This window comes from Miscanthus floridulus, chromosome 16 (assembly GCF_019320115.1).
Source record: "Miscanthus floridulus cultivar M001 chromosome 16, ASM1932011v1, whole genome shotgun sequence".
Lineage (NCBI taxonomy): Eukaryota > Viridiplantae > Streptophyta > Magnoliopsida > Poales > Poaceae > Miscanthus > Miscanthus floridulus.
This window is the reverse complement of record NC_089595.1, coordinates 98962988-99033275: the sequence shown is the minus strand read 5'-3', so window position 1 is coordinate 99033275 and position 70288 is coordinate 98962988. Positions and strand designations below refer to the sequence as shown.

Here is a 70288-nt window from a genome sequence, read left to right as displayed (position 1 = left end):
GGAGAAGGGCGCCATCATGGACGGCGGCAGATGGGCGACGAGGTCCTGCGCTTGCGGCGGGAACTGGAGCGGGGGCAGCTTGTCGATCTCGTGCTGCGCGGCGTCCAGCAGCCAGTCCACCACCTTGCTCGGCTGGCTGAGGCCCAGCCGGTCCTGGAGGTCGTAGAGCTGGATCGCCGTCGGCACGGAAAGCCGCACGCGCCGGTCGCGCAGCCCCTTGACCGTCCTCACCTTGCTGTGCCGGTCCTTGCCGCCGAAGACCCGCGACACGCGCACGATCCTCGACTCCGTCGACGGCGGCCAGTGTCGGGAGCTCGACATCACGGGACTCTTTGCGACGACGGCGCTCGCGGTCGGCCCCTCGGCCTTGGTGCACCCGGCCCCCAGCTCTTCATTGGTGAGGTTACCGCTTATCATCTCTTATTAAGCTAGCCACCACTCATGATCACACCTAGTAATAACACGGATCATCAGATAATACTAATTCAGAATTAAACCAGGACTAAGTGCAGGGGAAATTAATTGGGCATGCATGAAATGAGATCGATGGCGCATGCATCGATCGCAGTGCGTGGTGGTGAGCAGCATGTGGATGGATCGATCTGGCCACTGTTGTCCACTGGTAAACGAGCAGCCTTATTCGGTACACAGACAGGAATCACGGAAAGATATGGCACTGAAACATGCATGAACTTGGGTGGATAGTGGACTGTAGCTCTCTTTATGCTTTAATTTTGCTTACTCTACAGGCAGCAGTTAACTTGAATCTTCTTCCAAAAAAAAAACAGCAGTCAATGTAATTTGAAGGTGTATTATTATAGAAAAATATGAATTAAGATGATGCTATTGGTTAAAAAAGATTAACTTTAGAACTGTGATAAAAGGATTCAGTTAATTTATGAGCTCCTTTCATTGGATACAGCAGTGTGTCAGTATCAAACTGTCATACAGTATAATCCTATAAAAGATTAATAAGAAATGCTGGAGAAAATTAGAAACCAGTGGGAGAATGAGGATGGGGAACAAAATCAAAAGGCGCCATGAAAAATCAGATTGAACTTTATCTTTGGGTTCCAATGTCTTTCAATTCCTTCTTCTGAAGGTGGGGAAGTAAGCTTAGCATATATGTATACTAAAAGAAAAAAAGAATTATGTTCCCCAAAAGACAGAAGGCAAGCACTCCACATATAAAAACAAGGGAGGAGTGTGTGGCGTATGCACTAGTGTGAAATGTGAACTTTTCCTCAGAGGAAATTGTGAAGTGTAAACAAGCTGCAGCAAGAGCTGGGGGGAGAGAGAAGAACTTTAAATCCGGGGGCAGCAACATGTATAGATCCATTAAGAACCACTTACAAGCATCATCAAATTACCGGCGACGACACACTTCCTTCCCCAGCTCAGATCAGATTAGAGATCAAATAGCTTCGACCATGGCCCCCTCCGGATGAATCAAACGGGATAGATTGCCCCGAGCTCGACGCGCCAGAATTCGTCCGGCTCAGCCTGGATGGAGGACGGAGCTCGATCGATATTAGGAGATGGAATAATGGTGATGTGGATCGACGACCGACCGGCTCGGGACTGCGGCGGTGTAAGCCCTAGAAAGCTGTGTTAGCTGGAGAAGGGGAGATCGAGGGAGAGGAGAGGAAAGGGAGAGGTGGTTTTGGCCGCCGGCTATCTATCTACTACTACTAGCTGCTGCTGGTGGTGGTGTTTGTAGTGTGTAGGGTAGTGTAGTGATGGTGGGAGCAAGCACTTGTGAGTTGTGAGGAATGGACTTGTGTGGTGCTTGCTTGCACCAACTAAATGATCAGCTGGCGTCGTCGCTTTCTCGGGTCCCTGTCCTTTTACCCTGTCGTGCTCCTCGTGTGCGATAAGCTGCGGCGTACGTGTTACCGTCCAGCACAGATGGTGATGACGAGACCGCGCGGTGACTCCATCTTCTCCCTCGGCACGTACGGTGAGCAGTGCAGGACGGGTCGACGGTCGTGAACTGCACGCGCGTATACTGCCGCGCCACACCTTCAAATATGCACACACACGTGTTTTTTTTTTTTACTGAAGCAAACTTGCATTGTCAGCGATTACTTTGCAGCTGCAAGAGCTAGCTAGCTCATCACCAAGCTAGGTTGATTATTGCTGACGACTAATCAAAACTACTCCAGTGCAAAAAAAAAAAAAAACACGTGAGTTTGATGTCGGCTAACTCTGTTTAAAAAAATGAATAATGCTTGATAATACTCCTACCTATCAGTTGTTTGAACCGCATATAATTTCACAGGAAACTACTCAAACCGGCCCTGACCTAGCGAGCTTTAAAAAGAGAAAAAAAACTAAAAAAATAACAGCATATATATATATATATATATATATTGCATTTTATATACTCCCGGGAGTAGTTACTCCCATAATAAATAAATCATGTTGCGTATATGTACATACTCATTTATCAATTTGAGTACGTTGACATACTAATATTAAGATACTCTAGATCTTTACTATGTGAAAAGAATTTTAAAAGAGCACATATTTTTTAATATATTATATAATACTAGGATAGTAGCATATAAAATAAGTATGACCATATACTCTAAGTATACATACATATTTGTCATACATAGTACCATAGATGGTCTAGTATGATGATATACTCCATCTACATACACTTCGTCGGGCCATATACGCCTTAAATCTAGAGATATACACATAGGAGTAACTACTCCCTAAGAGTAGGAAATTATATATATATATATATATATATATATATATATATATATATATATATATATATATATATATATATATATATATATATACACACACACACCACACTATCACCATCTGTCCTAAATCATAGGTCGTTTTGATTTTTTTCGGTACATAACTTTTGCTATGCACCTACGTATACAATATATCTTGATACATAGTAAAAGTTGGTGTATCTAAAAAAGCTAAAATGATCTATAAATTGAATTGAAACGGACGGGAGTATTTGAGTATGAAGCAGACATGCATGTCGCTTGGAGGGAGTATTTGAGTATGAAGAAGACACACATATCGCTCTCATGGAGTTCTCATCCCATATTATGCGCACCGTACCCATATATCACATCATTTCATGATACTACTATCACAAAATAAGTTCGATAATAACGGGCAGTCGCTGGGCACATACAATGTCTTTCCCAATATTTTTGTACCCCGGCATATATACGACGAGGCTTTGCATGTCCTTGAGCACCAGAACCTAGGAGGCTACTCCATATAGGGCAGGGACCATGCTTCTTTTGGGCATCCAATAACCAGCGGCAGGACCACCCATGAATGACTTTTTATCCTTTTGTAAGATCACACATAGTCCGGGTGAACCAAAAGCGCAAGACCGCAACCACCATCGTGACCATAATAATCTAGGTAGATCTCTTCGCTTCCATCCTCCCCCCCCCCCCCCCCCCCCCCCTTTCTTTCTGTGAAAACTTAGTAGTAGTAGGAGAAGCAAGCAGATGTTACAAATTCATCAAACTAGATGCGATCTCCGCTCGTTGCTGCGGGAATTAGACAATGAAACTTGGGTGGTTGTCAGATGAAAGTAGGAACATTGCTTTTTTTTGGAATTGAAATATGGCCAATGTTCAAATGCATTTCATCTATACAAAATAAAACAAAAGAGTCAATTACACCAATCATTATCACATGGTAATTTCACATGAAAGAAAAAATGGTGCATTGTGACACAGGTAAATGAAAATATATTCTTTTAAATGGTTGAAAATTATTCGCGGGATAATTTCTGGTAAAGGTTGAAGTAGTTTTTTTATCACGAAAGTTAAATAGCTAAGGGAATGCTATGGTGGAAATTAATGATAATATTGATAATACTGCTTGATTACTAAATATATGTACTCTCACCTGCTACAATTATATTACGTATGGGCACCTGAATTGCATCAAATAAATAACTCAAAACACATGTCGTCTCAAACATTGTGACACCCTAGGTACTCACAGAACTCAAAGAACGACCCCCAAAACCCTTGAGCAACACATGAGCTTTCATGATGATGAAGGAATTCGTCACCCGTGTCGATGACTGCGATGTGAAGAATCGCTTCTCAGTGACATCGTCAATGAGAGGAAGGCATCAATCATGATGTATATTAGAAATTCTCACATAGTTAAATTAGCACTTGGTCCAGTTGCGAAGGAGTACGCCATAGTTCTAGAAACATGCATGGCCAACTATGATTTTATTAATTTTTTCTATAGCCAAACAATGATCAAATTGCATGTTTCAACAACAAAAAATCAAACACTTGAGATATAGGAGAAATGGTGAGATTATCTATATGATACATGAAAGCTCAATTATTCCTCGCAAAAAGGAATGAGCCCAGTATATGGATCCCTTGTATATATGGTGAGATTATCTATATGATACATTAAAGATCAATTAAAAAAGGATTACCCCGGCCAGTGCTAAACGTTTGAAGTATTACCGAGAGGGTTTCCTGGGTGGATACTTCTTTTAGCAGTCTGTTGTTATCCACGAACAGTACTACAGAATTGGACATCACTGCTGGCCTCATAACTGTCGGATTTTAAGAAACCGACAGTGATAGTCCGTCACTGCCGGTTTTTGGCTAAAACCGGTAGTAATAGGATCAACCGACACTGATATTCGGATCTTTGCTGTCGGTTCATATCACTGTCGGTTTTAGCCAAGAACCGATAGTGATATTGGGTTATCACTGTCGGTTTTAGCCAAGAACCGACACCGATACTATCACTGTCGGTTCGTGGCTTGAACCGACAGTGATATGCTGTAAGAAAACTGCATAAGTTTCTCATATGATATCCGATTAAGACGAACTTTATATCAAAGTTGTAGTACTCGACGAGATCTACGACTTTGTAGTTTAAACTTTTCATTTGAGATCGTTTGGATGTCCAAATATTTTCATTTGAAATCATTTATCTAACGAAAATTACGTTTGATTTCTCAAATTAAAAATTTGAATTTTTCAAACGACCTCGGATGGAGAAACGCCCCAAACAAAAGTTGTAGATCTCGAAAAGTTATGCAACTTTATAGTTGACAACTTTTTCATTTGAAATCATTTACAACTTCAAAATGCTATTTAAAATTAAATTTTAAAATTATTGAAGAACTCTAATTTCCCTTTTTAATCTCTGGTTAAAACTCGTAACTAGTCTTTCTCCCTCATACTAACTTCAAATTTGATGATTTATTTTCCTAAAAAATTCTAAAATAATTCTCTATCAATTTATTGTGTTCTTACAGTTATTATTTTATCCATCTTTTCATGTGATTGTGTTTTATCTATTTGAATTTTGAATTTCAAAAACTGGCAACTTCAAACGTCATTTTGGAACACTAAATGATTTCAGCTGAAAAAGTTATGAACATAGAAGTTGTAGAACTTATCAAGATCTACAACTTTTATTTTACTCATTTCTTCATCCGATAAAATGGTAGTGATATTGTTCACAAAATTTATGCATCTCTCTTATAGTTTCATAAACTATATGAGGGATATTTTACATTTGTGAATAATGTTACTACCACTATGTCGGATGAATAAATGATTAAATGACCAAAATAAAAGTTGTAGATCTCGGAAAGTTACGAAACTCTGTAGTTGACAACTTTTTTATTTGAAATCATCTTGCCAAGGAAAACTTCGTTTGAATTTCTAAAATTTGAAATTCAAATTTTGTAAACGATCTCGGATGGAAAAACTACCAAAATAAAAGTTGTAGATCCCAAAAAGTTATGAAACTTTATAGTTGACAACTTTTTGATTTGAAATTGTCTTGTCAAGAAAAATTACGTTTGAATTTCCAAAAATTTGAAATTTGAATTTTTTAAATGACATCGGATGGACAAATAGCAAAAATGAAAGTTGTAGATCTCAAAAATTTATGAAACTTTATAGTTGATAACTTTTTGATTTGAAATCATCTTGTCATGGAAAACTACGTTTGAATTTCTTAAATTTGAAATTCAAATGTTGTAAACGACCTCGGATGGAGAAACTACCAAAATTAAAGTTGTAGATCTCGAAAAGTTATAAAACTCTGTAGTTGACAACTTTTTCATTTGAATTCGTTTAGGGTCCCAAATACTCATTCAGACACAAACTTTCATTCGGACACAAACAAATTGCAGGTGGAGTGGTTAGGGGCCGAAGACACGAAGGAGGTCAGGGGTTCGAGCGTCGGTGGCCACGAAGCGTGTGTTGTTTACGGGAAAAATCGCATGACCTGTGACTTGCGATGCGCGACCGTGTGTCTGTCCAATGGGGCCTCTCCCGAAATTGAAAAAAAAATCCTTATTTTTCGGCCTATTTTTTGGATTTCCTAAAAACCACATCAGTGTCGGTTCATAAGAACCGATAGTGATGTCAACCCTACATCACTACCGGTATGCCACTGTCAGTTCAAATTCTGACAGTGAAGAGGGATGTCGAACATGCAGTGATGTCGAAAACTAGGGTAGTGGAAGAAAAGTCAAGCCGGAACATCATCCTTGGTGAATGGTGCCCATGCTCTCTTTCCATGGTCCATTGGGACAGCTGCATGCATGCACTATGCCAGATTTGCACATCACTGTCTGCATCATCACTGCCGGATTTATGAGAACCGGCAGTGATGTACCTTCACTGCCGGTTATGAGCTTAAAAATGAAAAAATGATTGGGGCTAAGCAAAAACCGGCAGTGAAGGACCACATCCCTGCCGGTTTGTGGCTTGAACCGACAGTGTTTTGATAGCCACTCATCACAGCCGGTTTAAGCCAAGAGCCAACAGTGATTGGGCTCTATCACTGTCGGTTCTAGCCAAGAACCGACGGTGATAAGCCTACAACATAAAAAGGCTGCAGCCATCCTCTCCTTCCTCCTCTCTTCCATCCCGAGAACAGAGACGTGCGTTTGGACCCTTCCCTCCATTGTTGTGGTTGCTCTTCACCATGAAGCTAGTGCTTGGATTTTGAAGAATGGCTTGATCTTTTTGCTTTAAGGTTAATAACAAACATCCACTCCTTTGATTTTGTTGCTTAATTAGCTTCGTTTTGATGGCTACATTACTTGATTCTCATTCTAGTTCTTTCTCCATTCTAGAGAGCACTTTTTTAATTAGACATTTGTGCAAGGCTCAAATTGTGGTGAATCCATCATCCAAACGGTTGGTGTCGATGAACATATTTAAATTCCTAGCTAATTATTCCATGGTGGTCAAGATCATCATAGTTAGTATGTGATGCTATAATTAGTTCTTAGAAGATGAGTAGAATAGATGTTTTTCATTATTGCGCAATAATTGTTTTTTTACTACAATTTTCAATTTATAGGGCCGGGGCTACCAATTTCAATTTTCCAATAATTAGTGTACAATAATGTTTTCCAAAAATGGTACTTTCGAGCTACAATTGTTGTTCATGAAGCTCGATTTCTTATTAATTCTTTGTAATTACTATCTCAGTATTTTTTTGTGCAGAGATGGATCGAGAGTGGATGCATCTGTCCCGAACGGACAAGCGGTACATGCATGGCGTTAGCCAGTTTATCACCGATGCCAAAGCCCATGCTGGGAATGAGAACCCTGTCTTCTGCCCATGCAAAGATTGCAAGAATCATAGGAACTTTCGTAAAATTGAGTCTATACGATCGCACTTGATTACCAGGGGGTCCATGCCAAACTATATGATATGGACTATGCATGGTGAGGTTGGTGTGAATGTTCTGCAGGAAAATGATGATGATGTGGACATGCCTGACGTAGCCATCCGCGATGCTGACGAGGAACCCGGTGTTAATACGGAACCTATGGCTACAGTTAATAATGTGTTTAGGAACACGCTAGCTAATGACACCGAGGATAACGATGGCATTTCTCAGCTGCTGCATAATATACAGACCGGATGTCTTAGTGAAAGATAGCTGAGAAAGCTAGAGACAATGAGATAAGATGGCAAAACACCATTGTATAGGAATTGTCTAATGGGCAAACTGGAAGCCGACATCATGCTGTTAGAGTTCAAATCGACAAACAGATTGAGCGATATTGGCTTCAATCCGTTGTTAGGTATAATAAGGAAAATGCTCCTAGAAAAAAACAAGTTGCCAGAAAAGACATACTTGGCCAAGCAAATGATCTGCCCCATCGACCTCGAGGTTGAAAAAATCCACGCGTGTTCCAATGATTGTATATTGTACCGTGGAGAAAAATACAAAGACTTAGACAAGTGCCCCAAGTGTGAAGCTCTATGGTACAAGGAAGGGCCATCAAATGAGGGTACCAAGACCAGAGGAGGTCCTATAAAGGTCGTTTGGTATTTCCCTATAGCTCCCCGGGTGCATAGGATGTTTGTATGTGCAAAGTCAGCCAAGCTATTGCGCTGGCATGGTGAAGAGCGTAAGAAAGATACAATGATGAGGCACCCCGCCGATGGGCATGACTGGAGGACTATCAATACTATGTTCTTAAGGACATCGGTGGAGAGGTAAGGCACCTTTGGTTTGCTTTGAGCATAGATGGGATGAATCCTTTCGACCAGGTTAGAAGTAATCATAGCACCTGGCTAGTGATGCTCTGTATATACAACCTTCCACCTTGGGTCTGTATGAAGCGGTCGTACATCCAGATGCCACTACTGATCCAAGGGCCAAGACAACCTGGGAATGACATCGATGTGTTTCTCGAACCAGTAATCGATGAACTATTGGAGATGTTTGAAGAGGGTATGCCGAATGTTTGGGATGAGTACAAAAAGGAACATGTCATGATCAAGGGAGTACTTATCGCTATAATCATTGACCTTCTAGGTCGAGGTTCGTTGTCCGGAGAGAAGACAAAAGGCTATACTAGATGTGTCGAGTGCTTGGACGACACCGATGCGGTAAATCTACCAAATAACTCAAAGATAGTTGATATGGGACACCGTAGGTTCCTACCTAAGGATCACCCTTACCATAGGAACATAAAAGATTTCAATGGTACTATTGAGAAACGCTTAGCTCCAAAATATCGAGACGGCCTGCGATACTTCTAGAACTCAACAAACTAGAGGTTGTCCTTGGGAAGGGGGACAATGCAGTAGCAGCGCCTAATGGAAGCATTTGGAAGAAATAATCAGTTTTCTAGAAACTACCTTACTGGCCATTTATCAGTGTACGCCACTGTCTTGATTCCATGCACATCACTAAAAACGTGTGCGCTAACACTCTTAACACCTTGATGGACATCGGGGGGACATCAAAGGATTCACTAGCCACACGCATGGACATGCAACACTTAGGAATCAGGAAGGAGATGCATCCCGTGGAGCTAGAGAATGGCCAGTTCGAACTTTCTGTTGCGTCATGGACATTGAAGAAGGAAGAAAAGTGTGCTCTTATTTCTTTCTTCAATGAACTCAAAGTCCCGACGGGCTACTGTGCGAACCCGAAGAGGTTAGTGAACATGAGAGAACTCAAGTTCAACTATGGCCCTATGAAGGCCCATGACTGTCATGTCATTATGACTCAGCTGTTCCCTGTTGCCCTGCGTGGTATCCTCCCCCCAAAGGTCTGTGCCCCAATCATAAAGCTTTGCTCGTTCTTTAACGCGATCTCAAACAAGGTCATTGATGTGTCCATGCTAGAGCAGCTGCAGTGGGAGATAGCTGAAACTCTCGTTAGGCTTGAGATGCATTTCCCGCCAACTTACTTTGATATCTCATTGCATCTGCTCATTCATCTTGTTGACCAAATTAGAGCCCTAAGCCCTTGGCCCAATGTACCTGTATCAGATGTTCCCTTTCGAAAGATTGATGAAAGTTTTCAGGAGGTATGTTAGGAACACATTTAGGCCATAAGGGGGCATGGTTGAAGGATGGTCAACGAAGGAGGCCATTGAGTTCTACACATATTATCTGGACATCAAAAGGGTCGGAGTTCCAGAATCTCGTCACGAGGGAAGACTACGTGGCAAAGGAACGATTAGGGAGAAATCTATTACAGTAGACGACCCTGTTTCTTTTAGATAGGCACAGTTCACTATTCTCCAGTAAGCCGAGGGTGTGATGCCATACATTGACGAGCACAGGCAATCGCTACAAACTCTATATCCGAGCAGGTCACAGGCTTGGCTAGATAAAAAACATAAGGAGGAATTTGTCAATTGGTTGCGACGTCGCTTGCTTGGAATAAAGTTGGGTAATCAACTGGAAGCCTTAGCCAAGGGACCTTCGAGTACATATCTTAAGTACCAATGGTATGAGATCAATGGATTCATATTTTACACAAAAAAAAGCAAGATGGACATAGCACATACCAAAATTGTGGTGTTCATTTTGATGCTCACAACGAAAACGGCAATGTGCAGGCGACATACTATGGTTTCATAGAGGAGATATGGGAGCTAGCCTATGGTCCATTGAAGGCAGCTCTTTTTCGCTGCCAGTGGGTCCGGCTCGAGGAAATCAACACTGACAGCGAAGGGTTCACTACTGTTGATCTCACTAAGACCGCATACAGAGACGACCCCTTCGTCTTTGCAATAGATGTTATGCAAGTCTTCTATGCAAGGGACAACAAGACAAAAGGAAGGCTAAAAGTAGTCCTAGAAGGAAAAAAAAAGATTGTCGGTGTCGATGGAGTGACGGACAAATAAGACTACATGGGCTATCAAGAAATGCCTCCATTCGGGGCGAACGTACCCCTACCTATCCTTCAAGAGGGTGACGAACCTGCTTATGTACGGCTTGATCACAATGAGGCCCTCATTGTTGATGCACCTAAAGATAGTTAGATTATTGTTAACTATGTACATAATCTGTGACATCAATTACCATATATGGCTATAGAGGCATGTTAGTGTGCGTGGCCCGATCAAACCCGACAGTGATTCCGATAGTAATTAATGTTTATTATGTTGTTTTCAAGGTCGTAGTTTAATTGGGTTCTAATTTTAATTTATACGGCTTTGTGTGTTTAATTATTGTCATGCATGTAATTCGTGTAACATTTGTTGGGCAACTAGAAATATACATTTCGGTGTCTATTCATCTCAAACTTTTTCTTAGGCTTCCACGTGCCATGTGTGAAGGAAACACCTAGTTTGGGATTTTCCAGAGATGGTTTGCTACTTTCTGAGGTTTAATTGAATTTCCGCGCGACGACACCGTTTAATTATAGGTTGAACTGAGTCTACCCACGAAAAGATCCGGAATGGTGTCAAACTTTTACACAGGCTCTAATGTGCCCTAGGGATAATAATTTTGTGGAGGTGGATGACAAAATCTATTGGGTCCAAGATGAAATTCACCATCTTTTGTCTCATTCGGCGCAGAGAAAAATATAATAAATAAAAAAACTTATCAAAAAAACATAAGATCATGTGTGGGGTCTTAATTCGGGTTTACATGCTTGCTAAAAAATTCAAGCCATTTCGACATAGGTGGAGTATACATGCTTCACAGAGGTACATGTGCCCTTTCATCGAACCATGACTATACACATAAGTTATCAAGGTTTCTGTGGTTCATACGCATTTCGGTGTCGCATTGGTCAAAAACTTTTTCTTAGGCTTCCACGTGCCACGTGTGAAGGAAACACCTAGTTTGGGATTTTTCGAAGATGATTTGCAACTTTCTAAGGTTTAATTGAATTTCCGCGCGACGACACCGATTAATTATAGGTTGAACTGAGTCTACCCACGAAAAGATCTAGAATGGTGCCAAACTTTTACACAAGCTCTAATGTGCCCTAGGTATAAGAATTTTGTGGAGGTGGATGAAAAAATCTATTGGGTCCAAGATGAAATTCACCCTCTTTTGTCTCATTCAGCACACAGAAAAATATAATAAATAAAAAACTGATCAGAAAAACCTAAGATCTCGTGTGAGGTCTTAATTTGGGTGTACAGGCTTGCCAAAAAATTTCAAGCCATATCGACATAGGAATACGTATGCTTCTATTTATTCAGTATATAAAAGAAATTTTTTAATATATATAAACATCACTGTCGGTTTCAAAAAATCAGCATTGATGAAAATAAACTAATAGTGATGCTAGTTATCACTGTCGGTTTATTTTGACAACCAGCAGTGATATATAAAAAATTAAAAAAATTGTGCCAGCCCTCGGGTTCGAGCTCGGGTGTCGGGCTGTAGAGTTCAGAGACTTAACCGCTACGCTAGTATAGGATATGTGCCAAGGGTTATTTTTTTCCTTTTGACATTTAGGCCGCTTAATAAATTATAAAATACAACAAAAAATTTGGGCCGCCTGGGACTCGAACACGGGTCTCGGGGGCTAAGTTGAGGGGTCTTAACCGTTGCACTAGTAGGAGGAGTTCGAAAGAAAACTAAAAGTTATCCTACTTAACACCTAACTGCTACACCACTTCACTGCCGGTTTGGAGAATGACCCGGCAGTGATATACCCCCATCACTGTCGGTTTATAATTAGAACCAGCAGTGATGAGCTATTTTTTGAAGTAAATTAATAATTTATAAAATAGAACAAAAAGTGATGAGCTATTTCCTGAAGTAAATTAAAAATTTATAAAATAGAACAAAAAAATTTGGGCCGCCTAGGACTCGAACATAGGTCTTGGGGGCAAAGTTGAGGGGTCTTAACCGTTACGCTAGTAGGAGGAGTTCGAAAGAAAACTAAAAGCTATCCTACTTAACACCTAACTGCTATACCACTTCACTATCGGTTTGGGGAATGACCCGACAGTGATATACCCCCATCACTGTCGGTTTATAATCAGAACCGGCAGTGATGAGCTGTTTCTCAAAGTAAATTAATAATTTATAAAATAGAACAAAAAAATTTGGACCGCCTGAGACTTGAACACGGATCTCGTGGGCTAAGTTGAGGGGTCTTAACCGTTGAGCCAGTAGGAGGAGTTCGAAAGAAAACGAAAAGTTATCCTACTTAACACCTAACTACTACATCACATCACTGTCGGTTTGGGGAATGACCCGGCAGTGATGTACCCCATCACTATCAGTTTACAATCAGAACTGACAGTGATGAGCTACTGGTATAAAAGAGGCGCGCGTTGAAATTATCCAAATTTATTTCAACCCTGCGTCGCCGGAGCACCACCCCATGCCGGAGCACCGCCCCATGCTGTCCACCGCCCCAAGCCAGAGCACCGCACCGTCTGTGCCCTTGTTCCTCATCCATGACGCCAATCGTGCCCCTCCTCCTCCTCCACGCCTGCACTCCCACCATTGAGGGCTTTAGGAGCGCGCGGACAGCTGCTTTCCCACCCCCACGGTGAGTGCATGGCTCACTGCCTGCTATGTATCTGATGAAATGTCCCACGGTGTTGCTGCTTACTTGAATCAGTAGAGGTGTTGCTGTGAATCAGTAGAGGTGTTGCTGCTTACTTGAATCTAGTAATACTTATTTTGGGGGAACGTTTGTGTAACACATTTTTACCAATTTACTTCTAAGAAGAAAAAAGTTGACTTATGTCTATATTAAGTAAATGTATGTGATTATATTTCTTGGCTATTCGTGTACTGCTGGTCAGGGGTGAAGCTAGAGCAAAATGATTAGGGGTGCACCACTTAATTCATAGCTACACTAACCGATATGATGTTCAATCAAAAATAGCATAACTAATGTGCAACTACCATATTTTAATATCAAATTCGACTTCTAGCAATAGAGATGAGATTTTGGTCCAAACATAACACTCACCATTTAACAAAAAGAAGATAGCATTGATCACTTTAGTGTAGTCATCATTGATAGAATCCCAAAATCATGAACAAAACATGCACCATTTAGCAAAATATGTGATCCAGGAGACCATGATGAAGATCCCACTAGCCTAAAAGGAAAGAAAACAGATAGGTCAGTTACTTAGCAAATAAACTGTAGAATTTTCCATTAATAGTAGATGCATTGCATTACCTATCAGAGATCATATTTACGCTCTTTTCCTTCCATTGTCATGAAACGTCGAACCACGGCCTCATTGGTCACTTTCTTCATTTCTTCTTTCTCTAGATAGCAAATAAGTCTATGACTCAAGTGTGATCATCCATGTGATTAGACAAAGTTGTTTTGACAATCTTCATTCCCGAAAAGCATCTCTCAACTGTTGTAGTAGCGACAGGCAATACTAGCAAAGCAATGCACATAATAAGCTATTTTACTTTCTCTCATGATCAATAATCTCAAAGTGAGTATTTTATGTGCATTATGTGATTTAGTAAAATAGACTTTGCAGCCCTGCAAAATTTTCATTTGAAATGTAACCTGGATTGCTTGGAGGATGAGTAACATGCTTTTATTTGCATTCCTAGGGTTTTGTTTGTTACAGGCTAGGGTGTCCATGCCTGTCCAAAGTAAACTATGCTTGCTTACTTGAGAAATTCACATGAGCACCCCTGTTGCTAACTATTAACCAATGACATATGATGTTGCATGCTAGCAAGTATGATTACTAAACCACATTGATCTCCGAATAACAAACAATCCCATTATTTAGGTAATTTTTTATCATGTTAAGGATAAAGAACATTAAATAGATTTAGTTTGGCCATATAACTTGAGAACTCGCAGAAAGCGATGAATCCTCAACATCTCAGCTCTCGTGGCTACGCCAAAAAGATGCCAAAATTTGAAGCAGAACATGAAAAGATGGATCACCTTGCTGAGGAAGGCGTTTAGGTTGAGACCGCCGATTGGGAGCCAAGATCAGTAATATATTGTATGGGGAGGAATGTACGCCACGCAGAGGACGGGAGCTTTAGCTCCACAAATCAACCCATGAGCGAACTCATCTAGAGGATCTCCCAGGTAACTGAGGAGGTGAGACAAGAGACTCGCACTTCTAATAGGAAGAAAGATGTGCTCACCCAAGCACTCGGAACCAAGGAGCACCCTGGTCACACTAGAGGAACCAGTGTTGTTCCTTGGAAACTAGCATTCCCCCAAGAATCTAACACTTATCGGAGCCGCTCGAGGGGTAGAGCGGATCAGGAGGCAGAGTATTTGAGGTGACTAAAAGAGATGGAAGAAAGAATGGACGCACGGATTGAGGCGACTATTGAAGCACGAGTCCAGTAAATTTTGCTGTCCAAGGGGTCAGGAGTACCACAAAACCCTACTTCTACTGCCTTTAGCCCATAGTTTAGGGGTCGCAGCAGCTACGGATCGACCCCGCTCGACGAAGAAGATGCGAATGTGCCTCATCCGGTGGACGGCATCACTGAACCTGTCAATGTCAAGTTGTACATCCGTCAGGAATAGACAAATGATAAGGTGGCGCTCGGCCAGGCCTGGACTGTGGGAGGCAGGACCATTAATGGCCACCCAATTCCATAGGGGCCGCTCGTGTCACCACAGACAGAATACTTGATAAGAAGTATAACAAGATACACATTGAGTACCCCATAGCGGAAGATAGGCCAAAACTTGGTCATGACAAGGGCTCTCAAGTGGCCTGGCGCAAGCGCTTCATTAAGCTGACCACCAATTGTCCTCTGATGATGAGGACAATTGTGAGTCTTCGCCCACCCACGATGATCACTCACCATCTCCCAACAGAGATCACTCCCCTCCTCATCCCTTGCCATCACCCTCGAGAAGACAGAGGTCTCCTTCTATTCCTCCTCGTCCGACTCATCTTCATCAGCCCCGAGAAAAGAGAAGACTCCTCCTCCTCCTCCATCTTCATCAGCCCCGGGAAAACAAAATTCTCATCGTCATCCTCCTCCACCACCACCTCAGCCCAAAACAAGATCAAAGGCATCCTCGCAGTCGCAGAAAAGGTCCTTGGATTCGGTCGCTAATGCTCCCAAAGTGGACCAACAAAAAAGAAAAAGGTCGTTCAGTGGCAGCGTTACAAACTTGATGGAAGAAAATTTTACAGCACACATCTCGAAGGAAGATTATATTAGTTTCTTCAATCTCTGTGCCTCACTGCCTCCATTTTTGTTGAAGTCCGAATTCGAAAGGCAAACACAGAATTAGTACACTACAACAAGAGCCGATGAAATACACAATGAAGATTTAAGGAAGATACAGAAGTTCATCGAAGACAACCCCGAATTAACCATGGAAGAGGCCGCGATCATCTATTATGATGTACAAGGGACGGCAACACCAGTAATGAAGTATGAAAGGGGCAATTTTTTGGTTTCCGATCACGAGTATAAAAATTTGACAACATATATACGCTAGTTGCATGAATATTACATGGCTCAAACAACAGAGATGGAGGACTTTGATTTTGAGGTTATTATCTATTCGCCACATGTTTTTAATTATCCTGAAGAAGAGAAACTCGATGTCGAGTGGGAGTGCTTATTTCAGCTATACCAGAAACACTCTCTTGATACACAAATGTTGACGTTGTGGACTATGTAAGTACCCTACACGCACGATATTACAATTAACTACTCTCTCGGAAAATAAATTGTAAACTTTTAAGCATTTCCCATGATTTTATGTAGGTGTATAGCAAAATTTTGCATTCTAAAAAGCAAATGGGATAACATAGGCTTCTTGGACCCCTTACGAGTCAATGAGAAGGCATGTCTAGACCTCTATGGATGTGACGTGGAAGACCTGAAACAGAGATTGATTGTTGTTTTCGACGAATTCAAGATAAAGAACAAAACACACATACTTCTAGCATGCAACTGCGAGTATGTGTTCTCGGCTTTTAATTTTGTGCTTCTTTTTTCGTTAAGATTATTCGATAATTAGGATTCTGTGATTGCAACCACCATTTCGTCTTCATTTGTGTTAATCTTGCCAAAAATCTGATCGAGGTGTGGGACTCGAAGAAAAAACCATTTCATCATCTGGTTGCACTGGTGGCGGTGCTGAATTAGTAAGCGATCCTAATAACATATTATTTTCTAATCACACATACCGCTTTCTAACGTTTCTTCTTTTAATGTTGCTCAGTGTCCGAATAAGACATATCGGTGGGACACAGGTTACATTCAAGGTTGTCGAAATAGAGGGGAAGTACCTAAAACAGCCGGCGGGAAACAATGAATGCGGGTTTTATGTAATGTGGGCAATGCTTCGCTACCTCGGCGGGAAATCGGAAGAAGCCGATAAGTTGGTGTGTATAATCCTCATTTCATTTATGTCTGTTAATCATTCAACAAAATGATTTACTGATTCCTCTTTGGATGTCATCTTTTTGAACGACAGCGCAAGAAATATAACCACGAAAGGCTGTTAGACATGGAGATCGTCGCGCTGCAATCGGAGCTAGCAAAATTCATCTTAGCCGAGGTATTGGAAAAAGATGGAGTATTTTCCATTGCGCAATCCGTGAAGTTTAAGGACCAGTATGGTCCAGAGCGGCTCGCCAGATTATTGTAAGAAGTCCGAGAAGCATTGCACAATTTGTGAAGTCCAAGAATATTTCTTTTTATTTTGAGGAATCGAGATCTTGATAAGAACATTTGAACTGTAACCGTAATATTTATAATGTTTAATATTGATGGACCTATCGTCTAAGTAGCGTATATAAAGTGAAACCCAATTCCACAAAAAAATATAAATTAAAATAAATTATAAAACAATAAAATACGAACGTGACATCACTGCCGGTTAGCAGAAAACCGGCAGTGTTGTCGTAAACATCACTGCCAGTTAGCAACAAACCGGCAGTGATGGCACTGCCGGCTTGAGCCACAAACCGGCAGCGTTGGCTTAGCCATCACTGCCGGTTCTTGTCACAAACCGACAATGATTCGTACGATAACACTGCCGGTTCAAACACAAACCGACAGTGTTAGTGGAAATGAACTTTACCGGATGGTCTTATGAACCGACAGTGTTGGTGAAACTGAACTCTGCCGATTGTGTAAAGAACCGGTTGTGAAGTTGAAGAACACTGCTGGTTTGTAGGAACCGACAGTGATAGCTTACCCTCATCACTGCCGGTATGGTTGTGCCGGTTCAAAATCCGACAGTGATGGAGTATTTTGAACCGACAGTGAAGTGTAATTCTGATGTAGTGATGCACGACTGATTCACAGCAACATAACACCCACAGATCGACCCCGGCCATATATCAGCTAAAGCCACCCCTGCCACTGCCAGTCCGCGCCATGCATGACAGCTGACAGCATAGCGACAAGGCCGCCCATATCCCACTAGGCCACTACTAGGCGTGTCCAGGCCGCCGCCGAGCGCGCGCGGCCTCCAGAATATCTTCGCCGCATGGATCGCCTACCCGGCCGGTCGACCTCGGTATCCGTCCAGCCATATGCTGATGATCGATATGCATCCATCCATGGAGTCCCGTCCATGTTTGAAACGTTTCCTTTTACCCATTGGTGATTGGTCCGGCATGCAGTCATGCAGATAGATGCCAGATCGGTCGGCGGATCGTCATCGACCATGCATTTGCATTGCTTTCGGTGGTTGATTATTATTACGCCTCGAAAACCTTGCTGTTACTCCAATCCATCCGCACGTCGGAACGTACTACGTACGGAGTCCGTACTCTCTTCCTCCTAAAACAAAAGTCATTCTCGCTTTCCGAGAAGTCAGTTTTTTCTAACTTTGATCAATTATATATAAAAAAATATTAATATTTATAATACATAATTAGTATCATTAGATAGGTCGTTGAATAAACTATCATAATAAATTTATGGGTTAAGTCCAATTTACATCCTCCAACTTGCAGCAAAGTTCGGATTTCAACCTCAAACTTCAAAACCGGACAACTTTGGCCCTCCAACTCTCGAAAAAGTGCAACTTTCAACCTTCTGGGCGGTTTTGCGGATGAACAGTAATTTTTGATATTTTTGAGAGCGCCGAAATTTTATATTATTTTTTCGAGCATCTTAACGTCCTCAAATGAAAAAACTCAAAACTACAAAGTTGTATATCTCATCGAGGTCTATAATTTACATATAAAAATTATCTTCATCCGACATCGTATTGAAGGGTTTTCTATTTTTTGAAATTTGAGTCTCATCACGCGATAAAATATGGTGCTGAAATTTTATATTATTTTTTCGAGCATCTTACTGTCCTCAAATGAAAAAACTCAAAACTACAAAGTTGTAGATCTCATCGAGGTCTACAATTTACATATAAAAATTATCTTCATCCAACATCGTATTGAAGGGTTTTCTATTTTTTGAAATTTGAGTCTCATCACGCGACAAAATTGTTTCACGCGTGATGAGACTCAAATTTCAAAAAATAGAAAACCCTTCAATACGATGTCGGATGAAGATAATTTTTATATGTAAATTGTAGACCTCGATGAGATCTACAACTTTGTAGTTTTAAGTTTTTTCATTTGAGGACAGTAAGATGCTTGAAAAAATAATATAAAAATTCAGCACCATATTTTATCGCATGATGAGACAAAAATTTCAAAAAATAGAAAACTCTTCAATACGATGTCGGATGAAGATAATTTTTATATGTAAATTGTAGACCTCGATGAGATCTACAACTTTGTAGTTTTGAGTTTTTTCATTTGAGGACGTTAAGATGCTCGAAAAAATAATATAAAATTTCAGCGCTCCCGAAAATACCAAAAGTTACTGTTCATCCACAAAACCGCCCAGAAGGTTGAAAGTTGAACTTTTTCGAGAGTTGGAGGGCCAAAGTTGTCCGGTTTTGAAGTTCGAGGTTGAAATCCGAACTTTGCTGCAAGTTGGAGGGTGTAAATTGGACTTAACCCTAAATTTATTTGGAGACAAATGTTGCACGTATTTTTTACCAATCTAGACAAAGTTAAAAAAAAATTGACCTGCACGTCTAGGATAGAGGGAGTATGATACATCGGTTTCTTCCATCTCGCGGGACAAGTGACAGTTCACGGCAGTACCCGGCGATCGGACCTCGGCACTCCCCAATTTTTTTACAATTTAGCCCTTTTTTTGAAGAAAAATTACGTTTGGTCCCATGGGAGACGTAAACTCATCTTTAAACCCTTGGGGTCGGCGCCAGGACTCATGGCTCCGAGGTAACACGTTTCGGCGCCACAGATCTTGGCTCCGAGGTGCCTGACCGTGCACAGTAGGGCAGCCTAGGTGGCGTTGACGTGGTACCTCGGTGTCGATCTCGGAGCCACGCACTCTGGCGCCGAGCATGGATTCAACAGGGGGGGGCACCGCAGCACTCTCTCGCGCTCTATCTCTCCCTCTCTCACGCTCTCTATCTCTCCCTCTCACCGCCGCCGACAGCCAGCCCCGCCGTCCCCCGCGCGTCGGTCGCCTCCCTCGCTCCCCCATCCACTCCCTCAACCGCCCTCGTCGCCCCAAAGCTTCCTCCGCGGGCACCGGCGGCGAGGGCGGCCCCTGCTTCTCCCCGGCGTCCCCGTCGGCCGGTGGGCCGCCGGTGGCCGAGTCTGGCGGCGCCCCCGCGCAACCCCCCACCGGCTCCCTCGGCTCCCAGTGACGCCACCAGCCCCGGTGACGCCACCCCCTCCCTCTAGGAGCCGTCTCATGTATTTTTTTCTTTAGTTTATTTTTTAAATTGAGTTTGTTTAGATAATGTAGTTATTTATTTTATATAGTTTTGTAGTTTGGTAAAGCTTTTTTAGTTATTTAGTGATTTAGTGATGTAATTAAGTTAGCTAATTTAGGTAGATATTTATTTAGCTAATTTAGATAGATAGTTAGATAGTTAGGTAATTTAGTTATATAGGTAGTACTTGTAGTAGATATAGTTAGATAGATAGGTGGTTTAGATTAGATACTTATTTATTTAGGTAGAGAGTCGGAAACTTTTATATGTATGTAATTTAGTTATACCCATATTAGTTAAACCTGTCATAACTTTGGTGTTGTGCATACCAACTAGATGGACAACGTAGTCACCCTGTATCATGGAGGAAATGTGGAGGAAGATGAGTTTGGGAATGTTAGTTTTGTTGGAATGCAAAGGATGCCGGTGATATTCGATGATCGGCCATTGTTTTCTGAGTTGTTTGGTAGGGCTCGTGATGAGCTTAAATGCAATTCAAATGAAGATGCCATCTTAGTTGAGGGGTTACTTCACCATGGCAGGTCAGGGACAATTTTGAGGCGGTTGGTCCTAATTGCATCAGAGGCTCAATGGGACAAATATGTCAAAACTGTCATGAAGAATGAGTTTTAATGTTTGGATTTGGTTGTGCGGAAGTTGTCCAATGATCCCACCCCTCATGGTATTCACCCCCTAATGTTCACTCACCCCCTCATGGGTTGTCGCCAGCACCAGAGAATCTAGCACCCTCTGAGCCTCTGTTACCCAACCGTGAGGTGGATGTGGAAGATGTGGTTGTGGTGCCCGATGCTCAATCCGCCTCGAATGAGGTTGGTGTATGTCCTAGTGTCCATGCAGAATGTGGGACTGATGATGTTGGTGGTGCCCCTCAGGAGATCCCTTTGACCCAGAATCATCCTAGTAAGTGATTTAGGAACACTTTGGCTTTCCTTATTCTTTGTACATTCCATTCCTTTGTCTCAGTGCTATCCATATTTGTGCTTTAAATGTAGGAGACAATCCTAATAATGATGGTTGTGCTTCTGTTCCTCCATCAACCAATGTGGACCTAGGGTTTATGGCCTCTAACAGTGTAGATGTTGATATTGTGGATGATGAGGAGCCTTATGGCACAGCAAGGGCCGTTGATTCTGATGATGACCGCCCTGTTGCAACTTTGAGTGAACAAGAAATGGAGCTTATCAGGCGCTTGTGTCCTGATCATGATCCACTGGTTCATGAATTCAGCGACCTTAGTCATTCTCAACATGCTTATTGAGAAGGAAGAGATAACAAGCTGCTAGAGGCTCTTGAGGCCGATGGCAGCGTGGAAATTCAAAAGGACTTGCCCACCTTAAGAAGGTGGCTATAGGAATATTCTGTGAGATGTAAGAGACCATTCAAGGTGAGGCACTCCTATGTGGAGCGTCGTTACACGGTGGTATGCGAGATGGCAGATTGTAATTGGAGGATCTGTGCTCACAAACAGAAGGCCACAGGTAAATTCAAGATCACCAAAATTGTAGGTCCACACACTTGTGCCTAGATAGATCTAAAATAGAAGCATAGACAGTTGACCTCTACCCTCATTGCTAGAAAGTTATACACAACTTTGAAGGGTCAGGATAATTATGGAGATGACTAAGGAGATATTTAAGTATGACATAAAGTATGGGAAAGCATGGAGGGCAAAGCAACGGGCCTAGAAGATGATATATGGGGACTGGGAGGAGGGGTACGAGTAGTTGTCTGCAATGTTCAATGCAATGAAAGCAACAAATCCAGGGATGCATTACGTGTATATCCTAAAGCTGAATGAATGGAAGGACGAGAGGCACATATTCTTTCATGTATTCTGGTGCTTTTCCCAGTGCGTCGAGGCCTTCAGGCACTGTCGTCTAGTGTTATCCATTGATAGTACTTTTCTGCTTGGCAAGTACATGGGCACACTTTTGGTAGCCATTTCGTATGACGCAGACAACGCATTGGTTCCTTTGGCTTTCGCTTTGGTGGAGAGGAAGAACAAAGATAGTTGGGGATGGTTCTTGTGGCTTGTTAGGATACATGTCGTTGGCCCTCATAGGGAGGTTGGTGTCATATCTGATAGACACCAGGGTATACTCAGTGAGGTACAGGAGCAGATTCTGGGGTATGCACCTTTGCACCACTGTTGGTCCACTCGACACCTTGCCAACAATTTACTTCAGAAGGATGGTACGAAGGACAACTTTCCTCTATTCAAGGAGGTTGCGCGCATGCTTGAGGTGTCGTTCTTTGAGGAGAAGTTGGAGCAGCTAAAAACAGCAACAAACGCAGAAGGTTGGCAGTGGCTGAGAGGACTGATGAGAGAACCTGAGAAATGGACAAGAGCCTACGACGATGGTGGATGGAGGTACGAGTTTTAGACTAGCAACATGGCGGAGTCATTTAATAGTGTACTCAAGGGTATACGTGCCATGCCCGTCAATACCATTGTATCATTCACCTTTTATAGGCTAGTTGCATGGTTTAACGAGAGACACGCTCAAGCAATGGCACTATGGAGTAATAATCAGAAATGGGAACCTAAACCTAAGAAGCATCTTGACAAGCCAAAGGAAAGGGCTGCCACACATGACGTCGATTGCTTTGACCACAGCACCGGCAAGTACCAGGTCACAGAAAGGGGTGGTACAACATTCGATGGTGAGGTCCGGACATCAAGGAGTTATATTGTGGTACTTAGTAATTTCTCATGCGGATGTGGGAAAACCAGGCAGTACCACTTTCCATGTTCTCATTATGTTACAGCATCTTAGCAACGCAACTTTGCCTACGAGACCCAGATACCGTGGGAGCTTAGTGTTGTCAGCCTTGTACAGACTTGGTCTCCCTGTTTCGAGCCTTTCCTAGACGAGGGTCAGTGGCCACCTTACACTGGGCCGAAATACATTGCAGATCCAGGTACACGTTGGGACAAACGTGGAACCCGAAAGAAGATGAGGCACAAGATGGTCATGGACCAGGTTTCCGGTAGAACAAGACGAGGGAGAGCAACCCCCTTTCTTACTGACCCCAAGCAGAACCAATGTGGCAAATGTGGTAGACTTGGGCATAATTCACGTACATGCTATTGGCCGCTTAGTCAGGTGAAAATAACTAATGTTTTACATGCATGTTTACTAGTACCAAAAAGTTATTTATTTGTTCATATAAAACAAATATGTACTTTTTCATTATATTTTGTAGGATGGAGTCGTTCCACCTGCTGGAGCCGTACTACGAGGAGAACCACTGAGGATGACTCACCGCGGAGGGGAGGTAAGGATTTTACTTCTGCTTGTTATTTTTCCTCTACATATGTACTTGTGTTCACGAATTAATCTAATAATTTCTATTCTTTACAGGAACTATACCCTCTTCGTCCTCGAACCCACGATAAGTCTGAGGACATGCGGTACGACGATAGGTACACTCCACTCCTTGAGAGGGCTGGACTTGACGTTGTATCGCTCCAGGTTTGTCGTGGGTTGCCTGCCTTCAACCCCGCGGCGATCTCAGCTCTAGTCGACAGGTACCATAAGTATGAACTGATTCACTTCCATTTATATTTTCGGTTGTCAATGTGCATATAACCGTAGTACTTCTTTCTTGTGATTTATCATGTCAACGACCAATAGACTTTTCAGGAAATGAATCTAGGCTTTTCAGTGTCCATTGAAATAGGCTCTTCAGTGAAACTAATTAGGCTTCTTATGACAAACATATAACACATTGAAACAGCAACTAAACCTGCCTCCGCCTATATATACGCAATGTTGGATGCATTGCTACTTACTTCCCAACTAGTATATTCTTTTGTTGCAGTACCAATGTCTGAAGGGTCGTCTAGAGGGAGAGAAAAGGGGAAGGGAACTACCATTATGTGGGAGGGTTCTCTTGTTCCTGATTTCTTTGAGGAAGCTCTTTAGGAGAGCTTCCTAGTTGAGAGTAAAAGTGATTTCACCAAAGAGGCACCACTGAGAGGATACGATGAACGGAAAGAAGAGTGGCCAAAATGCATGCATGGTGAGGACTGCCTAGTGCAGATGTTCACCAAGGGAATAGATGTAGGTCGTCGTTTCTTCAAATGCCCACTAGCATGGGTAATTGCTATTACTATTTGTTTCTTCAATATGTTCCTCTAGTATACAACTAACAAGACATACTTATTGCAGTCTTCCTTGGCCGAAGAAAACTATGGGTTTACTAGGTGGGTCGATCCTCGACCTATGTATCCGCATGCGGAGTATATCTTCTACCTGTAGGACCGTATCTTCGATCTAGAAAGGAAAGTTAGCAGCGGTTACAAGGACTACGAACAGGACGACAACAACAATGGTGCCAGTTCATAGGAGTTACTCTGCAATGATCCATATTGCACCTGCCCTAATCATAGGAACAAGGGTCCTCCACCGCCACCCCCGCCGCCACCACCACCAACTAAGGCTGGACGAAAAACTCGAAGCTCGTTAGCTCGCTCAGCTCGTGGCTGGCTCGACTTGGCTCGGCTCGGCTCTTTAAGATAACGAGCCGAGCCGAGCCAAGATTTTAGCTCGTTAGCTATAACGAGCCAACTCGAGCCAGCTCGCGAGCCGCTCGCGAGCTAAACGAGCCAAGCTTCCAGGAAAAAAAGTATCATTTAAGATTGTTAGATGCATGAATACTATAGTATTTTATTATACTTGTATATATATTAGCACATATTAATTTTTTTATTCGATTTAAGGTTGTTAGATGCATTTCTTTTGTATTATTATTATTCTCAAACTTTAGATAAATGCAAATATTATATTTTGTGTATTTTTTATACCTAGCTCGCGAGCTTAACGAGCCAGCTCGAGCTTTTAATGAGCCGAGCCGAGCTGACTTTCTGACTCGTTAGGATAATGAGCCGAGCCGAGCTAGCTCGTTATCTTAACGAGCCAGAACGAGCCAAGCCAAAACGAGCCGAGCCGGCTCGTTATCTAGCCTTACCACCAACAATGGGAGGATACTTTGGAGATGGTGCAACATAATTTGCTATGTGGCCACACTATTAGGACAAACCAATCTTTTTACGGGCCACATCTATGTGTTTGTTTTTTTTTGTTTAATCACCTAAGTCATGTTAGGGTTAGTCGAAGGAACTATGTACCCTTGTTTGGCACATGTTCTCACATGCCATTTCATGTGCTTGTTGTTTGCTTCAATTACCTAAGGCATGTTAGGTTTAGTCCAGGACCTCTGTACCCTAGTTTGGTACATGTTATCACATGCCATTTCATGTGTTGTGTGTGTTGAATTAGGTAATCCACTACTTCGTTACGTTTTATTTGCACTATGTGAGCTCGTTTCACTACCTATGCAATATTAAACTCAATATTATGACAACAAATAATGAAACCAACAACACTATGAAAGGACCAATAATAGAGCACATTAATCAACATAACAATATTTGAAGTACATGACGACAAACTAAATAATGCAGAAATGCCCTAGGTATGTCCATACTTAAAGTGCATTACATGACAACACAATGCAAAGTCCAAAATTAGACAACATTGTTCATGAATAAACCATACAACTAGCAAGTTATGAAGACTACTGAGTGGAACGAGACCACTTTCCCTTCCTATGGGCATCGGAACTCTCCTCCACCGCTGCCTTCGCTTGGAGCGCACGCTCAAGCTTCCTCTCCCTTTCCTCCATGTACGAAGCAACACGCCTCCTTTCCTCCTCTTCCTTGTGCTCCTTTTCTAGAGCCTCCTCTCTGTGTCTCCTCTCCATCATCTCCTTGTTCTCTGGCTCCCACCGTAACAGTTTCTGCATCCACTCATTGTCTTTCGAATTGATCTCAGTGTCGATCCACTGCTCAAAATCACAGAGCGGTGGAGGGGTCTGCAACAAATGCAATTGTTACAAAACAAATAAATCATGCAAGACTTTATTTGACACAAAATAATTATTACACAACATCAATTTCTCACCATCTTGTTAATGCGGTGCTGACGAAGTATAGGCTCAAATGCAAAATTGGCACACATCCAATACCTCTGCCTATACGTGTCCTCTTGATCGGACTTGGCTACCTTGCAAGGATCACCGCACCAGCACATGGGCACTGGAACACCACTAGGCAGAGGCAATGGGTCGAAGGCATTTCCGGTCATCCGGCCATAACTACAATTGAACCAAATTTGTTCTAAGAACCGAAAGCAATGAACATTAAACCCTATACCTAGGGTTTTCTATTTGTTGCACATAAATGAAAATATAATATAACACGATGATAAGAGATTACCTTGGCTTAGTAGCTTTACCACACCTTGGCATCCTACCGTTACATAATACAAAAAAATCACTTCAAACATTAGGTAATAACGTATCTAGGGTTGCAAAATAGATGTAATATATACCAAATCAATGCATAAAAATGATAAGGGGAGACAGGATACCTTGCTCGTGAAGATGTATGGATCAAATCCAAGTATCCAAGGTCAAATTCGTTGATTCAAGAGATTGGACGGGTTAGGGAGAGGAAGAACCCGAGAGGTAGGAGGAAGAAATGAAAGCAACCTCGGCAAGGGAAACTTGGCCGTGGGTTTTGAATCCATGCTCAGGCCAGAGTGTGTGGCTCTGAGGTCGACGCTAAGATATGTGGCGCCGAGCTCGGCGCCAAGATCTGTGGCGCCGACCTCGGAGCCATGTATTCTGACGCCGAGGTACCGGCCACGTCAACGCCACCTAGAATGCCCTGCTGTGCTCAGCTAGGCACTTCGGAGCTAAGATCTGTGACTCCGAGACATGTTACCTTGGAGCCATGAGTCCTGACGCTGACCCCTAGGGTCCAAAGATGAGTTTACGTCTCCGAGAGGACCAAAAATTAGACCGGCACTCACTCACTCACTCTCGCCAAAGAGCAGTGGCGCGTACGCCACGTACCAATTTCAGATGCATGCATTATTTCATGAAGGAAGCTAAGGTCCTACCTAGTAAAAGTACGTACTATACTAATCAGTCGGATGCCATTGCCTGATGTAGCCCTGTACTCGACCTCTTATGCATGCATGGTGTGTGTGTGCGGTACTACGTACACTCTGCCGACGCATGACGCATGCATGCGCAGTGCAGGTGCAGCTGCTCTTGGTAAAAGTGAGTTTTCGTGTGATTTTGGAAGCCGGCCGGCCGGCCGGCCGTGGAATTCGATCTACAGCCACATTATTCTGTAGTATATGCCGCCTGATAGTACGGCCGCTCGATTATTAATTATGGGATCGGATCGGATCCTGCATGCAAACTCATCGCATGTCGTGCCAGCATGTTGTCATGTGGTGGCATCAACTCAAGTGGTGTTTAGATGCGAAATGGGTTGAAACGAAATGTTTTCAAGGTGAAAACCCAATTCTGCAAAAAAATTTCAGACCCTCTTTAGATGTATCTGAAAACTTTTGAGCTGTAACAAAAGATGACAGATTTGCCCATAATAAATGATGCTTTTGGACCATTAATACCAGCTATGCACATGCATGCTATGCATGCTGCTCGGCACATTTGCATGCACAGAATCACTCATAAGCATTACAACATAAGCATTACAACATATAACAAACCAATCACTCATACACAGAAACCACGTCACTCATGTACGAATTTTATGTCCTATTCATCAAAGCAAGCGCAATTGAGTCACGGAAAGCATTCATCAACGCAGATTCATCCCTTGACGACGAGGCCTGAGTTTGTGGCTGCGATGCCAGAGCTTCGGGTGGCACATAATTCTCATCACAATCACAACGATCAAAATCCTTGTCCACTATGCCACTGCTCCTAATAAAATTATGCAGTGCCATGCAAGCTACTATTATTTGGCTTTGCACATGAGGTGGATATCTCGGCATACTCAACAAAATCCTCCACTTCATCTTCAAAACCCCGAAAAGACCTCTCGATGACATTTCTAAGAGACGAATGTGCAAAGTTGAAGATTTCTTTTTTACCTTGAGGTACCTGGGCATGACGATACTCCGGCAGATGATACATGGTTCCCTTGTAAGGTGCAAGGTATCCTGGCCGGTTTGGATAGCCGGAATCGACCAGGTAGTATTTACCTGCACATCACAACCAGTTAGTTAGTGACCTCGATCACAAGTAATCTGGCCATTCCATCTTGATGGGTGTTTACCTGTTGGTGGGTGTGGAAAGACATGGCCGAAGGTCGTAGTGGCATAAGTGAAAACTCTCATATCATGCACTGATCCAAGCCATCCAGCAAGCACAAAGGTGAACTTCATGTCAAAGTTACAAACAGCCAACACATTTTGGGTTGTCATTCCCTTGCGACACATGTGTTGAATCACCTTATGACTTGGCACAACACAAGGTACATGAGTGCCGTCAATTGCTCCTATACAATCCTTGAAAAATGGATAGAACGAGTGCTCCGGTTGGGAGAAGAAATCGCGGGTGCCGTCGTCGTTTCCGTACCCGCCGCCGTTGCCTTCGAATCCGTCCATGAGCGCTCGGACGCGGCTTGAAAGCCCGATCTACGCGCGGAGAGGGCACGGCCGGCCGCGGTGAAGGAAGTGTGGGGAAGAAGGTGAAGGCCGGCGATGGAGGAGGTGGGGGAGAGACCGAGAGGAGCGGCTGCGAGGGAGATCAGCGCGGCGGCGGTGGAGGAGAGTGGCGGAGATGGAGATGGGGAAAGGAAGAAGGAGAGTGGCGGCCGAGTGAATGGATAGGGTAGGGAGGGAGCGGGCGAGGGGTACAGGCGCGTCCAGGCCACGAATCGAGGCGAAAAATTTGGGATTCGGGAGTCTGGAGTCCAAAATGTGAAATTTTTTGGAGGGGAACTTTTTGCACTTTTCACACCCATGTTTAGTTGCATTTTGCAAAAAGATGACCCAGAATCCAAAATTATTTTGCAAAATAGAGGAACTAAACATGGCCTCAGCTCCTGTAGATGTTTTCAGAAATACTCAACTCCTGTAGACAACAGCCTCGTCATCGTCCCGATGCGGACGAGACGACGCATGAATGAACGCGGCATCAATCGGGCGGCCCCGACCGCCATGGATAAATGAGATGATGGAATCATGGAAGAGGACAGAGGAGTAGTGGTACGCAGCTGCAACTTGACGGGTCGCTCGTGTATCTGTCTGCTGCCTCTGGTTGGCGAGTGATGTGAAGGATTCTTGGACCAATCCCCTTATGACCAATGCAGATGATGAGTGATGAGTTCGTTGCGCGAGCGAGGCGACTTCACTCCGCTAGCATACACGTCTAGTGTAGCACCTACTACTACAACTATGCTGCTGGTACCGGCACTGACAGGCCGGCTGAATCATGGCCAGCAAGCCAGTGACTGCACTAAAAGACATGCAGGCAGGCAGGCAGGCTGTCTCTCTCGTCCATAGACAAGAGAGAGAGAGAGAGACGCGGGTATGTGTGAGAGAGACTGAGAGAGAGGCAGGAAGGCAGGCAGCTGGCAGCCATAGCTGCAAAAGCAGGCGGTGGTCCTGTACTGTGCGCTCTGCACTGGGCCACTGGCCTAGCAATTGGGGTGACGGGAGCAGCGCGCGGATGATGAAGCTGTAGCTGCTGCTGCTGAAGCCTCAGCCAGCCTCAAGGGAATGAAGCAAGCAAAGCGCCGAGGCCGCTTAAGCCCTTGTTTAGTTTCACCCCAACTTTCAAAAAGTTACTACAGTACCTGTCATATCGAAAGTTTGCGGCCCGTGCATAGAGCATTAAATGTAGACGAAAAAAAAAACTAATTGCACAGTTTGGTGGGAAATTGCGAGACGAACGTTTTGAGCCTAATTAGTCCATGTTTGAACACTATTTGCCAAATAAAAACGAACGTGCTACAGTAGCCCCAAAATCCAAATTCCTCCAACTAAACAAGGGCTAAGTTGTTCGGCTGGACTGAAATGGGCACGGTTCACGCTGAATTTTACTGTTTATACTGAAATTTCGTAGGAGAAAAATACTACTGCGATTGGAAAAAAAAAATCGAGCCAGCCAGCCGAACACACGAATCGTCAATCAAAACCAAAGCTGGTGACCTGCCTCTTTAATACGCGCAGCAGCCGCATGCAGCGCCCTGTCCTCCCTCCCTCCCTCCCTCCCTCCTCCGAGGGCCACCACGCAGAGGCCGGGTCGTCCTGCGCGCGCCCTGCCGCGAATTAACGCCGATGCGGACTGGACTGGACTGCTTCCGTGCTGCTCTGCTCCGGTCATCATCTACAGCAGCGAGGGTTGCGGCAGGGCAGGCCCAGCACGCCAGGTGCCGCCCAAAGCGGCGGCAACGTACGCATCGGCAGCAGATGATGACGCGCCGCTACAGTAAAACGGGCGCCTGGATTCGTCTCCATCGCCCGGGGCCGTTCGGCAGGACTTAGGGCCTGGATCACTTGCCTTAGAAAAGTGTTGCCTAAGAGTTGTCTGAAATTCTGAGAAAATCTGTCTGGTCAGGCAAGATGAGAGTTATTCGTTTGGTTAAATGCCTGGCCTGAGAAAGCTAATGAATAGAGATCATGTGTTTTCTTCTCTGTTGGAGAGGTAATTAATTCATTTTCTTAATTAATAATACCTCAAATATACACAAATGAACATACGGTGACAAAATAAAAACAGATAAGTGAGTTTTCTTAATTTATAATATGCTTAAATTAATGTGTTTTTTATTTATCTTTGTATAGTTAACATGTATTTTTATAATCTGATTAACCAAAATATATAATTTAGTAAATTGTTGTCACGTGTTTAATATTAGATAATCACGTTTAATAAGATTAAATAGGAAATATATTGATAAATTATGTCTTTTAGTATAATATATGATTTTAATACTTTTGATTAAATAGTGTGAGGATAAATAAAAAATAAGTAATCAATATAAGAAATCCTAATCTAGATTTGAAAAAAATAATTGTTATGAACAGTAAAAGATCGTTTCCATGCCTATGTGATAATAACGTGGATGTATTTTTTATAGCAAACATGTGTATCTTTTGTGAATAATAAAAGAACAGGACAACAATAGTTAATAATAGAACAAAAGCGGCACAATATATCATTAATGCTCATGCAACCGGCCTCACGATCATCCAGGCGCTCGTTTTTGCTCGCTTGGGCCTGCGGTTGTTGCCTGGTACAGGCATGTGTTCAGGTTCGCAACCAAATGAGTACCAGGCAACATCCAGGCGACCTGCAGCTCAGACAAAGTAGAGCCAGGGTGTTAACCAAACACGCCCTTATTACAGTTGCGGCTGATTTGTAGGACTAATTTGTTGTAAGAGAAAAATATTTTTCCTATGACTAAAAATTAGTGCTGATTCTGGCCGATAAGGTCAAGGGATCAGGGCCCATGAGTACATACGGCCTGTTCACTGGTTGGTTTCTGGGCTGGTTTGGGCTGGCTGGTGCTGGTTTGTTATGAGAGAAAAATACTGTTGGTTGGTTGGTTTGGGCTGGCTGAAACCAAAGCGAACAGGGTGATAGAATGTAGTATGGCAATGCCGGTAGGCCGGCCGGTGCCCTGAATTGCACGTACCATACGGAGTACGGAGTACGTAGGCCGCTGCGTGCGGTGACTGACTGTGTGACTGCAGTGCAGGCTAGCTACGGGCACGGAAACCCGAGAGAGAGGCTCCTGCGCGCGCTGCACGTCTGCACCAGAAATTCAACAGAGGCCACGCCGTGTTCGTCAGGGTTTTACTACTCCGTACTAGTACCACGATTATATTGCAGCATGGTCAGCAGATTTCTCATTTTCACCTCACCTGCGGACCTGCCCGCCGTTTTGTTCAGTCTTTTTTCCCCTCTCCCATGAATTGTCTGAGCAGTAGCCGGTGCGACGGTGACTGACGATTCAGCATTCAGGCGTTCAGGTTCAGCAGCCTTTCTTTGGTGGTCGCTGCGTGCCTGTGCCAGGCACAGGCTTTTCCCGTTCCCGGAGTGAATCCCAGGCCTAGCCGTAGCCGGGGGTGTGCCTACACCAAGCTAGCTACAGTACTATGACTGCATGCATGCTCCTGTGGGCCGACGGACAGTGCCTAGCTACACCCAACTCCGGTGATCTCCGGCCGACGGGCGGCGGCGGACAACCGGAGCGACCCCGAGCTCCAGAGCCGACGGCCTGCTCGATCGGTGCTGCCGTGCGTGCCCCCTGCCCCGCGCCGTGCCCCGCCGCATTGGCAGTTTGGCACGCACCGGAGCAGCGAAAAAAGCCGCGCAGAGAGGCCTGCGGCCCACGGCCCTTGTTCCATCCTTCTTGTCGCGACGCCGCTTTTCGCACGGCACGCTGTTCCAAAGCTGGCGGCTGACGCATCGGTCGCGGTGGCGTGCGCGACGGGCGGAGCTAGCACCACCACCTTCACCTTGCGTTGGAAGCAACGACGACGCGCGATGCATGCCATGGCCCGGTGGCTGACTGGCCGTGACGACACTCTGGACTGTTGCCTTGTCGGGAGAGATCGCTAGTGCACGCGTGGAGCCCAGCCCTGATCCGCTCAAAAAGATGCCAAGCAAGCAAGATCTACGCGTAGATTCCTCGATCCAGCCCTTTTCTATCTACTCCGATGTGCATCCGCGACCCACCACCAAGGAGCGCAAGCAGGAACCCCAGAGCCGCACTGAGATGTGAGCTGCCGGGGATGGGAGACGGGACTCGAGACGCATTCATGTGTCATCTCATGGCTTGCCGGACGACGAGCCTGGCCCACAGCGTAACGGCCCGGGCTGCAGTACTACAGTGCACAGCACAAGCGGCTAGCCATCGCCCATCGAGGCATGCCGCAATGCATGCGCGCTGAGGGCCCAGCAACAATCAGCGGCCGGCGGCCCCTGGGGGTCGTAACCGTACGTGGCCCGCCGCGCGCGTACGTCGCCGGCAGCGCTGCGGAGCGCGGCAGGGACGGCCACTTGGTCGCAGTGCGCATCGGCGCCCGCGGCGGCAAAGGACACGGCTCGCAGCAACGGGACAAGAGCGTGGAACGAAGGGCGACAGCAAAGCCGTTACGAGGGCGCCCCCACCTCCTTTGGCCTGGCCAGTGGCCAGTGACCAGTGGCCCCCGCTTGGCATTCACGTTCACTGGTTCACATGCCAAGCACAAGCACCAAGCGTTCCGTCAGTGACAAGACCATGCCTACTGCCAAGGGGAGCAGACTGTTGTGTGCCTACTAGTACTGTACCTAACCTACGGGCCTGCACCGATCGCGCATGGGACGATGTGTTACAGTGTCGTCAGATCGAATCTTGCTATATGCGTATGGAGCATTAAATGTAGACGAAAAAAACTAATTGTACAGTTTGATTGGAAATCGTGAAACGAACGTTTTAAGGCTAATTAGTCCATGATCGAATACTAATTATCGAATAAAAACGAAAATACTACAGTAGCTAAATGCCCAAATTTCGATCAACTAAACAAGACCTGAATCAAATCTGCAATATACAGGCAGGGTGACGAAGCGGCCCGACAACCTTTTTCTAGGTCAGGTCTAATCATCGGGATTAACGAGTAGTCACATCAACAGGGTTTAGGACTTGTTAAATCCTGGATTGAAATTTTGGGGGTGTCGCCTCGGGTATCATAAGGGGTGTCGCAGATACTAATAAAAAAATAAATTACAGAATCCATTAGTAATCCGCGAGACGGGTTTATTAAGCCTAATTAATACACATTAGCACATGGGTTACTGTAGTGCCACACTGTCAAATCATGGACTAATTAGACTTAAAAGATTCATTTCGTAAATTAGTCGCAAACTATATAATTAGTTATTTTTTTAATTCATATTTAATACTATATATATATATATATATATATGTATCAAACATTCAATGCGATGAGAAGTAAATTCTATGGGAGGAACTAAACAACAAGGCCTTGATCGGCAAGACACAAGGTTAGTACCGAACCGGTCTGCTGCTGCAGGGAATCAAAATAGTGCTCGCTTGGGCCTGACTGCGTGGCACTGTAGCCGCTTTGCTGTTGGTTGATCCGATCAGACTGAGGGCCTGTTTTCAGATGGAGGTCTACCGTACCAGCCATTGACAAATGCATTCCGGCTCCGGTCATCCATCCAAAATTAGACGCTTACTATGATGGGTGTCTGGCCCAGTCAGCAGTTGCTAGCTCCAATTGCTGACAAACCACAATTAGATGTGGTTAATCATCACAAGATGTCTAAGGTTCTGCATGGACAAAGTGCGTTGCAGCGAAAGCGACATCCACTGTTAGCTGGTCAATCATTACAAGATGGCAGTTTGAGGCCCCTGATGAAAGTGTGAGACTAGAATGTCATCCCGGTAAAAATAACGGTGTTCAATGTTTGGTAGCAACCTTGAAACTATATACGGTTGTATATTACTGCACCCAAACGATTGGAACGAGGAGGTCCAACAAACGAAAATATATTTATCCGTCTTTTATCTTGTCATTAGTATGTTTGTGGTTGGTTCTCCAATGTATGAACCAATTGGCCAGGATTCACAAACTTCTTATCTTGCTTAAAACAATATTCTCACTACGGATTTTACGAGTTAATAAGATCCAACATCAGGTTGCCACACGCGCTGGCTAACAACTGCTCGCGTACAAACCTATCATTTAGTCTCCTTGATGGCAAAGCCTCGTGAGAGGTCATTCCTTAGAATTCATATATATATATATATATATATATATATATATATATATATATATATATATATATATATATATATATATATATATATATATATATATATATATATATATATATATATATATATATATATATATATATATATAAACCATCGCATACACTTGGGCTATGTGAGAGGGTCAATCGTGCTTGGCGTATTTTATTTTTTCTAAATATAACATGTAAGTGCACATTAACTTGTAGGTCATGTAGCAAACACACACTTGGCAATTGTAGTTGGTCCTCTCCGGTTGAAACCAACCGATTGGGGTTTCGAACCCTAGCTATTTCATAAGAAAATGCTGCGCAATATGGAAAAATGCACGCTTGGTGTAGTAGTTGGTTCTCTGCCACTGAAACCAACCAGTTGGGATTTCGAACCCAAAGTCTTGCATCAAAAAATGCCCCTCACAACTGTGGCTTGTATTGTATGGTTAAGAGCTTATCATACTTTGTTGGTCAAGAAGCTCCTCATACAAGTCAACCTTTGGGCATTTATCGACCCTACCGAAGGCTAAGTCTACTTAGTAGCAAAGCCTTGGATATGTCATTTTTCTAGAGATCGAATTCTTTTTTTAACCTCCAAAGCCCCGTGAATGCAATTACATCTCCATCTGTAAATATACTTAAAAGGATCTCTATGCAGCATTCAAATGTTCACGAGGTTCATGCCCTCGATCTAACACTCCACATCTTTCCTCTATCTCCTGTTGACCATGAGCTCTTCTTCTCTTGCATTTGCGCGAGCCAACAATCGATGTGAGGCACAGATGCTCACAATATGTTCACCATCTTCTCGTCTCCAGTGGTTTCTCGTTGTCATAGATATCAAGCTAACCCAAGTCTACCGGCAAAAGCTTTGATGCCCCTAGTCCAATCCTTCTTGTATTTCCACATCATAGTCACACCCCCTCGTCTAGCCGCTAAGGTTGCTTGGTTCATACTACCTATCCTAAGGCAATGATTGATGTAACATTCGAGAGAAGGTCCCCCCCACCACACCAAGTCCCGATCCCTAACTCAAATGTTATTAGATATTTGTTGGAGCCCTCACCGGAGCTAGAGAAGAATACCAAAGTCTTGTTTAGCACGACTCACAATAGTTATGGCTTCAACAAATGCAGCACTGCAGCTAGAGGTAGTGGCTAGAACCAACCCAGAATGAAAATATTTGTGCTTGGGTAACATTTTTTTATTCAAGGCATCAATTTCTCCAAGTAGTACGTGTCGAGTGTTGAGTGCTTTTACAGTAAAGCTATTTGAGTTATGGGTTCTGACAAACACAATTGATTTATTCTGCAAACCGGTAAAAACTTATAGAGATGGTAAATATTGTAAGAGTAAGCCCAAACATGTTTCATGAAGCTATAATGACAGCATTTTTCTATAGTCTAAAGTTGAATTTGATGCTTTGATTTTGTTTTTCTCTCTCTTGAAGAGACCTTTTTTTTCACCGTTTGCAAGTGTTGTAATATTATGTCTGAGATCACTCCCCTATACGTAAGGTTTGTAGTTCATTCTACAATAACACTCATGTAATAGTAATAACCGGCTAAAAATAGCATGTTGAGAAGATCACAATTAAGAAACCATTTTGGTAATACAGTACAACGCACGTGCAAACTTTCAAATACCATTATTTTATTTATTTCTTGTTCCCATTTCAGTGCACAAGCACAAACCATAAACCGCTGCAGGACTGACACCACAAACCATCAAATCAAATGAGCACATGTCCAAACCTCATCGGATGGTGAAAATAATCTTCAGCGGGACGCAAACATATGCCTTCTATCTTGTTCATTCACGGGCTCTGCATGGTGGGCTACCCGCACCTGAACTCTCTGCGGCCCATCTTCTCGTGTATTCGTGCGTGGATCGGATCACGTTCGTCCCGATCCTTTCCTATTCTTTCGCACGATTCTCGTGACCATTTTGGTGGGCCGTCGTTGGGACAGCAGAGCGCGCGGCCCGACATCAAAAGCCTGCCTCGTGCGCCCGAGCCACCCCACGAGCGGGAGCGGGCACACACGCTGAGGCCCCTCCCCCGTCCCGTCCAGTTCCTCGAGACCTCGACCCAACTCCGTGTTGGCGTGGAAAGTCCCTTTTTTTCTCACTAAACTTCAGAAGAGAGCAGAATATCTCCTTTAATTTTTAAAACCATTCATCTTACCTTCCTGACCCTATTATAAGTGGTTTTGAAGACGATTTTATCTTTTTTTTATTTATTTTGGTTGAATCTTAAAAAAAACACAGTAAATCACAGAAAGATCATAAAATAGAAAATTTAATTTTGTTGGACTCCACATGAGTAGATCTACACAATGAATATATAATATAATATGTTTTAGTACAAAGTTTTTGTTGTAACTTTATATCTATGCTTTTCTGTAATTAAATCGAACAATTCATAGTTGCAGTTTCTATGGTCCAATTGTAGCAAAATTTTTATGGTGGGCTAATTATTATATACTTAAACTGTAGCAAAAAGTTTTTGCAGTTTCTTTAGCCGGTTCATAGTTGCAGTTTCTATGGTCCAATTGTAGCAAAAAGTTTTTGCAATTTCTTTAGCCGGTTCGATCTAATAAATGCGACCATAGGACCGAGTCCTATACACTGCATACTTGATTCTATGAAGAAGCCGCTCCTAACCAACGAACCCGCTCCTATTCTCTTCTCTCTCTCCCGCGCGTCGGAAGTCAGACTGAGGAAAGAGAGGGGATCGGTAGACAGTAATAAATGGTGGACCCAATTATAAACTCGGTCCCGGTTCTACACATTGAAAACTAAATACTAGAAGCCATCACATCACTATGGGACCCACCCAAAGAGCCGACCCCGCATCTATACACTGCAGACGCTCTAAGCCGACGCCGTAGAGAGAACCGTGCCAGGCTGTAAAGACATCTCTGAACCCGACTTTGAATACATCTTCTCCCACCCAGGGGCGAAGCTGGCGCTCAGTCAACCCTGGTGCACTACTAAACATACATTATCTCGTGTTGCTAGATAAATTTTGAATTTTCCCTAATTCTATCCAATTTAAATTTTAACAAAATTTCAATGAATCTTTACCAAATATGAAACAATATAGTTTTTTGGACCGTGTTTTTCAATAACATCCAATAGCTGGTCTTTATTAGATTGGTAGGCCAAATATTTTTGGTAAACTAAGCATAAACGATATAACGAATAGTCGTGTTGTATTATAGAAGAAATAAGAGAGAGAAAACACTTAGCTTCAATTTAGTCAAGCAGTATTTGTATATTTGCACATCTCAATTTTCAAGGTTCGGGTCAGAATTGTTCACCACTTGTGTCCTTTCGGGGTGTTTTTTGGTCCTGTAGGTTTGTATAAATGCGAAAGCAATCTTATTCCATACCGTACAAAGCTATCAACAGATCTGAGCTTCTTTTCAAGTTTAATAAAAAAAAACAACTAGAAATAGATCCGAGCTTTGACGTCGCAGACCATGTAATCAAGTAATAATAGTTTAGGTTGTTTTCGAATAGCTAGGGCCCGAAAGCCAGTGCTATGCTAGCATGGAGCAGGGCAGCCACAGGCCACACGCTTGGTACACTCCCGATCGATGCTCCACTAAGCCCTTTTAGTTTCATCCTAACTTCTAAAAAGTTGCTACAGTACCTGTCACATCGAATGTTTGCGACCCGTGCATGGAGCATTAAATGTAGACGAAAAGAAAAACTAATTACACAGTTTGATGGGAAATTGCGAGACGAACGTTTTGAGCCTAATTAGTCCATGTTTGAACACTATTTGCCAAATAAAAACGAACGTGCTACAGTAGCCCCAAAATCCAAATTCCTGGAACTAAACAAGGGCTAACTAATGCAATGCTGGATAAGTCGTGCCCTCGTGAGGAGGCCGAGTTAACCACGATTCAAAATATAAGACATATTTGTTCGTTGGATAGTGTTATAAGCAAAGGGTTTGGTCTTCTCCAATAACAAGACCCAAAAGATAACATTTCTGTAAATAGATCTACAGGAGAGAGTATACTAAGATTTAGGTTATACCTCTCTTGGCACCTAAAATAAGTCTTTCATATAGGTACTCTATTGAAGGCTATAGGTATCGTGTTGGAGACCCATTTTAGATTTGAGTTCCGTAATAGGTCTCCTGTTCAAGACAAACTCAGGTGCCTGGTGCACGCTGTTGTCGCAGGGCGGTGCACAGACGTTGGGACACGGCCTAGTAGCTCGTAAAACGTTTTTTTAGTAATGTTTGGCTGGTCTATAAATTATTTGTGCTGATTTGTATAATTAATTTGTTGAGAAAAAAAAATACTATACGATGACCGATAAGTCTGGCTTATAAACCGCCTTGTAACGGCAGCCGAACGTAGCCTCAGCCTGGCGCCTGTGCGTCAGGGTGGGTCAATGTGGCTTCGCCCCTGCTCCACGGGTTCCAGCCGTGTTCCGTATCTGATTTCTCCTCCAATTCCTCTTTTCTACCCTTGATTCCATTCTGGATTGATCATTACCGTAACATCTGGTATCGAGAGCCACCTGATTCGGGGAGAAATTTTTCTTCGCGTCGAAGTTCTTCGCTCTGGCGCCGAAGAAGAAGATAACCAAGTTTCAAGCGGAGATGATGGAGGCCATGACGAAGCAGTTCGCCGGGTTTCAGGGAGCCATGGCGACGACGCTGAACAAGCTCAACGACCTCGAGGCATGGCGGACTATCGCGGAGACGTCGATGGGCACGATGATGCAGCAGTCCAAGGAAACGACGACTCGCGTGCAACAGCTCGAGGCGCGGCCTCCACCGCCGCCACCTCCGTTGCCGATTCCGCTCCCGACTCCGCCACTTCCCCAGGCTCCTGCGGCACTGCGACCCGCACCCCCACCCGGATGGTTCGACCTCAACGCCGTTCTGGGGAACTCGCAGCCGTCGTCGAGCTCTCAATCGCCCAATGGGCACGGCCAGTGCATTGACAACCGGGTTGTGAGCGGTGGAGTCCTAGGATTACCACCACCGCGCCCGGTCACGGGTACGCCCCACGACCCTCCCGCTGCAGTTGTTGTTTGTCATGATCTCGATTGGCAATCGCACAATCGTTCGCTTCCCACACCTAAAATGGATTTCCCGAAGTTCAGTGGGGATAATCCAAGATTATGGCGTGACCAGTGTATCATGTATTTCGAGGTCAATGGCATCCCGCCGGTGTTGATGACGAGGTTCGCCACGCTCAGCTTCCAAGGATCGGCGGCGACGTGGTTGCAGACGGTGGAACGCCGAGGTCGCGTCACCGATTGGGACAAGCTCTGTGAACTGGTGTTCGCCAAGTTCGACAAGGATCAGTACCAAAACCATCTGCAGCAACTGGAATCCTTGAAGCAGACCGGATCGGTCCAGGAATACCACGCTCAATTTGAGAAGCTAGCACATGGTATTCTGCTCTACAATCCCACCTATGATGATGTGTTCTTCGTGACTCGTTTTCTGTCGAGACTGAAAGAGGAAATTCGGGCACCCCTCATGCTTCATCGTCCTGGTGATGTGGACCCTGCTAGCACGCTAGCGACTCTGCAAGAGGAGGAGTTGAAGCAGGCCAAAACCAGATCTCTTGGGCGGGGTTTCACCAAGAATCTGGACAGAAATACCTATCTGAAGAATGGGGAGAAAGTGCAAAGTGTGGAATCTGATGATAAAGTGGCTACACTAGAGCAATATCGTCGCAAGAATGGGCTCTACTTCAAATGTGGGGGCAAGTGGGCACCAAATCACACTTGTCCAAGCAAGTTCCGATTCATGTGTTGGAAGAGTTGTGGGATGCCCTGGAAATTTAGAATTCTGATGATTCCGAAGAGGCGCAGTCAGAGTTGGTACCTGACGAGTTAGTTATGACAGTACAGGAGCAAGGGACAGCCACAAAGGCTAGGCGCCAAACCCTGAAATTACTGACACAGATTGGGAAGCAGTAGGTTCTGGTGTTGGTTGACTCAGGCAGTATTGGTACATTCATCAGTGACCGATTGGTACAGACACTGAAGCTTTCAGTCCAACCCTGTACTCCAACTCAGTTCAAGGCAGCAGATGGGGGGCAGCTGCAGTGTGCTAGCCAAGTCACTGCCTTATGGGCGTGTTTGGGACCGCGGTTGTCGACCGCGCGGTGCGGTATGGGCACCGCAAGCTCCGAGTCGCGGTGGCGTAAACGCGAGCACCGCGAGCTGCTAGTTCATTTTCGCGACTCCCGTGCCGAGTGCGGTTGAAAGAATCATCGCGGCCGCAGGGCGTTTGGCGCGATTGTTCGATTCTTTCCACCGTCACCGCGGAATACGCGGTCCCAAACACGCCATATGTGGTGTTTGGTTGCCCCTCCTAAATTTTAGTCGCTGTCCCATCGAATGTTTGGACACATGCATGGAGTATTAAATATAGACTAATTACGAAACTAATTGCATAGTTTGCGACTAATTTGCGAGACGAATCTTTTAAGCCTAATTAGTCCATGATTTGACAATGTGGTGCTACAGTTAACATGTGCTAATGACGGATTACTTAGGCTTAAAAAAATCGTCTCGTGGAGTATTGATGGATTATGTAATTTGTTTTTTTATTAGTATCCGAACACCCCATGCAACATTCTCCCGACACACCTCCTAAATTTTAGTCACTGGATCCAAACACCACCTTAGAATGGTGGGTTCAAGGCCCGACATTCACATCTGATGCCCGGGTACTGGCCCTGAGATGTTATGATATGATTATCGGTGAAGACTGGCTGGAATCTGTTAGTCCAGTATGGGTGGATTTCAAATCCAAAGCTATGAGGATCACTCACAAAAGGAAGAGAATTGCTCTGCAGGGTGTTCAAGATAATACTGCAGGGTGCCTGCCAATACCAGCTAAGAAGCTCCAGGGATTGATTCGGGGTGGTGGAGCAGCGTACTGCATTAAGATGTTTCATGATCCTCCACATGCTGTGTTGTCGGACGACCAACAGTACATCTGCTCAATACAGACAGAGGACATGCCTGCAGTGCCAACTGAAGTACAGGAGCTTATCCAGCAGTATGAACACCTCTTTGCTACACCCACTGAGTTACCTCCAGCTCGTTTAGCCGATGATCAAATCAATCTGATGCCAGGAGCTCAGCCCGTACGAGTGAGACCTTATCACTACTCACCAATTCAGAAAACAGAAATTGAAACCCAAGTTAAGGAAATGCTGAACAATGGTGTGGTTCGCCCTAGTGCAAGTGCATTTGCTTCGCCGGTGCAGCTGGTATGCAAGAAAGATGGCACGTGGCACTTTTGCGTTGATTACCGGCTTTTGAACGCTGTGACACTGAAACATAAGCACCCAATGCCAGTTGTGGAAGAGTTGTTGGATGAGCTTAGTGGTGCTACTGTTTTTACAAAACTGTATTTTCGGGCAGGGTACCATCAAATCCGAATGGCAGCTGGTGATGAGTATAAGACGGCTTTTCGTACACACCAAGGTCTCTATGAGTTTCTGGTCATGCCGTTTGGGCTCACAAACGCGCCTGCAACTTTTCAAAGCTTGATGAACACTCTATTTTCAGAACTCTTACGCCGGGGAGTTTTAGTGTTTATGGACGGCATATTGATTTATAGTAAGAATCTTGAGGAACATCTGGTGTTGTTGCAGCAAGTGTTTGACATTCTGCACCAAAACAAGTTCTACATCAAAAAGAGCAAGTGCTTCTTTGCTCAGCCGACAGTAGAATATTTGGGGCATATCATCTCGGCAGAAGGGGTAGCCACTGACCCTACCAAGATAGCAGCTGTGCAAAATTGGCCAACACCTAAGACTGTCAAGCAGTTGAAAGGTTTTGTTGGCCTCACTGGCTATTACAGACGATTCATACAACATTATGGAATAATTAGTCGACCCTTGACTGAAATGCTAAAAAAGGGTCAGTCATTCCACTGGAATTCAGATTCTGACAGAGCCTTCCAATTGCTGAAACAGAAGATGATACAAGCACCTGTACTTGCTGTGCCTAATTTTGGTAAAACTTTTGTTCTTGAAACTGATGCTTCAGATTTAGGGATTGGAGCTGTGTTGATGCAGGAAAATCATCCAATTGCATATCTCAGTAAACATCTATGCTCTAAGAATCAAGCTTTGTCAATCTATGAAAAGGAGTGCCTTGCAATTTTGATGGATGTAGACAGATGGAGGCCATATTTGCAACATAATCAGTTTCTCATCAGGACTGATCACAAGTGTCTCTTGCACCTCACTGAGCAAAGAGTTGCTTCCAGAATTCACCACAAGGCAATGGTGAAACTCATGGACTTCAAATATCAGATTCAGTATAAGAAGGGTATAAACAATGCTGCTGCAGATGCCTTGTCAAGGTGTGTGGGTGATGAAGAAGTAAATGCAATCTCTGAATGTGTTCCTGCCTGGGTGCAAAGACTGAAAGAAGGATATCAAGAAAATCAGGAGGATCAGTAATTACTTACTGAGCTGTTGGTCACTAGTGAAAACAGCAAGGGTTTCACATTAGTTGATGGAGTTATCAGGTGTCATGGAAGAGTATGGGTTGGCAATAATAAACTGGCACAGCAGCATATCCTTCAGGCAGTGCACAGTAGTGGCATTGGGGGCCATTCTGGAATCACTCCAACATATAACAGAATCAAAGCATTATTTGCTTGGCCCAACATGAAACAAACTGACATTTGTGCAACAGTGTGAAGTATGTCAACAAGCAAAGATAGAAGACATCAGGCAGCCAGGCCTACTGCAACCTTTGTCAGTCCCATCTCAAGCTTGGGAAGTAGTCAGTTTAGATTTCATAGAAGGCTTACCACCTTCTGACAGATACAATGCAATCCTGGTTGTAGTGGACAAATTCACCAAATATGGACATTTCATTCCCATTCATCATCCATACACTGCTATGCAGATAGCAAAAGTCTATTTGGACAACATATATAAGCTCCATGGATTGCCTAAGGCCATGATTTCAGATAGAGATCCAGTGTTTGCAAGTAATGTCTGGCAGCAGCTTTTCAAGTTGACTGATACCAAGTTACTGATGAGCTAAGCATATCATTCTCAAACGGATTGACAGACAGAACGGTTGAAACAATGTCTGGAAGGTTTTCTTCGCTGTACAGTCCATTCATGTCCTCGGCAGTGGAGTAAGTGGTTGTCTGTGGCTGAGTATTGGTATAATACAGCCTACCATTCAGCTATTGGTCATTCCCCATCTGAGGTACTGTATGGGCACAATCCTCGTCATTTTGGAATCTCAAATCTTCAGATGTGTTCAGTACCAGAGTTGGAACAGTGGCTCAAAGAAAGAGAATTGCTGTCAAGGGTGATTCAGTTGCAGTTGACTAGGGCTCAACAACGAATGAAATCACAAGCCGATAAGAAACGTTCTGAACGAAGCTTTCAGCCAGGAGATATGGTCTATATGAAGTTGAAACCTTATGTTCAGTCAACAGCGGCTGCAAGACCAAACAAGAAACTGTCATTCAGGTATTACGGTCCATATCGTGTATTGGAACGTATCAGAGAGGTGGCTTACAGGTTGGATCTCCCAGCTCACAGTCGTATCAACCCAGTGCTGCATGTATCTCAACTCAAGAAACAAGTTGCTGCTGGTTGTGAAATCTCTGATGATCTGAGTACAGTTTGTACTGATCCAGCAACGGTGTTGCAGCTGGAGAAGACATTGGATCGCAGGATGATTCAACGTGGAGCCGAGGCCGTGAAACAAGTTAAGATCAAGTGGACTTATCTTCCAGAAGCTATGGCAACTTGGGAGGATGCGACAGCATATGAAGAGTGTGATGATTTCTTAGCTTGAGGACAAGCTAGTTCTTAAGGGAGGGAGAGTGTTATGCTAGTATAGTCATAGATGACAGGTGGTCCTCGGCCAGCTGTGTGTGAGTAAGGCGGTTAGGAGTAAGACATCTCTGAACCCGACTCTGAATACATCTTCTCCCGCGGGTTCCAGCCGTGTTCCATATATGAATTCTCCTCCAATTCCTCTTTCCTACCCTTGATTCTATTCTGGATTGATCGTTACCGTAACACCACCTGCCAACCGAGCAGCGAGCACGCGACGAGCTGACGACCACTGCCTGCCCTGCGGGGCCGGCGCCCCGTTACACCTACTACCCTGCCAGTGCCATTAACCCCGACGAGCCATAGCGGCGCCGGCGCGGCGACTGCGCCCTGCGTCGGTCGGTTTCGCGTTACCACGACGCGCGCACGCCTTGCCCGGCCGTGAGTCCGCGACAACGGTCACCGCCTCGACGGATCCAATCGTGCCCGGGCATCTGGTCGGCGCTGGTCGTGGTCCCCGCAGCGGATTCCTCAGAGATCACCTCGTGAGCTTCATGTGTCCGTGTCGGGATGTTCCGCCAGAACTCTCGCGCAAGAGGCCCTAGCAGGCCGGCGCCCACGGATCGACCTGGAATCATAGATCGGCGGCGTCGTCCTATTTTACCCAGCGCCAGCACGCGCCCTCCAGATTTTGCAACGTGCGAGGCAATGAACGGCGCCGCATCATGCCGGGCATGTGACCCGACTGCACAAAGTCCAAACGTGCAGTGGCAACATGAGACGCACTAGGAATGCATGGAAAGCGGCCGCCACCAAACACTAGCATAGTTAGTAAGCACAGCCTAACCGAAGGAGGCACATACAGGTACAGGAAGGAACAAAACAAAAGAGGACTGAAGAAACACGTTCGACGACACGTATGTCCGGAACTACCTAGATCTCTACCAGTACAAAGCACCACACATGGCGGCCACCACTAGCACGAGCAAGGAGAGAGAGGGAAGAGGTCAGTTGAATAGCAATAAACCCCGTACTACCACTACACTGACGGCTGATCGATCAAAACCCAGCAGGCACGCACGCACGCCAGACAGCGACCAGAGCCACCGCCGAGGCGGAATCCACTGCCCACCCCGTTTGGGCGTGTCGTGCCCGCCCACCAGCCCAGTTGGCACCGCGTCCCGCCTAGCGGAGGAGAGGTGCGGCGGCGGCGACGAGGGCAAGGGCGGACACCACGTGGAGCCCGGCGGCGCGCGGCGCGGTGGCGTCGTTGTAGTCGGTGCTGCCTGCTCCTGACGGGCCGTACGCGCCCGTGCCGCCGAACGGTGGGCTCAGGGTGTTCCCGGGGGTCGTGATCCCCGTGCCGGTACCGGTGCCGGTGCCAGCGCCAGCTCCAGTGCTAGTCCCCGTCCCAGCGCCCATGCCCGTGCCTGCTCCGGTTCCAGCGCCTGTCCCGGCGCCAGTGCCCGCGCCAGCGCCCATGCCACCGCCAGTGCCAGCTCCAGCCCCGCCGGTGCCCATGCCAGCGCCGCCGCCGGTGCCTGCGCTGCTGCAGGAAGGAGAATCAACAATGGCAAGACACGTTAGTCCGACGAGAGAACCGCGAGTAAACGCGATTTGCTGGGGAAAAGAATCTGGGGAGACAACGCTATCGTGCACCGAAAAATCTGGGGATATCCATTTGCTTTAGCTGCAAAAAAAGCTCTTTGGGTTTGATGAACCGCGGCTGGCCGGCTGCCATTGGTCCAGCAGGTTCAGTGTACTTTGGCTAACGCGGCCGCCGTCCCCGGAAGGGACCCCGGCGCGGTCCGCCGCTTTGGCTTTGAAAAGGCATTCAGGCTGTTCGCTTGTCAACCCAGCAACACTGTTTTTCTCTCATAATAAACTAGCACTAGCCAGCCTAAATCAGCCTAGAAACCAACCAGCGCACAGGCAGCTCGGACCAGAGGATCCACTTCAGACGCCCTTTATTTTCACATGGCCAGGAACTGTACGCGGGACGACGGCCAGCAACGATACCGATGCAGCTAGCAACTACTGCAGCTAGAGCTAAAGATTTTTTTCCCCCTTCGGATTTGGCATTGGGGGGGGGGGGGGGCATGCTTGCAAGTTGGTGTATGGTACACTCTAGTGCTTTGGGTACCGGACTATGACTTTATGTCAGACAAAGCTTTGTCAGACCCGTTTAGTTCCACCCAAAAGCCAAAAATTTTTACATAGTAACCGTCACATCGAATCTTACGGCAACATGCATAGAGTACTAATATAAACGAAAAAAAACTAATTACACGTTAGTCGAGATCGTAGACGAATCTTTAAGCCTAATATTCATAATGACATTTTACCAAATAAAACGAAATACTAATAGCCAAAAAAAAAAAAAATCGAACTAAAACCCCTCAAACCTGTCATCGATACTGTGCACGGCCATGTACAGTTCGGTCCACGATTAAACAATATTTACGACGAAAATGCTACTATTCATTAGTTTGAAATTTTTTTGCAATCTAAACATGGCCTAAAAGAGCCCTAAGAGCAAGGCTAATAATTCAACCGGCTTGATGGCTATAAGTTCCTTGCAGTCTTCTCTTAGCCCACTCATATAGTAATTGACTCTTTATAGTTAATACATGGCTCACTTATCTCTCTCACATATTTTCTTAGTTTTTATGTCCAAACCGGCTGTAAGCTTACAGTCCGCTTCTCCTCTCTCTCCTCCTCTTCTTCTCCACCTCAGCATTTAGTGCTCTAATACGATTTAACAATGCCAAATGACCTGACAGTGACACTTGTCGATGGCAGTAACCAGTAAGTACCCCAAATATACCGCATCGTGCTTAAGATACTCGACTTCCCAGATTCCAAAACTCTAATCAGCAGTAGCAAATACTCCGCATCGTGCTTAAGATACTCGACTTCCCAGATTCCAACTATACACTACTCTAATCAGCAGTAGCAAATACTGTACGTAATACTGAAGTCCCAAATCTGAAGAAGGAAATACAGTAGTACACTAGCTACATATCAATGGAAGATGGATTCGGCGAGGTTGGTGGTTTACCTGGGGCCGGAGGCGAACTTGCAGGTGCCGGAGCTGGGGTCGCTGCCGGTGAGGGTGGCGACGCCGTTGAAGTCGCAGGTGGCGCCCATGCCGCTCCGCATCTGGTAGTAGCTGTTGCAGATGTAGGAGCAGACGGCCACCTTGTTGCCGTTGCCGTAGCACGGCCCGCCCTGCTTGCTGGAGGCGCAGTCAGCCCCCTTGCTGCAGGCGTAGTCGATCGCCGCCTGCAATCCCTGGTCGGGCACGCCCGTCTTGCACACGCAGAACGCCGCATCTGAGCAGAAGAGAGGAGCCGTTAGTTCAAATCTGGTCACTCATGTAAGAAACCACTGACCGTTTCTTGTTCTTCAGCTGGATAACTACGCACAAAGATTGGGGAAACGAAAAAAAAAAGATTTCCTGCCCACGCGACAAGGAGTAGACACATTCGACAAGGAGGAGGAGGGTTGGTCATAGCTCAAGGCACAAGAGCGACAGATTTCAAGAAGCAGCTGACTAGGGGAGTAAAGGCAAACAAAAGAGGGGCAGAAACAAAAAAGAGCGATAGATTTCACACAACGCTAAGCGCAGAGCAGCGTGCAGATCCGGAGCTTATTACCTGAGCCTGTGAACATGGCCAGCAGCAGCAGGAGAAGCAGGGGAGCCGCCATGGCTGCAAGAGGTCTCGAGCTCTCTGGACTCGTGAACGCTGGGAAGAGAGTGTGCGCGCGATGGGGACAGCTCGGTGTGGGGACTGGGGAGTGGTGTGGTGTGCAGTGTCGTCAAGCCCTCCGAGCCGTCCTCCCTACTTTTATGGACGAAAGCACCGACCACACGCTGAAGCGGCGCTTGATTTTCCCCCAATTGCCATTTTCTTTTTGCTGCTGCGAGCGAACACCGTCGCGTGGCCGGGTGCGCCCTTTGGGGGAGGAGCCCGCCGTGTCCGGACGCCAACGGCTCGATTTCGCTCTCTCTGGCCGTCTGGCGTCGCTGTGGGGTAAAGCCAGGGCGGTGAGTCATCGTCGTCTGTTCTCTTTCGCTGTGCGTGTGTCAGCCAAAGCGAGAGAGGGGTGTGGTGCGTGCACGGTGGCACGGTGCACGCGGAGCGCCGCTCTGGGGCTGCGCTGTCCGGCTTTGGCATGGCATGGCATGGGAGCCGATGCGGGCCTGTGTTTTGGGGCTGCCTTTACGTCCTGCACCGTCCCACGCAGACGCAGGCAGGAGTTGCAACGTTCGGATGCTGATTGTACTCCGAGGTTTTCTTTATTGGGGGCATAACTTGCCTCTTTTGCAGTAAGGTGGGTTTTAGGAGTGAAACTTTTTTTCTTATAGAAATATTTTTTTGTCGTTCTATATTGTCACGGCAAAGATCTACTGTGGTAGGTGGGTGTATTATCGTACCGTATATTCTTTGGTGCTGCTAGGGTGACATGACACTGTAATTTGATTGTTTGTTGAATGTTTATGCATCGTCATCCACTGCGTGTTACTCCCTCCGTTTCTTTTTTATCCATACGTATTAAGATTTGGAAAAAGGTTTTAGAAGTATATTATGATCATCTGTTACTCATAATATACCATCAACGGTTTTTAAATCAGTTTGTATTCAAAACTTCTATAACCTCCTCACTAATTTTTTTTTACCTTTCTACAAAATACATTAGCGACATTAGAGAGTTGCTTCATCAGAGGAGAAAGAGCATGTTTGGGTCCACACTAGATTGTAAAAAGTTGTTTGTGGCTTGTGAATTTGTAATGTATAAATGAGAAGTTAGACGCATTTAGATGAACTAGAGATTATAATAGGCAAAAAAACTTGTACAAACTACTCAATTTTTAAAAAGTTGAATTGTAAAAGTTGAAAAACTTAGCTTTTGCCAGTTAAAAACTAGAAGCTAAAACAAATAGCCCAACCAAAACTGGAAGTTAAAAAAGCGTGATGCCAGGAGCTTTCTAGGTTTAGAGAAGCTAAAAAATTATTATAAAAGTGAATAGCAAAAAAAAAAAAAACAGGCATGGACAAAAAAGGCAAAAAAAAACTTTTAAACCAAAACTTTTATTAAAAGATGCAACTCAAACAAACACATGCCCTTATGCTATTTGACTTACAAGTTTATCATGGAATTCGGCTTCAATATAGTAGCACCCAAACAAAACCTCAATGATATCATGGAAGTCCTGTGGCATGGGCGTCCCAAACTTATGTTTTGTACAATATATGGATGGAGTATATGTCTCCACACAGATATAGCCATAGGTTCTTCGTGTGCTTGGACCTCGACGACGATTTCAAGGTTTCTTACAACTACCTTTCGTACCTTATTTTTCATAAGCATAATGTATCGTCTTGAAATCTACTTGTTCACCTAAGACTTGCACTTTTCGTGGGATGGTTCTATCATCAAGTTCATCAACATTATTTTCTGTCTTTCAATCTTATATTTTCTCACCAATTAAAGTTGAACAAAATTATTTAACGTGCTAATAAAATTTAAACAGTGGTAGATTTACATTTAATATGCCGTTGTTTAGTACATTTTGGTCGTGGTAAATGATTTTTGACGTAATATGATTTTACATCGTTGTCTAATGTAATTTTAGCGAGTCGCTTAACACAACATAGATATGGCGAAACTTGTACACACTGACTAGATATGAATGCATCGTACATAAGAAATCAAATATGTAACTACATAAATTCAAATGCATCACTATGTGCAATGGCACGTGGGGGAGCTCTATATTACTTAGGCGAAGAGCCTAACGTGTAAAGATAACATGCCTTATAGATTGCAAGGATATTTTCCCTTTTTTATGCCACCATGAAGATGGCTTTGCTGATTCATCTTCCCTCCTTTGGCCCTTGATTGCCTACTCTATCTTGAAGTTTGTCCTCTTTGTTGTTTTGATGGGTGCCTTACATGCCGCTAGCTGTCGGCACCTTCTATGTAGCTCATCTTCCATACCCTTCGAGATGGATATGTTGAATTATTGAACTCGAACACTGAACTCATGTTCAACCCTCATTTAGCGCTCTATCTCGCAATGTTGATCCATCGTCATATAGTATTAGTCTTTGTTTTCCACCTTAATCGCATGTCCTTTAGGCCAGTAGTGCATTTGGATTCCTTGCTTCCATGCCTTGAAACCTGTGACAGCAAGATTTGGCTGCTGTTGTGGGAGAAGCCAAAACAACTCGCCAGGCTAGACGGCCATCTTGGTGCTCATGCCAGTAGGACGAGGCGAGGCTAGGTGAGACCGCACCCTCAAATGTTGACAGGGCCCTTACATCACTTGACACGATTATAATGTATTTGCCGCCTAAAAATAGGTGACTTTACGATACTGCCGTTCAATTTGGGGTATAAGTCTGGATTTAAAAAAATCTGTTTTGTAAAATATATATTTGAGACGAGAAAATGAAAGAATATATAAAAGATTAAAAAAAACTCTAATGTTGTGACGGGTTGGGCTTTAACAAGCAAATAGAAAAAAGTTATCTCAGCCCAACCGTCCACCACGGGTCCAAGGCCCCACCTCCCTCGTTCCCCACCCGTCTCCCTCCTCGCGTTCCTCTCGTGCGTACGCCGCCGCCGCCGCCCTACGCCAGGTGCCGAGGCCCTCGCCGATCTCTTAGCCGCGAAGAGTGCCCACCAGGTATTCCGCCCCTTCTCTTCCCTGTCTGCTGTGCGAAACCGAGTTCCCAAACTCTAACCTCAAGCTCTTTGGCTACTTGATGGCTACATGTTTACGCACATGTCCCTTTACTAGATCCGCCCCTGATGGACAACGTCGAGTCTGCCCCTGACTCGCCGGCGCAGGCGCCGCTGTCATCCGCCTCTTCTCTCCCCAAGGTCCCTTTCTCCTTTCTCCTCCTCCTCTATCTCTCAAGGAAGGAGGGCGTGTTATACTGTTATCAATATCATCGTGACTGATCTTCAATGTTGTAATGTTGGTATATGTTAGGAGCAATCGCAGGTGGAGTTGGAGCTGAGGCTGCTTCAGGCTCTCGAGTTCTACCCTCCATCAAAACTCAAAGGTTTCGCCATAGTGTTTCTTTTTGTTTGTTGGCCCTTGGGGCTTGGCATAAATTGTCGTCAATTATGTAAACACCTATGCTAATGACACTAATTCACTAACGGGGAAATATGTCAACATTGAATGAGCTATCTGAGTACCATATGCATGCTTGTCATATAACAAAAGGTTGGCTTCCATGTCCAAAAAAAATGTGTGATTGCACTTTGAAAGAAACAATGTATTCACCCTCATTGGAATAAATGATTGGTATATTTGCAAAATATTTTGATGTGCAAAGGATGTAATTTCTGTTGTTAAGGTTCAGCTAAAGCTTGTTGAGTGATGTACAAGGTGGGATTATAGTATTGCAGAATTGAAGGTGGGTTTGTGCCCCTCACACTATAAGTTACAGGGCTCCAATGTCATGCTGCTGCACTATCAGAAAAACTAGAAAACCATGCAATTTCCATTCCGTTGTTCTTTCAAAGAATTTAACTGAAACCAACCTGGCTTTCAATGCTCAGTTAATCATCTGAGGTTGCCGTCCATCACTTCCATGATGGAGTATGCCATTATAAATAATTTGCAAGGCATTTTCAAAGAGCATCTGAGTCTGTCTGTTGATAAAAATAGCATGTGCTGCATTGGCAAGTGATAGGTCTGACTACCTGTTTTACTAAGTTGTTTTGATCGGGCGCTTCACAATAGAATTCAAATTTTTTTTTATAAAAAAAGTCACACTTAGATAGAAAACAACATAAAAGTGGTATAGAGCGATTGGAGTGACAATAATTATATTGTACTTCTAGTTTAAACTAAACAGAAGTGGTTATACATATATATGATGAATGACTGAATGAGCATAAGAAGTTGAGGAAAAAAATATTAAAATAAAAAATAAATAAAATGGATTATCTACAAAAAATTAACTGGTTTCTGTCTCCCATCTAGGATTTAGGAATTCTAGCAAATAATGTTTTGTGAACCCTGTTTCCAGCAACTTAAACAAAGTTCTAAAGAATGCATTTCCTTGTTTCGCACATGTTGTAATTCTGGTGTACTTGTTTTAGGCATTCATCGGCACTTTGTTCTCTATGGCCTCATGGAATATTTGCGAAAAAGGTAGCCACATATGAAAATTTCAACTTCGAACACTACAGTGAAAATATGTGGAATCTGGTCTGACCATATGTTATACGTTACAGCCTTGACCGACAATTCTCTTCTGATGAAGTTTTACAACTCTTGGACCGCTTCTTTAACCTAGAAATGCTGGTATCTGGAAACCCATATCTGAATTACTTTGTTATATTCCCTTTTTGTTTTTGTCTTATATTTGTGTGGACATTTGGATTAGATTAAATCTATATCTGCATAAATTTACCACAATTTCACATTAGTATGGAAATTCTACAGTTGGGACGCAACTCACAAGTTTTACTTATGATGATTAATAAATGAAGAAACCAGAGGATGATGAAAAGGACAACTTCAGTCCGGGGGAAGAATTTTCCTTGCCAGAGAGTTTTCTCAACAAGGAAGAATAATAGCAAGTAACTTGGTAATGACGTAGGAGGTAAGCACATGCACTACAGCTTCTAAGTCATGGAATCATGCCAGCGTTTTTTTTCTCCCGGTGTTGTCTTGTTGGTGTTGTGTTGTCTTCTGACATTACGTGCAAACATGATGATAAGCTGGTCGCATCTTGCAGGTACTTTGGGCGTCCTCTGGATGAGAGATCAGAACGCTGGTTCTTAGTGATTCACACTTTTTCTAGTAGCATTGTCGTCCAGAACATAGGTTGCGAGGAGACACTGAACACTGAAGTAAAGAAACACATTTCCTAAGCTGTGGTTGTGTAACTGTGTTTACTGACTGTACAGCTTTTGTTCACTAGTAGTGTAATCGATTAAATTGTGCGGTTGCCTGGAGGGTGATTGGGTGAACAAAAAGCAAGGAGGGGCGATTACAAAAGCTACTGCTGTTTTACCTATCAAACTTCTCTGATCATGACTATAGGCGCAGTCCTATAAAGCATCCATGAGGATTATAGGCTATCAAAATTACCGCTGTCCTACCATATTGCCCTAGTAGTCGCTGAAAGTCACGCCTTAATACTTCACTTATTGTGTCACGACATTTTGTAATACAAACTTTAATAGAGAGTCCCCAGTGGCTACCTAGAAGCTAGTTGACTAGGGTTACTGCACAATGCAAATTTATTAGAGTAAGTATAATAAGATGATGTAAGTAGGATGTAGCAAGTGTCACATTAGATTTGCGTTTGTTCGGGTGGAGGAGAGAAGAGAGAAAAGAGAAGCGGTAGTTTATGTACAGGTACATGGTTTAAGAAACTCTGTAAGGTGGATCAAGTATTAATGTGTAAGGGTGGGCTATTTGTATTAGTAGCGATGCTCTTAGGGCGTCCCAGTGATACATATTCGTTTGCCTATGGCTTGTCGTAAATGATCGTAAATTTCCAGCCGAAAATAGTATTTTTCTCTCACACAAACCAGTCAGCAATACTTCTTTACGAACCAGCAACTATCGATTTCGTTAGCTTAGCTGGAAGTGAGAGTGAAAAGAAATATTTTCTTATTTCCTTCCTCCCCACCTGCAGAGCGTTGCCGTAAATCTGTTCTCGCAATTCCTTGATCCTAGCGAAATCGTCTGCTGATTATCTCGTCGCTAGAGAGATGTTTTTTTCATTGTTTCATATTTTCACGTCGGACGAAGCTGACGACGGACGCCCTTAGAGCGTCTCTAGTGGCTGGATAGTATCTAGGTGACTAGGATAGTAGGATTGATAGTAGGATTGCTACACATGTGGCAGTTGGCATAATAAAGTGGAGGACACTGTAAGCTGATAAGTACTAACGCAGGCAGTGTCAACACTTAACGTAGAACTGAAGTAGTTTTTGTTTTACAGAACTGAAAGAAAGCATATGTTTTTTTACAGAACTGAAAGAAAGCATATGTGACATTGTAGTTGATACTCTGAAATTTGAATCCCTTGCTAGATGTCGATAGATTTCGGGAGATGGTTTCTACGGCTGATAAGCCAACTAAAACTGATTTATTGAGAGAGAAAAATAGTGTCCATAACTGATAAGCCAGACGGGTGAGTTCACGCCAACAGGGCTGCACTTTGAACCGCACAGATTTCCAGCTTCCTTTCCCATTCGTCGTACTCGACTACTCGTATCTCTCTGGTTGGGAACTTGGCACCGGTACAGCACTAGTCGTACGCCGTCTGTTTTGCTGGTGCACGATGAACTTTCAGGTTTCCGAATTCTGAGTTCTGAGCTCTGACCGAAGGCGAAGGGCCAGCCGAGCTTCGTGAGTTTCCGTTGAGAGCGGCACGGCACGACACGCAACTCCCCGAGAAGGCCAAAACAGCCATGGCCGGCCCATAGAAAATCCACAGGCCATGGCCGGGCCGGCGGTTCCTCCCAACCTCCACTTCCCAAGTGAAAGTCCACGGGCTCGCATTCGGAGCAATCGACAGCAGATAATAAACCCCGCGCCGGACGTCAGGACGCCCCACCAGTCAGCGAGCGAAAACCCGCGGCGGCACGAGCGCACCCACGGTGTGCCCGTTGGGCGCTTGCTTGCCGGCCTGGACAGGCTGCAGCGGGCGGCACATGGGCTCCGTTCCAAAGCGCATCTCCTTTCCCCTGCCTCTCCCACTCCCGATGTGAATGTGAGTCAGTGACACCCTCTCCGCCGCCGCCGATCCCGGCCCCGGCCCGCCGAGAAACCCCCGCCGGATCACGCGCCAATGCCCCGTCACGCCCACCACGACCCGGCCCCGCCCGCCTGCTGCTCCTGCTGCTGCGGATGCGCGGGCGCGGCGCCGTGCTACTACCCGGCACCCGCGCCGGCCCCGCCCTGCTCCGCCGCGTCCGACCAACTCCTCCACGCCATTGCCGCCCACCTCCTCCTCAGCACCCCGGCGCCTGCTCAGCCGCAGCCCCAGCCGCCGCCGCCGCCTCCCGCCGCGCACCACGCGATGAATCCCTATCCGTATCCGTATCCGCACCCCCAGCAGTACCAGTACCAGTACCAGTACCAGCAGCAGGAAGCCAAGCCCCATGCCTACACCCATCCACCGCCGCCGCAGCAGCTGAAGCCCAATCCATCCGGCGACCACGGCCACCTCCTGCTCCACTCGCTCCTGCGTCGGGTGGCCGCGATAGAATCCGCCCTTCCCCGCTGCTTCGCCGCCCCTGCTCCCGCGCGCCGACCGCCCCACCCGAACTCTCGCCCGCGCCGCGCGGCCCGCTACCAGGAGGAGGAGGAGCAAGAGGTGGAGGAGGGAGACGAGTCGGAACCGGAATCGCCGCCCTCGCCTCCTCTGCCGCGGCCGCGGCGACCGGCGCGCACGGGGCCGCCGCCCTCCGCGGCGAGTGACCGCGCGGCGCGGACGATCCAGGCCCACTTACGCCGCTTCCTGGCGCGGCGCTCCCGGACGCTGCGCCAGCTCAAGGAGCTCGCCGTGCTCCGGTCAAAGGCCGCGGCGATCCGGGGGTCGCTCTCCGGCCGCCGCGGGGGCGCCGACCCCGCCGCCGTCTCAGAGGCGGCCATGGGCCTCCTCCTCCGGCTCGACGCTATCCAGGTGATGGAACCCTTGCCATGAACTCGTTCACTTCGGTCCGTATGCCACGGTGTGCTGGGTTTTGAATTGGGTTTTGGATCAGGGAGGGGACCCGATGATCCGGGAGGGCAAGCGCGCGGTGAGCCGGGAGCTCACCCGGATCTTGGAGTTCGTTGACAAGGTGCTGATCAAAGAGCAGCAGCAGATGGTGATGGCCGACGAGTACCATGACGGCTGCAATGCTGCATTGGTGGCAGGTCGCCCGACTGTGAGCAAGAAGGTGAGTTTCTCCGGTAATGGTCAGGTTCACACGATCAATGAAAAGACAGAGAATGGAAATGAAGTTGATCAGGTCTCTGAAGGCTCCAGCTCTGCTGAGTTTGATGAGGTGAAGCCTAGCAAGAGAAGTGCCTATGTTAAGCCTGGGCTTGCAGCACCAATGCCTGTGCACATGGAGTCGAGGCCGGTTGCGGGTGAAAGAAGATAACTTGTCATCGGCATCATGTGATGCCATTAAGGTTTATAATCTTGTGGTTCATCATCTCGCTGCTACATTTCCACTGCTGTTTCCCACTGATGCTTCATGAGGGATTTTTTTTTCTCAAATTGTAGAGTATGTACAACTGTGGACTCTAGAACTAGGGCAGTTGTATGCTCAGACGACCTCTCTGTTAATTGCATTTTGTTGCAGAATTGTACTACTGTACTAGTACCAGCTTTAGAACTGAGAGTTGTAGCTTGGATCATTTTGTTCAACTGAAACGTTTAGGATCTTGGATAATCCCATATTTCTTGTCTGCCATGCTCAGTATGATCGTTGATCGATGAGTCACAAAGCTACCATATTCTGATTGTACCCTTGCTGGCTGAAGATTTCTCCTGAACTGATGTTGCCTCGTGTTCTTTGGCCAAGTCACGCTGATATAGTAATTTGGATCTGTGCAGTTTGTTTGCATTTATGAATTGTTGCTTATGACAAATGACATGTGATTTCTATAGTCTAGCTGTTTCTTCAGAAGTTGAGGCATGTTAATTTGTTACTCCTTCCGTTTCAAATTATAAGACGTTTTGACTTTTCTAGATACGTAAATTTTGTATACTTAGATATACAATATGTTAGATACATAGTAAAAGCAATGTATCTAGAAAAGCCATAACATCTTATAATTTAGAACAGATGGAGTATGTTTGAAATATTCAGTTGTCACGGTTTCTTTTCTACCTTCCTTGATTATATATAAAATGTAATTAAGCTGTCACGTATCCTCTTGCCCTATTCTTTTGAAATTTGAGGGTTTCTTTGTGTTGTCATGCACCTACAATGATATCATTAGACCCTTAATTTCATGGTCATCAATACACCAAAACTCAGTTAGGGGTCTTGATGCTTTTTCACTAGCTTTTTCCTTTTTCTCTAAAATCTACTCAGGTCATTTTTTGAAACAAGCTAGGCCAATTTTTGAAGTGTTTTCGTATTTTCACCCATTCATCGTTGTTTTGGCTTCCACACTTTTCTAGCCTCCACCTAAGGTCGGTATGCGTGTTGTGACTACGTTATCTTGGGAAGAGTTATAATAAAGGCTCATGTTCATCTTTGACATAGAGCCAACATATCACTTGTCTCATCCAGGAGAAAATTTGAGTCTTCCATTTACCTCTTATATGTCACCTTTTTTTTATCCTTCACATCTAATTGATAAGCAGACATGCCCAACTAAAAGTGTGCCAAATTGTTTGAATATTCTTTTCTCATGCCACTAATAAATGGTTCATTTAAGCATGTTATTCTTCTCCCCTTTTTACCGTCATAATTTCACGTATTCACCTAAATACTAAAGTATGACCATATCAAACTATATACAGCGTACTTTCGTCATTTCTAGTAGGGTGTTAGGATTTGAAACAAAAATCATTGAAGGTATAATTCCGATTACCGATGTATCTTGTACTTTCTCATTTCTAGTAGGGTGTTAGGATTTGAAACAAAAACCATCGGAGGTAGAACCGATCACCGATGTATCTTACTCCTTTTGTTTTGTTTGTTCCAAATTATGCAACGTTTTGACATTTCTAGATGTATAACTTTTGTCATGCACTTAGATATACACTATGTCTAGATACATATTAAAAACAATATATTTAGAAAACATCTTATAATTTAGAACAGAGATAGTACAATATAACATCATTTTTCTAAAATTCAGTCTCATAAGAATGACTATTTGGAATATGCACCACTTAACCAGTTTAGGGTGAAAATCTTCTCTCGCACACTCTAATTTTAGTTAACGTCAACTTATGTTGGATGTACATTTGACTTTACTACTATTACAGTGTTTATGTTGGTGTAATTTCTAGGTAGAATTTAGTGTAACTTATTTTTAGGTGGGGGGAAGGAATATTCACTACATTCTTTCTTATTGCTAGAAATAGAATTTTTTATGAGCAAAAAATATATTAGAGGGTGAAAGATATGGAGAACGAATTCTATTCAAATGACTTTCCAAATGATAATTTAGAGAGTGAGATTAAAAGTCTCTTAGAGATGGTCTTACAAACACCTTTAATCTTGGTGTGCAACTCTTCTTAATTCTAAAACAACTGAACTATTTTGTATAGCATGCTTATAAAATTCAGATGTAGGAATGATCTTTTTCACTGTATGATATAACAAAACTGTTTGTAAAAGAGGTAGATGATTCAATGATGACATTAAGGGTATGTTTTACTCAAAATCAGAGTTACGACAAAAGCAAAAAAAAAAAACATTATTTTTCATTTCTTTAATACTCCATATCTTTTCAATTTTAGCGTTATTATTGTTTTTCACTTTTCTCCCAGCTCCTCATGCGCCTCGTGCCACAGCTTTTAAAGCCCACCGCCCTCCTAATTTCGCTCTCACGTCCCTCTGTCTGCCAGTGCCTCTCCCCTCCCAAATCCCAGTCCCCCTGTCTCCCTCGCGCGTCCTCGTCCTCCTCTCCAAGAACCAGAGCAAGAAACGGACGGGCCACCCGACCGATCAGGCGCGCGCGGCCGCAGCAGCCATGGGGCTGTCTTGGTGCCGGGGCCTTCGCCTCCTCTTCGTGGCGTCCCTGCTCGTCCTCTCCGCCGCGGCGCTGCAGCAGCAGCCCTCGCCACGCGCGGGGAGCCGGCCCTCCTCCGCCCGAGCCGTCCGCCGCCGCCGACCGCGCTCCTCGCCCGCATGTGCGACCCTCGCGGCGGCGCACCCGGCGCCGCCCTCCTGGTGCCACACACTGCACCTCAGGCGCCGCGTCGGGGCCGCGGGGCACCGCCACCACCAGCACCAGCACCACCGGCCCGTGCCGCTGCCGCCTCCGGGCCGCGACGGCGGCGGCGGGGAGGAGATCGACGTGCGCTACGGCGTCGCCAAGCGGCTCGTGCCTACGGGGCCGAACCCGCTGCACAACTGAGGAGCACGCGCGCCGCGCGGCCACGACGAAGGACGACGACGACGCGGCGGCGGTCAGTTCCAACACCGTTTCTTGGACGCCGAGCTCCTCGCGCGATGTAAGCACCGCTCGTCGGCCTCTCTTGTTCCTGCTTTCCGGCCGGCACGCGCCGCGACGGCCGACGCCGACGCCACGCCTCCGGAAAGGACTTACAATGGAGGACCGATCGACGCCTGGGCGTGCCGCGTGCATGGACAATAAACAGAGATACTAGTAGAGTAGATACGTGTGCCATGTATAGGCTCGTGCTTCGTCTTTCCTTCCGATTCTTGACTTCTTGGCTTTTTCCCATTGCTCTGTTCCTTGCTGCTGGGGTCCCCTGTAGTTGCAGCCTTCTTGGCTTCCATTGTTCACTAGTAGAAAAACTGAAAGTTCCTTTTTCTCGCGGTAACGCCCCGCAGAACTTTGTCCGTTTCGCTCGCTCAATGTCACTCTCGGCTTCTCGCCCCCGGCCGCCGGCTCCGGCGAAATGAGAGTCCAGACACGCCATCTTTTTCGGTTCAGGTAGTCTTTAGTTCCCAAAATTTTGCAAAAGTTTTTCAAGATTTTCCGTCATATCGAATCTTTGACGCATGTATGAAACATTAAATATAAATAAAAATAAAACTAATTACACAGTTTAGACGAAATTCACGAAACGAATCATTTAAGCCTAATTAGACTATAATTAGACACTAATTATCAAATAACAACGAAATTACTACAGTGCCATTTCTCCAAAAATTTCGCCTAAGGGCCTCAGTTTGGATTCTTTGCAGAGCTCGGGGGCTGCAGATGAGGTCATGCGCGCGTTATACTCCTCGCTGTGGTCGGCGTCGGCGTCGGCGTTGCGGGGTAGGGCAGCGCCGCAAGTAAATGCGCTCTGGTTCTTCCTGTGACTGCAAAAGGAGGATGCCGAAATTAGGGTGCGTTTAGATCAAAAAATTTAGATTTTGGCTCACTGTAGCATTTCGTTTATATTTGGTAATTAGTGTCTAATTATGGACTAATTAGGTTTAAAAGTTTCGTCTCGCGATTTCTCGACCAACTGTGTAATTAGTTTTTTTTTTCGTCTACATTTAGTACTCCATGCATGTGCCGTAAGATTCGATGTGACAGTTACTATGCAAAATTTTTTTGGCAACTAAGCGGGGCCTTAATGGCGCGCTCCACGGGCTCGCCTTCCGCATTGATGCTGCCGTGGCAATTAGCATCGACGACGGCACGACGCGCCTTCTTCGTGCTCAGTGAGTCACAGCCTCAGCGCAGCGGGCAGCGAACACAAATGCACGGTCTTGGCGCGGTAACTTTCCACGACTTCTGGTCGGGGCTATCATAACGAACATTTAACTGCCGGTGCCTGACGACGGCGTCAGTACTAGGGCCTTATTTAGGGTGCGTTTAGATCTAAAAAATTTTGGATTTGGCTCACTATAGCATTTTGTTTGTATTTGATAATTAGTGTCTAATTATAGACTAATTAGGTTCAAAAGTTTCGTCTCGCGATTTCTCGACCAACTGTGTAATTAGTTTTTTTTTCCGTCTACATTTAGTACTCCATGCATGTGCCGCAAGATTCGATGTGACAGTTACTATGCAAAAATTTTTGGCAACTGAACGGGCCCTTAGTTCCCTTCAAAGTTCCAAGTTTTTTCACTCTCTCCATCACATCAATTTTGAACGCTTGCATGGAGCATTAAATGTAGGTAAAAAAATAACTAATTGCACAATTTAGTTGGAAATCACGAGATGAATCTTTTGAGCTTAATTGGTCCACGATTGGACAATATTTACCAAATAAAACAAAAGTGCTACTATTCATCGGGTTGAAATTTTCTTCAATCTAAACAAAGCCTAGGAGTAAACTCTGATGAGTCCAGAGTTGCAACTGACAGCGACAGGCTGACACCTGACAGCACTGCACCGTCTTCGTCGCCAATGAGAAATCTCCCCGGTCCCCGCCGCACTCCGCGCGCCTGACAGACTTGCCCCCCTCCCGGCGCAACGGCCGCGGTGAATCGGGGGGACGTGCGGCGGCGCTGCGCGAGCGGAGATCGACGGACCTCGCAACGAAACCCGCGAGGCGCTCGGCTGGTTTCAAGACGTCCGTGCAATAGAAACTTCCGTCGGTGTCAGGTAATAATAATAAGCGACGCAGCAAGCGTTTCGACCTGTGAAGTGTGAGCTGCGATGCGTGTGGTCATAATGAGCTTGCTGTTCGACGCCCTGCCGCGTGAAAAGAAACCTTGGCGTGCGCCTGCTCGTGGAGGCAGTCCTGCAGCAATAACTGAAACAGAGCAGTCTGCAATGCCTGGATCGGGCCGAGAAGTAACTCCTTGCCGATGGCCCGTGCGTAGATAGCGCCCCTAGTCTTGTGCATTCTGCAGCCTGAATTATGAGCAACACCGAATTCACCATCCCGTGGTAAGCGGACACTTCAAACATGGCAAAACATACCTACTCCGGTATGCTCCAAGCAGGTAAATTCCATATGCTGTAAAACCTGGCTTTCTATTGAAGGCAAGAAGACATATGTACTCTCCTAGATTGTAGCCTAATGCACCATGCTTGCCCACTAACCACATAAAAATTCGACAGTGTCACCATGCTTCAAGCATGCACTGCAGCAACTATCCCTACAAATAAACCATGCACATCCACCGGGCGTCACCTCTTCCTCCCAGAGACGGTTTTCTTGACAGCGCCAACAGAGACCAAGAACTCGTCCAGAGACGAGAGTGTCTTCATGTCGTCCGGAGGGAAGTAGCTAGCTGCCTTCCCCATGAAGGAGGCGAAGAGCAGTGAGAGACCGGGCGCCCTGGCAGTGCGCTCGGGGAGGAACTCGTCGAGGAAGGCAAAGGCGGCCAGAAAGTCTGACCGGCTCGCGTTGATCGGGGCTGCAAAGTGGCAAGGGATTATCCGTCGGAATCGCCAGTCCGCCGCAATCCTGTCAACCCAGTCCCTCACCTGTCGATCGAAGCAGATGATCTTGATTAGTTTGAACAGAATACTGTTACGTAGTACTAGCTGTAGTGTTGACATTGCCACATTGCCTTATCTAGGGCAACGAAGGAGAACTAGTGATCCAGTATAGATCAAATACAGACATATTAGAAATGGTTGTATTGTAAACTTTTTAAGTGTGGATTGGATGTAAATATCAGAAAAGACAGAAAGACTGCAGGTGGGGTCATTCCACAACTATCTGAAACATTCAGTTCTGTAAATCAGAAGATCACATGATAAAGAAATGTTATATCTAACAATAATCTGAATAAGGAAGATATAATATTCATCATTATTATTTTTGTTACTGAAAAGATTAACAGCCACCATAGAATTGAAAGATGGATGCTACTAAGCTAAACGGTTTGTGTTGGTGGCGTGTAATAACAAAATGACGATTTGACACCAAATAATAATACGCAGGTCTACTTCAAGACAGTGAAATCATAATGCATCTATGGTCCTTTTTTCTCTTCAAAATGACTATGATCCCTTACACTACCTCTCTAAACAACAAGAAAATGTGTCTATGAGATTGTGACAGGAGTAACATCCAGTAAGGCATCAATAGAACGATGTGTGATGCTAGATTTTCCAACTGTCACAAGAACTTACCTTCTCCGGAACTTTGCTGAAAACAAGTGTCTTGACAATTGGTGAGACAATCAATTTTTGCGACATTTGAGCAAAACTTGCATTTGGCTCAAGCAGATTTGACGGACCAAGAAATAGTATTTGAAGCACCATTCTCTCCCACCCTATTGAAAATAACCAAGGAATCAGTCAGTATTGATGTGGACATGTGGTACATAACCTTGTACTATTGAAGATAGCAACATACTGTAATTTTTCCACAAAACTGACCTTTGACCTGAAAATTAAATATCTAAAGAATACTCATTTCCGTTGTCTACCAACTCAGAACAATACATAGAAAACATAGCATAATCGCTAATCAGTAGTCTAAACATCTGGGACATGATTTCACAGAAACTTCAGACTTCAGAGATAACGAAAATTACCAAGGTAGGACAAACATTTTGTAGTAAAGTTCTTATTCAGTCTCATAAAGAAACAATCAATTGCAAATTTGACCTGTCTACACATGATAGTTCATTGACAATGAATGAAACTATTCTCGAACGGGGCGTGGTACGTTCAAATGTAAGAATTACAGTTAGCAAACTTCATCTGTTTTGTCTTCTTGTATTGCAATGTAGTGACAAACTGGTAACCACTGTACCAAAAAAAAAGGTTTGACTGTAGTTAGTAGTTACCTTTCTGACGGTTTAGCTTATTGTCAACAACTGGTTCGTCGGGAACCTCCTTCCCTTTGCTCAATAGCTTCACTGCCAGTCCATTCTTTGCAGATGCCAACAGAGATTCTTTGCTGATACACTCCGGTGGCTGTTGAGGAACAAAGATGACAGCATCGGTCACCAGTAGTGTCCTTGAAGGCTTATGGTAGAACGCCACCTCCACATATGGCCCAATCCCTGAAAGCAAAGTGACATTCAGACTCCTATGCAGCAATGCACGAAACAATGCTGAACATCTGCAGGGACAATACCAACTTCCGGTGAGCTGAGCACCTTCTGCTCGATTTCGGCGGCCCAGGGCGTGGCGTCATCCTCATCTTTGAGAGGCTTGGCCCGGAAGATCCCGAAGAACTCGAGCGGCAGGTTGATTGGCCAGCTCCACTGCCTGGGCGCCACCCATATCTGAGCCTTGGGGAACTTCCGGGAGAAGGGCCCGACGAAGATTTTGTGCTCGTACGCGAAGGTCGGCAGCACGATGTGCTCCACCGGCGCGTCCAGCTCCTTGAGCAGCTGCAACCAATTGCATCAGCATGAGCAGAACTCGCTGGAAGAAGAAACAAGAGGTGGTATATGGGGCCGGGCAGGGTGCGTGCCTGGATGCACTCCTTGGTGGGCGCGATGGGCGCGTGCACCCAGAGCCCGCCGGACTTGAGCTTGATGACGGTCATGCGGATGTTGGTGGAGACGCTGCTGAAGCCCAGCGCCTGCTCCTGCTCGAACAGCCATATGCTGCCCTTCACCGCCTGGTCCAATCATTCGTCCCACCCCAACGGCCGGCGCACACCAACGCGAGAAACAGTGAGGAAATTTCCCTTCCAGTCGTCGACGGCGAGCAAAAGGAGAGGCGGCATGCGGGCGGACGAGAAGGTTACCTCGGTGCGGATGGTGCGGCGGTTGAGGAACGGGCCGAGCGGGAAGGGGAACCCGGTGAAGTTGAAGTAGAACCGCCCGGACCCGCTGGTCTCCGCCTCCACCCCGGCCGAGGCCGAGACGGCGAGCCGCGGCCTGCGGGAACGGGTTGAGGGCGGCGGAGCGCTGACGTGGTGGGGCGCGAGCGCCCCGCGCTGCGCCAAGCGGAGCGGCCGCGGGGTGTAACTGGAGGCAACGGCTGCTGCTGCCATTGCTGTTCCGGTTTCGAGGCTTGCGGCTGGGGAAATTTCGGGCCACCCGGCGGTTAGTAGCGCGCCGGATTTGCAGGCCAGGTGGAACTGATGGCTGGATGGGTCGCCACGTGGAGGCGGCGGGTGGCTGGGAAAGTGGCAAGCGCTGCTGGCCGCCGTGGACCGTAGAGAGTGGAGTGGGAGACGAGCACGCAACGGAACGGATGCTCTGTAGTCTGTGAGCTCCGTTCTTAGTGCCCGTCCCGGTCGGACGGCCGTACTCGACGCACACGCAATGCGTTGCAACAGGCCCGACCAGCCTGCACGATAGTTTTTATTTTAAACTATGGTTTTGTTGGGATGTTATCGGATTTTATGATTAGAGTGAAACTAGATTGATGTCAATCCTACTACATCTAAAAAGGCCTAAGTGATTTTGCTTAATATAAATTTTGTTACCCACTTTAAAACCAACCATCAAAATATGCATGAGAATATCAACTGAAAATATAAATGGGTAGATGATGCGAGGATACATGCTCATACAAAATTTGAAGACGACTAAGATTTTATATAAAGAGAAACCAAAAAAAGTTATTGGGTCGGGTGCACTGTTTACGTACATTCTGTACTGTTCACTAGTACATATCCCTTACATTTCAAGACAGATAATAGATTAGTTGTGTTGGGAACTAATGTGATTGCAATTCATTGAGAAACCTACTAGGGCCTTGTTTAGATTGCAAATTTTTGCAATCTGGACATTGTAGCACGTTTCATTTGTATTTGACAAACTTTGTCCGATTATGGACTAACTAGGCTCAAAAGATTCATCTCGTGATTTACAACCAAACTGTGCAATTAGTTATTTTTTACCTACATTTAATGCTCCATGCATGCGTCCAAAAATTAATGTGATGGAGAGAGAGTGAAAAAACTTAGAATTTGGAGGTGATCTAAACAAGGCCTAGTTAGGAGCTAAGCTGCGAAGTTACACGTTGAGCTTGTCTGGTGCCAATGCACCACGATAAGAAAAAAAATTCCAGTAACTAAATAAACTTTCACCTTGTTTTTCTACCAAATTATATATATCCTCTTAGCAGTCCACCGCCATAAATTTAGAGTTGGCTTCGCCCCTACTACCAGTTACACTCAAACATGGTCGTGATGATATGCAATTCAACATCAACAGAAACCTATACATCAAAGACTATGTACACTATCTATAAGGATTTCAACACAAGTCCAACACCAAATCAGCAGGGAGAATTTGGAATGGTCTACTCCATACCTAGGCAAAAAAGAACTTCTGAGCCAGGAGTACATCAGAATATTCTATGCATGTTACTATAATTAAGGAAAAAGTCGGGCGTATGGAGGGGAGTTTCAAAACCAAGATTAAGGATGTTGTAAGAATCGAATAAATATTCCTTCGACATATCCAAATTTTTAGTTACCTCAAATTTAACTAGTAATTGCATCCAAATAATCATCATAACTCCATTACAAATTAAGCATAAATCTTAGAAATCTAGCATAAGTCTGAATAAAAGGCCTAAGCGATGGGACGTTGCTAAAAGGCTAAAGTCAATGGTACACAGCAACCATCAACCTTCAACGTGACGAAGTTCCACAAATTTTAGATAACGTGTGCAGTAGTAATTTTTTTGATAAGTCTAGGGAGAGAATTCCCCACCTGAGCATTTCATTGATTGTTGGCTCTCAAAGCCAGCAGCCTGTTCGTTTTGTTGTAAACGATCATGGATTATTTACTGCTGGCTGGTTTGGTGTGAGAGAAAAATACTGTTCCAGCTTATAATCCACGATCGTATACGAGCAAGCAAACAGGCTGCAGATAAGTTTACAAACATTTCATTTTACATTTTGCTGCTGTATATGATTACATTTCGTTTGACAACACAGAGCACCAAATCATCGTAATGGTTCGATCTTCTTGTGGCAGTCATGCTCCCCACAGATAAGCTTCAGATTTACAGGCCGCCAAAGTTGCATTCAAGCTCATTCGCTCACCTCTGAATACCGGATTGTTCCGCCTTTTCCAAATATTCCAACATCATAAGATCAAGAAGGTACTGAAGTATTTTGCCTATATATGATCTGGTGGTTGTATCTCCCTTAGAGCCTGAACTGACCAGTCTTGATTAGTTGTTATTTGAACTGCATTCCAGAATTGACAGGCTGCTGTGCAGCCAAAAATTATGTGCTCTGATGTTTCATCCACAGTTGGACAAACTTCACAGTGGTGGTGCTTACTACTCCCTTTTTCTGGAGCAATGTTTTGCACTAAACTCTACTCATGTGGGAGCCTCTGACCCGGGTCTGCCCTTTAATGTTTTGCACTAAATTCTCCCTCGAGAGAGCAGCCATGTGAAGAACTTTACTCTGGGCGGCGCTTTGTTTTGCCATACGAACTTGCTCCAAGCATTCCAGGGGGTTAGCTGTTTTGAGTGCCTTGTAGATCAGCGGGATGTCCAGATCACCATTCTTTTTTAAGAGCATACTTCGGCGTTTGTCTCTTCCTTGTGTCAACGTCAGTTGATTTAGGATTTGCGTCACCTGACTGAATTGTTCAGTTGCCATAGCCGATAGGCGCGTCCTTAGTTGTTGCTGAAGGCGCATGCCTGCTCCACTGTAAGCTCTTGGATTTTGCAATGACTGAACAACTGAGGAAACCTTTCAGCCATAGTGTCGGGTTATTATCCCCAAGTGTCTTAAAGCAATGATTAGTTAGTAGGTCGAGCGGTCCACGATACATCAGCCAGCAAAAACCCGAACGACCGAGGCCTAGCTGATCCAAGAAAACCAAGCCAAGCGCTAAGGCCAAGGTCAACCACGACCCCTTTATCAGACTTAGCCGCAGGACGCACAAGAAACTCACGACCTATCCACCGTCCCGATCCCTGGGAGTAACGAGGAGAGGTCAGACCCGACCAAGCGTGCGGTCACCTCGGTCTGGTCAGACGCCATCCATGCGCCATGCAGCACGAACAAGACAACACCGCACAACAGTGACTGCTAGTACGGCGACCCACCATCCAAATACGGACCAACAAGACGCATGTACGATCCTACCCACTACGAGATGGGATCCATGACGGAGGCCTTGACTTAGAGGCCACCCAAATCGACGGGAGCCACGACCCCGAAGGCCGGGATTGTGGCCACCAACTCCACAAGCAAACCCGACAATCGATGACCTGGGGGCGGCTACCAACTCTTGTACGACACCCCTAGAAGACTAGGAGGCGATGACGAAGGCCACGACAGAAACCACATCGCATAGGACGGCTGGCGAACCACCACCATGCCAGCAGTGCTGCCACGACCAACATAGTGGCACCACGCCACACCTTACCATGACGTGGGCATAAGACTATGATGACAACCACGTCTGACATGCATCACAAGACGGTGTAGCTTGCAAGCCAACTTAGATAGGCCCCTCCCTCATGCTCACGACCCCTCGGTCGGGAGAACCTTCATCTTTGTACCTACCATAGCCCCAAACTCTATATAAGGGCAGCCAGAACACCATCTCCAGACATACTCATATTCTCTCATTCTCCACATCTTTGGACTCCTGAAGCTTTCCTTCAGGCAATTCATCTTCTAGCTCTAGCTCTCCTACCTCTTTTACCTTTCTTGCACCCCTCATTGTAAGAACTTCAGAGCATTCCAGCGAGGAACACACACTCGATCATCTCTAAGACTAGATGTAGGGCTCTGGCCTAAACTAGTATAAATCCTCATGTCTTTTAGATGCTACCATCGTCTTTCTAGAGCAACGCGGCAATCATATAAATTTACTAGTCCGGTTTATAAAACACCGACACATAAAGTCTTCCCTTTCCCATACATCATGCCAGAAGGACATTGTACTTCCATCAGCTAGAGTTATAGTGGTGATAGCCTGATAAATTAGCAATATGGAGCACAACATGTCCCAGTGTTGGCCATGTAGGTTGCCTATCAAAGATGCGACACTAGCATTTTCCCGCACCCACTGAGCCCACGATGAATTGCTATCAAGATGTAGCTTATGGATCAGTTTGAGCAGCAAGCATATGTTCTAGGTTCCAAGGTCTTTCAATCCAAGCCCCCCTGTTCTTTTGTATCACAAACGTGATCCCATGCCACCAGATTCCTTGTTCCATTCGAGCTTGCTGTCCTAGACCATAGGAAAGAGCGTCGCTTGCGGTCAACTTGATCTATGACACCAGGTGGTATGGCTAGAGCACACATAGCATATATAAGTTGGTTGTCCAGAATAGAGTTGACTAGAGTTGCACGTCCCATCTGATTCGGAAGAGAGGCCTGCCATCCTGCAAGGTATTATCAGCTTTTGCAATTTGTGGCGCAAACAGAGGGCACAACTTGTTGTTTGATAAGGGCAGTCCTAGATAAGTCTGAGGGAAGCCTTCCTTGCGACAACCAAGGGCTAAAATGCATGACTCCACAGCCCTCTCATCCATATGGATCAACACTGTAGTGCTTTTTGTAAAGTTGATTTGCAAACCTGTTGTGTTGGCAAACTGATCAAGCAGGGTTTTAAGTGCCTGGACATCAAGCAGCTCTCCTCGCACCAGAAGCAGCGTGTCATCGGCGTATTGCAACACCGAGCAGGTCACATTATCAACAATGGGGTGCCTGATCTGAGTTGATTGTTTGATGAGTATCTAGAGCACATCAGCAACCAAGATGAATAAGTATGGTGAGATGGGATCCCCTGCCTTAGGCCACGGTGGCAA

At 45.1% G+C, this 70288-nt stretch overlaps 6 protein-coding genes and 1 pseudogene across 7 annotated transcripts in view; 4 read left to right on the top strand and 3 right to left on the bottom strand.

The window, feature by feature from the left end:
• LOC136512309 (transcription factor TCP24-like) overlaps positions 1 to 1760 on the bottom strand; it is a 2566-nt gene extending 806 nt beyond the window's left edge. For both annotated transcript variants that reach the window (XM_066506272.1, XM_066506273.1), the window contains exons 1-2: positions 1354 to 1760; positions 1 to 451 (exon numbers count right to left, since the gene is read on the bottom strand). The exon at positions 1 to 451 is cut by the window's left edge. In XM_066506272.1, coding sequence (XP_066362369.1) covers positions 1 to 417 — 417 coding nt within the window. In that variant the 5' untranslated portion in view covers positions 418 to 451; positions 1354 to 1760. The remainder of the gene's footprint in view (positions 452 to 1353) is intronic.
• A 38049-nt stretch (positions 1761 to 39809) lies between these two features.
• On the top strand, positions 39810 to 45007 carry LOC136511100 (uncharacterized). The gene is made up of 5 exons (XM_066505309.1): positions 39810 to 40917; positions 41930 to 42438; positions 42826 to 43593; positions 44096 to 44180; positions 44373 to 45007. Exons 1-5 carry the CDS (start codon positions 39810 to 39812, stop codon positions 45005 to 45007), a joined length of 3105 nt encoding a protein of 1034 aa, XP_066361406.1.
• Positions 45008 to 45876: 869 nt separating this feature from the next.
• LOC136513341 (PLASMODESMATA CALLOSE-BINDING PROTEIN 3-like) lies at positions 45877 to 48831 on the bottom strand. Its single transcript, XM_066507336.1, has 3 exons — positions 48648 to 48831; positions 48050 to 48323; positions 45877 to 46537 (listed from the first exon to the last, which is right to left on the bottom strand). Exons 1-3 carry the CDS (start codon positions 48697 to 48699, stop codon positions 46174 to 46176), a joined length of 690 nt encoding a protein of 229 aa, XP_066363433.1. The 5' UTR covers positions 48700 to 48831; the 3' UTR covers positions 45877 to 46173.
• Positions 48832 to 51534: 2703 nt separating this feature from the next.
• On the top strand, positions 51535 to 54507 carry LOC136513267 (uncharacterized). Its single transcript, XM_066507260.1, has 7 exons — positions 51535 to 51685; positions 51800 to 51882; positions 51995 to 52067; positions 53119 to 53170; positions 53254 to 53323; positions 53512 to 53624; positions 53760 to 54507. The coding sequence occupies exons 2-6, from the start codon at positions 51811 to 51813 to the stop codon at positions 53593 to 53595; spliced, it is 351 nt and encodes a 116-aa protein (XP_066363357.1). The 5' UTR covers positions 51535 to 51685; positions 51800 to 51810; the 3' UTR covers positions 53596 to 53624; positions 53760 to 54507.
• A 1177-nt stretch (positions 54508 to 55684) lies between these two features.
• LOC136513791 (uncharacterized) lies at positions 55685 to 57441 on the top strand. The gene is made up of 2 exons (XM_066507761.1): positions 55685 to 56666; positions 56749 to 57441. Exons 1-2 carry the CDS (start codon positions 55830 to 55832, stop codon positions 57130 to 57132), a joined length of 1221 nt encoding a protein of 406 aa, XP_066363858.1. The 5' UTR covers positions 55685 to 55829; the 3' UTR covers positions 57133 to 57441.
• A 2149-nt stretch (positions 57442 to 59590) lies between these two features.
• LOC136510107 (uncharacterized) lies at positions 59591 to 60117 on the top strand (annotated as a pseudogene).
• Positions 60118 to 62580: 2463 nt separating this feature from the next.
• LOC136512553 (uncharacterized) lies at positions 62581 to 65584 on the bottom strand. The gene is made up of 6 exons (XM_066506525.1): positions 65292 to 65584; positions 65013 to 65162; positions 64671 to 64929; positions 64378 to 64596; positions 63716 to 63858; positions 62581 to 63061 (listed from the first exon to the last, which is right to left on the bottom strand). The coding sequence occupies exons 1-6, from the start codon at positions 65538 to 65540 to the stop codon at positions 62762 to 62764; spliced, it is 1320 nt and encodes a 439-aa protein (XP_066362622.1). The 5' UTR covers positions 65541 to 65584; the 3' UTR covers positions 62581 to 62761.
• Positions 65585 to 70288: the final 4704 nt, after the last annotated feature.

What these genes read in the sequence shown, in the direction of transcription:
- LOC136513267 (XM_066507260.1), top strand. Translation starts at nt 51,811, where the DNA reads ATGGACAACGTCGAGTCTGCCCCTGACTCGCCGGCGCAGGCGCCGCTG. An exon ending in CCCTCCATCAAAACTCAAAG is followed by an intron (nt 52,068 to 53,118) that starts GTTTCGCCATAG and finishes TACTTGTTTTAG; the next exon opens with GCATTCATCGGCACTTTGTT. An exon ending in ATGGAATATTTGCGAAAAAG is followed by an intron (nt 53,171 to 53,253) that starts GTAGCCACATAT and finishes TATACGTTACAG; the next exon opens with CCTTGACCGACAATTCTCTT.
- LOC136512553 (XM_066506525.1), bottom strand. Translation starts at nt 65,540, where the DNA reads ATGGCAGCAGCAGCCGTTGCCTCCAGTTACACCCCGCGGCCGCTCCGC. An exon ending in GCCGCACCATCCGCACCGAG is followed by an intron (nt 65,163 to 65,291) that starts GTAACCTTCTCG and finishes TGATTGGACCAG; the next exon opens with GCGGTGAAGGGCAGCATATG. An exon ending in TCAGCAAAGTTCCGGAGAAG is followed by an intron (nt 63,062 to 63,715) that starts GTAAGTTCTTGT and finishes TTCGATCGACAG; the next exon opens with GTGAGGGACTGGGTTGACAG.
- LOC136511100 (XM_066505309.1), top strand. Translation starts at nt 39,810, where the DNA reads ATGACGAAGCAGTTCGCCGGGTTTCAGGGAGCCATGGCGACGACGCTG. An exon ending in CTGAATGTGTTCCTGCCTGG is followed by an intron (nt 43,594 to 44,095) that starts GTGCAAAGACTG and finishes ACTGCTATGCAG; the next exon opens with ATAGCAAAAGTCTATTTGGA. An exon ending in TAGAGATCCAGTGTTTGCAA is followed by an intron (nt 44,181 to 44,372) that starts GTAATGTCTGGC and finishes GGTATAATACAG; the next exon opens with CCTACCATTCAGCTATTGGT.
- LOC136513791 (XM_066507761.1), top strand. Translation starts at nt 55,830, where the DNA reads ATGCCCCGTCACGCCCACCACGACCCGGCCCCGCCCGCCTGCTGCTCC. An exon ending in TCCGGCTCGACGCTATCCAG is followed by an intron (nt 56,667 to 56,748) that starts GTGATGGAACCC and finishes GTTTTGGATCAG; the next exon opens with GGAGGGGACCCGATGATCCG.
- LOC136513341 (XM_066507336.1), bottom strand. Translation starts at nt 48,699, where the DNA reads ATGGCGGCTCCCCTGCTTCTCCTGCTGCTGCTGGCCATGTTCACAGGC. An exon ending in GGCCATGTTCACAGGCTCAG is followed by an intron (nt 48,324 to 48,647) that starts GTAATAAGCTCC and finishes TCTTCTGCTCAG; the next exon opens with ATGCGGCGTTCTGCGTGTGC. An exon ending in AAGTTCGCCTCCGGCCCCAG is followed by an intron (nt 46,538 to 48,049) that starts GTAAACCACCAA and finishes TCCTTCCTGCAG; the next exon opens with CAGCGCAGGCACCGGCGGCG.